The 71114-nt window shown below is 43.4% G+C and overlaps 4 protein-coding genes and 2 long non-coding RNA genes across 14 annotated transcripts; 5 read left to right on the top strand and 1 right to left on the bottom strand.

The window, feature by feature from the left end:
• Positions 1-3558: 3558 nt before the first annotated feature.
• Positions 3559-9450, top strand: LOC125727010 (uncharacterized). Its single transcript, XM_049003560.1, has 3 exons — positions 3559-4098; positions 6289-6388; positions 9434-9450. The coding sequence occupies exons 1-3, from the start codon at positions 3559-3561 to the stop codon at positions 9448-9450; spliced, it is 657 nt and encodes a 218-aa protein (XP_048859517.1).
• A 3984-nt stretch (positions 9451-13434) lies between these two features.
• LOC125727022 (uncharacterized) lies at positions 13435-15814 on the top strand. The gene is made up of 3 exons (XR_007388512.1): positions 13435-13677; positions 14808-14900; positions 15308-15814. It is a non-coding gene; the product is annotated as an uncharacterized LOC125727022 (long non-coding RNA).
• Positions 15815-26364: 10550 nt separating this feature from the next.
• LOC125727008 (uncharacterized) lies at positions 26365-30661 on the top strand. The gene is made up of 7 exons (XM_049003559.1): positions 26365-26460; positions 26513-26653; positions 28805-28884; positions 29044-29072; positions 29249-29339; positions 29412-29550; positions 30204-30661. The coding sequence occupies exons 1-7, from the start codon at positions 26365-26367 to the stop codon at positions 30327-30329; spliced, it is 702 nt and encodes a 233-aa protein (XP_048859516.1). The 3' UTR covers positions 30330-30661.
• Positions 30662-35734: 5073 nt separating this feature from the next.
• On the top strand, positions 35735-45650 carry LOC125727021 (uncharacterized). 8 transcript variants are annotated; one of them, XR_007388510.1, is made up of 5 exons: positions 35735-36027; positions 36826-36891; positions 37381-37422; positions 37668-37789; positions 37894-45650. It is a non-coding gene; the product is annotated as an uncharacterized LOC125727021 (long non-coding RNA). The 8 variants fall into 8 exon arrangements; XR_007388511.1 differs by having other exon boundaries at positions 37668-39365; positions 40178-45650; XR_007388508.1 differs by having other exon boundaries at positions 37668-40012; positions 40178-45650.
• A 15959-nt stretch (positions 45651-61609) lies between these two features.
• On the bottom strand, positions 61610-64309 carry LOC125727019 (serine/threonine-protein kinase PLK3-like). The gene is made up of 10 exons (XM_049003575.1): positions 63955-64309; positions 63737-63832; positions 63523-63639; positions 63311-63440; positions 63051-63129; positions 62853-62948; positions 62417-62615; positions 62128-62251; positions 61903-62035; positions 61610-61720 (listed from the first exon to the last, which is right to left on the bottom strand). The coding sequence occupies exons 1-10, from the start codon at positions 64159-64161 to the stop codon at positions 61711-61713; spliced, it is 1191 nt and encodes a 396-aa protein (XP_048859532.1). The 5' UTR covers positions 64162-64309; the 3' UTR covers positions 61610-61710.
• A 1440-nt stretch (positions 64310-65749) lies between these two features.
• Positions 65750-69630, top strand: LOC125727018 (serine/threonine-protein kinase PLK3-like). Of its 2 annotated transcripts, none has more exons than XM_049003574.1 (10): positions 65750-65874; positions 67408-67503; positions 67601-67717; positions 67800-67929; positions 68111-68189; positions 68292-68387; positions 68625-68823; positions 68989-69112; positions 69205-69337; positions 69520-69630. In XM_049003574.1, exons 2-10 carry the CDS (start codon positions 67432-67434, stop codon positions 69527-69529), a joined length of 960 nt encoding a protein of 319 aa, XP_048859531.1. In that variant the 5' UTR covers positions 65750-65874; positions 67408-67431; the 3' UTR covers positions 69530-69630. The 2 variants fall into 2 exon arrangements, with proteins under 2 accessions (XP_048859531.1, XP_048859530.1); XM_049003573.1 differs by lacking the exon at positions 65750-65874 and adding an exon at positions 66928-67285.
• The last annotated feature ends 1484 nt before the right edge of the window (positions 69631-71114 follow it).

Raw genomic sequence — 71114 nt, 5'->3', positions numbered from 1 at the left:
AAAAGGCTGTTGTTTTTCTCAGAATATACTAGCCAGCTTTTAGGCATCTTTTCACCGCTAACTAGTGTTTTCTTAAAATACTGCTGGTGGCAACTTCTTCCATCACCCTCATTTCTAGGAAAAACAAAGTCAGGTGCTACCTTACTTGGTCCTTTGCAAACCAGCTGTATTCGAATGCTGTCAGTGATATCTGAAGGCCAGTTTGCAGGTTTTGTAGGCAGGAGCTCATCCTCAGGGGGTTGAGCTCCAGGCATTTCTATGAGCATATATTTGCATTAGTATACACAAGTTATTTTGAATACACAGCATTCATCGTGCCGGAACAGTCGTTGCAAAATATTTTGCGACACACCCACACACTCAGGCTACGCACAATCACACCTGAAGTGGCTGCTATTGGCTCTTCATCCTCGGGATCCGACATTTGTGGAGACACATATGTGGCTGAGGAGGTGGACGGCTCCTCATCTTGGGCGGTGGCAGTGGCAGAGGGTGCTCCAAAATGTTTCAGAAGTGCCCCTGAATAGAAACCCACTATAAAACTCTGATACATGCATGCATCATTTTCATGTTTAAAACAAACATATGATTTTGCCCAATTTATCAAATATTCAGAATTATATGTATAACAAGCATTTAATTGAATAGTCTATCACAACATCGCTGTTTGGAAGCAATGCATTACTCTGTAATTACACTAAGGTGACTTTCCTAAATAATAAAAAAATAATAATAATAATAATCCTTATAGTGTAAGAGATTTTTTTTGCTAAGTCAGCTAGACTACAACAGAATTCTGTCGTCCGGTTTTCGCATAAGATAGTATGCAAACGGCTAACAAACAGCCATTATAATTCGTCATACACTGAGAATAGGACACAAATCAAAAGTACTTGTCCATCTTCCATCTGTGTTAATTTTGCACTCCAATATCAACACCCATCCCCCAACCCGAGAGTCTGGTGCTTTTGTGTTTGTTTCTTCCGTGTTTTTGGGTTACACGATCAATCTCGTCCCCCACCTGCAAATTTTATTTGTTCAGACCAAATGTGCCAACTTGAGTGAGGATTGATAGTTTGATCAATGAAGCCATGCATCTCCAGGTAATGGGGGCACATTACCTGCATTGTGAGGGATTGTCAGTTAGGGCACTACGGCCATGTGGCGCGTTTCCCTGAGGGTGATCCGGGTCGCAGGATCCTCATTGCTGAGGACCCAAGCGGCTGGACCAGACCAAGGGGACGCCCACGTACATGTAACACCTACTGTAGCTGTGGCAGATGGATGGCCGATGGATTGGTAGAACTGGACCGTGTATTTGCCTGGGGGATCGCCGGCCAGGATCCCGAGGAGATTCGCTGTGTGGTGGTTGACTTCATACATACAGATTCGATTTTATATCTTACATGAAATGCAAAACACAACAATAATCCTGATGTAGTTTTCTGAAAATCTGTAACAATAGAGTGAAGGAACTGATCAAAGGCTGGGTTACTCATATATGGTATGATGAATATAATTAAGTGTTTGTTTAACCCTTTAGCTAAAAAACACACACACAAATTCCATAGCACAGCTGATTATATATATATTTTATATTTTAATCATTCAGCGATATTGTTTAACGTTGTTTCGTTGTTCACATTTCGTGGTGTGTCAACAATGATCAATGAAAAACAAATTAAATTGTTGTTATTCCAGTCCTCCTGCCTGTCGTCTGCCTCAGTCTGTCTGTGGCTGAAGGAGCACAGATGCCCTCCCCAGCTTCCAGATGTCTCTGTATGGTAAAGTGCAGCAGTGTCTATTGGTATCATGGTCTCAGAAAAGAACAGCAGAAAATGACAGGAACAAATGTCCATCATCTGATACTCGGACTCCTGGTGACAGACAAGTAGTCTCTTCCCGCCTCCCAGCCCAGCATTCACCAAATAGCTATAGAGACACTGTTGCATATGCATGAGCTCCCACATAATTATTAGACTGAACATGTTTCCTTTGTGTGGTTACATTGCAGCATTCTTAGAAAACTAAGAAAGTATCCCAGTGTTCTGTAAGCACTATACATTTTAGGGAAAGAATTTGAGGGGGGGTGTACTTGAGGTTACCCACCAGGCAGGTGGGTTTATCTCCTCCTGGGTGGCCATGGGACTACCGAGGTGCAGCGTGCTGTACGATGCGGGGGTGCGCAGGCACTACGCAGCAGCTGAAGTCTCTGTTGGCTCTGCTCATGTCCTGGGCGCTAAACCAGCTGCCTGTCCCCGCATCGTAACACTCCACCTTGGTTGTAACCCAGACGTCATCAGAGCCGCCCATCACAAACAGGAGGTCATCCACCACTGCGATGCCAAAACGGCCTCGTGCCGTGAACATGGGGGCCACAGCACGCCAGTGGTTCATCGCAGGGTCATAGGCCTGGACGCTCCGCAGGTAATGTGACCCGTTGGAACCGCCCACCGGGGAGACACCAAAAGCAAGTGATCACTCAGGTACCAAAAGGATAAGCAAATATCAGCTTTACCAAAGTCACAAACTTTTCAGGAATTTTAGTCCTATGAAAGCAGGCTTCCATTGTCTCACAAGCTTATAACTCATTTGTGTTAAAGACACGTGAACCTAACTGTACCAAAGACAGGGATTAGGGTGGAGGGAAAACCAGCAGAATTAGGGGAAAATCATGAGCCTTCAAAAAAGACTCCTTATGCTCATATATTTTGCTTTTATTATTATTATTACTAAAAATGCCATTTGTAGTTAAACAGACTCTGACAAAAACAACAATTATGTCTGGAACTGGAGAATATAAAACTGTGATCAGAAATCGAAACTTTACTACCCGAGCTTGTAGCAGAGTCCCCCAACATATTCGTTTATAACCCAGAAATGAATGCAGGGAGGCTAAAGAGGGTGGTATATATTTTGTACATGCATTCAGATAAGCCTTCACAGTGAGTTATTCTGACAATGAACATTTTGTTTGGTTTAAGGGAATCACAATCCATGACAGTAGCAAAGACAGATAGGTAAAACTTGAAACTTGTCACCTATGGTTCAAGGTGCAAGAAAGGAGTCACTCACCACATAAATTTTCCCGTGATAAGCAGCGACCCTAAGGCCACGTGGGCGAGTGCTCATGAGAGCGATTATGGTCCATTCGCCAGTGAGTGGGTCATAGCACTCCACAGTAGCATGTGTATCAGCTCCATTGTAGCCGCCACAGATATATATCTAAGAAAACCAATTCAAAAGTGATGAGTGTCATTGTGACGCCCGCTCCGTCCGCTCCTAGTGTGTGCCACGCCCCCTAATTACCCACGTGTGATTTCCTGATCGTGCCCAGTCGTGTCTTGTTTCCTGCTGCCTTGTTTCTTGTATTTAAGTTCCTGTTGTGTACTAATCCAGTGTCTGTCATCGATGTTAGTCACGTCAGATGTTCCCTGCTACCCGTTCCCCCGATTCCCTTATTAAAACCCCAGTTTGCCCCGTAATTCGCCTGTCTGCCTGCTTCCTGACTGCTCGCCTGCCTGTTCGCCTTACCGGCTTCCAGCGTCCCGTGACAGAATGACAGACCACAACAAGGCTGCTTACATCTCCGAGGAGGAGTACTTCCGCCTCGGAGAACAGGTAGCGTACTGGAGATCCCAACCCGGTATCACTGAGGATCGTCCAGCGTGGAGCCTTGTCCGCTGGTGTGAGAGGACCCTCGGGGAGCTAGCCCTCGACCTGGAAGCCCGCTTGGCCGAGGGGCTGCGCAGGGGTCTCCAGCGGATAGCTCAGCTCCGGACCCAGCGCTCAGTCGCTCCCTGCGAGCGGGGACCCGTCCTTCCGCCGTCCGCATTGGCGGACGTAGCTCCACCTCCCGCCGCTACCAAAAGCCGGAGGAGGAGACGGAAGGAACCGGCGATCGCCCCGACGATCGCCTTGAGGGCATGTGCCCTCATCCCGGCGGCCCTCCCGGAGGAGGATCGGGAGGTCTCCCCAATCGCCCGGAAGGTCCCTAGCTCTGCTAAGCTGTCTCCCCAGGCAGCTTTTCCTGTCCGGAGAGCACCGGTCCTGGCTACGCCGTCTGAACGGCCACCGTTGCCGGCGGACCCCGCTCCCGTGCAGCCGCCATTGCCGGCGGACCCCGCTCCCGTGCAGCCGCCATTGCCGGCGGACCCCGCTCCCGTGCAGCCGCCATTGCCGGCGGACCCCGCTCCCATGCAGCCGCCATTGCCGGCGGACCCCGCTCCCGTGCAGCCGCCTGCTGCAGCTCCCGGGCAGGTGCCCCCACTGCAGCCACCTGCTGCAGCTCCCGGGCAGGCGCCCCCACTGCAGCCAGCTCCTGTTCCTGACCGTGCTCCTGTTCCTGCAGAGGCGCCCCCTCTGCAACCGCCTGCTGCAGCTCCCGGGCAGGCGCCCCCACTGCAGCCACCTGCTGCAGCTCCCGGGCAGGCGCCCCCACTGCAGCCAGCTCCTGTTCCTGACCGTGCTCCTGTTCCTGCAGAGGCGCCCCCTCTGCAGCCGCCTGCTGCAGCTCCCGGGCAGGCGCCCCCACTGCAGCCACCTGCTGCAGCTCCCGGGCAGGCGCCCCCACTGCAGCCAGCTCCTGTTCCTGACCGTGCTCCTGTTCCTGCAGAGGCGCCCCCTCTGCAGCCGCCTGCTGCAGTTCCCGGGCAGGCGCCCCCTCTGCAGCCGCCTGCTGCAGCTCCCGGGCAGGCGCCCCCACTGCAGCCGCCTGCTGCAGCTCCCGGGCAGGCGCCCCCACTGCAGCCGCCTGCTGCAGCTCCCGGGCAGGCGCCCCCACTGCAGTCAGCTCCTGTTCCTGACCGCGCTCCTGTTCCTGCAGAGGCGCCCCCTCTGCAGCCGCCTGCTGCAGCTCCCGGGCAGGCGCCCCCTCTGCAGCCGCCTGCTGCAGCTCCCGGGCAGGCGCCCCCACTGCAGCCAGCTCCTGTTCCTGACCGCGCTCCTGTTCCTGACCCGGCGCCCCCTGACCGCGCTGCAGCAGCTCCCGAGGCGCCCCCTCCGCCTGCTGACCCGGTTCCTGTCCCTGGCCCCGCTCCTGTCCCTGGCCCCGCTCCTGTGACTCCTTCACCCTCACCCCGGCGACATCGACCCCGACCGGGGGTCGGTATGTCTGTGTCCCGCAGAGGGAGGGGACACAGACGTCGGACTGGGGTCCCTCCCGCCCTGCCCCCTGGCTCGCCCTCCCTCGCCTGCGCTCTGGCTCGGTTGGCGCCTGCAGGTCCTGGCCCTCCGGGTCGGCTGTCGCCTACGGGTCCCCCTCCGATGCCTCGTCACCCTGCCTCGCTCCCCCCTCCGGTGCCTGGTCGGTCGCCTGCGGGCTCCCCGACGGCGGCTCCTCGGTTGCCTGCGGGGCCCCTACCTCCGGCCCTCCACCGGACGTCGCCGCCTGCTGCGGCTCCCCCCTCCTCCGGACCTTCGCCGTGGGCCCCTCCTGCTCCCTCGTCCCCTTCCCCGGTGCTCCCTCCTGCTTCCTCCCTGGCCCCTCCGCGGGTCCCTCGCCCTGCCTCCTCGGCCCCTCCGAGGTCCCCTCCGGCTCCGGCCTCCCGGCCGCCTGCGGCCCCTCCGGCTGCCTCCCGTCGCCCGCTGGGGCTCCCTCGGGCTCCCCTTCCTTTCTCCTCCTTCTCTCCCTTCTTTCCTGTCCCTGTCCCGCCTGTCTTTGTTCCTCCTCCTGCCTTTGTCCCGCCGTCCTCTGTTCCTGGTCCCTTTGTTCCGCCCCGCTCTGTTCCTGGTTTCCCGTCGTTCCCTCCCGTCACTCCCGCTCCTTTTGTTCCGCCTATTCCCTCTGTTTCTCCCTTCCTGGTCTGTCTGTCGGCTTTTCCTGTCTTGTGTAGTGTCCTGTCCTGGCTCCTGCCTCTTTGTCAGTTTTGCCTGTCTGTCTTGTTCCCTGTTCCCCGTTGATTTTTTTTGCCCTTGTCTTTCAGGTTCTGGTTTCCCGGTCTCGTCCCGTCCTTCGCCTCCTCCCGGGCGCGCCCGGTGTAGCGCGCCTTTGGGGGGGGGTTCTGTGACGCCCGCTCCGTCCGCTCCTAGTGTGTGCCACGCCCCCTAATTACCCACGTGTGATTTCCTGATCGTGCCCAGTCGTGTCTTGTTTCCTGCTGCCTTGTTTCTTGTATTTAAGTTCCTGTTGTGTACTAATCCAGTGTCTGTCATCGATGTTAGTCACGTCAGATGTTCCCTGCTACCCGTTCCCCCGATTCCCTTATTAAAACCCCAGTTTGCCCCGTAATTCGCCTGTCTGCCTGCTTCCTGACTGCTCGCCTGCCTGTTCGCCTTACCGGCTTCCAGCGTCCCGTGACAGTCATGATGTACATGATTGAGATGGAGATCCAGAAAGTACAGGGTCGTAGTGAAGCTGGAGCCGACCACAGGAAGCACATGGCACAAGGTAGGAGATTTACAGATAAAGTTCACCGTGACACAAACATAGAAGTATGTGCAATGGATAGTGTAGGACAGGGTTCCCCAATTTCCGTACTAGCGGGCCAGAATCCAATGAGCTACAGAGCTGCACAATGCCCAGGATGTTCAGCTGATCGGCGGCCGCCAGGAGGTTCTCCACGTTGTCAGTCGTGACGAGCACAGAGTACGCGTAGGCGTACTCGATGATCTGCTGCATCGTATCTGGGGAAACGCCTGGGAAGTGGTAGTCCCGTTTTCCTGAATCCTTCCAGTCACCGGTTAACAGAGCCCTGAAGGACAGTACAGATGTGAGTCATTTAATTAAAAATAGGGTTTGCAGACAAAGTTAACAAGGGATTTTCTAATTCTTAAGTTGAGGAACCTCCACTACAGATAATCACATATGTACTTAAGAACTAGGAACCAGGACAGAAAGGGCTTTAATATTTTTTTTTTTGCGGCAGTGGGTCCCCATTAAATTTTTCACTTGGATCTGTGGGCAGTCCCCTGCAATATTAGTTAGTCCCATTTCAATATTTTTATACTACTACTATAATAATAATAATTATTATACTAATAATTTTAAGTATTATTTTTATTATCATTATATGTCCAAAGTTAAGGTGGTTCACTTAATAACTAGCTCAGAAATATTTCTTATTAGCCCTGTACTCTAATTTAACACAATTATGCATTTATGAAACTTTCTGTCATCACAGACGCTCATTGCCGGGGACAAATCATTGCTAAAGAAACAAAACTAACATTGAATGTAAGAAAACAATATATGTGATGTTTAGTAAATTCATTTGAGTTAAAATACCATTCTTTTCATGAATGGTACATGGAGCAGACGTATTGCATGGTGCTCTGTAAAATTGTGTTAAAATTTGTAACACCGATGTTTAAAGGGACTTTAAGGGACTAGTTCATATGTATGCACGGAGCGTATTTTGTGACAAATGTTTTATCACCTTTGGAAAAAGAAATAAAGTACATGTATAATTAAAAGGTTTTAGATTTTTCCTATAGGCTTTTCCTTTGAGTAAAAAAAAGCAGTGAAAACGGGCTTTCAGGTAATTTACCTGGAAAAATAAAGTTTAAATAAATGAAATAAATGCTCTAATAGTACACGTAAGTTAGTGGTTTATTTATTGTTAGTTACTGTAATGTTGTGCTGCTTTATTTGTTTAATCGTCTAGTCTGTGAGGAAGGCATTCAAGTACGAATTGCAATGTATTTTGTACATGACAATAAACTCTTAATCCTTGGAATAAATGTATTTGATCTTTTTCCTGGCAACTCTCTTTTTATACAGGGCCATTATATACAATAGTTAATTTTTTTCACTGCTGAGAGTTTGTATCAGGACTTGGTTATTGTAAATTTAATGTGCATGCAGGTGTTATTTGTATAGATTCATCTACACCCTTCTGGCAGTGCTGCTATCGCAGTCAGGTCTCGCACACTTCGAGCAGTAGTTTTTACTCCACCCCTGCAGTCGCCGGCAGATGGCGCTCCACGTCCCGTCAGCTGCACACAGACCTAAGTCCAAGTCGTTAGTCCAACGCACCCATAGTCTTGTGATGACATGTGATTGAGAAAATGTCATCAGGTGGCTGTTTAGTGGTTCAGAGGATTAGCTGGACTTGATTTTGACTGAATGACACCTGGAGGAAGTTTTAAGGGTAGAGGACCTTGTTTAGAAGCAAGAAGGGGAGAGAGACGGCGGGGTTGTTTTGTGAGGCAGGGACGGTGTTGGACGCTCAGTTGACAAGAAAGGATGTTTTGTGCCATGTTGGATTGACTTTCGGATGGAGTGACCAGCGAGGGACGTGTGGAAAGACTTTGTGTGCGTTTTCGGTGGGCTTTTGGGACGCAGATACCCACAGACTGATCTACGGACATACGGGATGGTCTTGGCGGCTACTGGACAGAGGGAAGTTCGGTGGTTGTTTTAATCTTAGATCCTGTGAGTGTGTGTGTGTGTGTGTGTGTGAGAGAGAGAGAGAGAGAGAGAGAGAGGGGGGGGGATTAGGGAGGTATATTTACCATGGTTTAGCGTGGAAAGTGGGTGGCTTATTGGGAGTGTTTTATGTATTGAGCATTTATTTATGCATAATAACGAGGTATGTTAAAGTCTAACCTATCCCTGCTTTAGACCTTTTGGGGGGTGTGCAACACTGCATGATGGTGGGTGCATGAAGCTGCTGACTTGGTGCTCCGTAGGTTACATAGCATAACCCGTATTCCTGCCTGCATTCACTTAAACCTGGTATCTTTTATGAACAGTATATTTAGTAAAGAATAAAGGAAAGTGTATTTGTTACCGTGTTCTGTGTGGGTTTTTGTGAGGAATCTGGGGACGACGACCTGACCGGTTAAAAGAGGCGGTGGCAGCGTAAGGAAATTGCTGTGACATTACAGTCTATTGGGTGGGTTTCCTGGTAACGGTGACTCTTAGCATCTTGCGAAGACTTCAAAGGTAAACCTTACAACGAGAACACGTGTGTACTTTTCTAGGCGTGCTTCCAGAACAATCCCATAAGACGTTGCTTAAGGGACAGCTTGACTGCGGAATGAAAGAATGTGGTGTTCTCTGTAAATACAACACTGCAGGAAAGCTTCACAATCAGGATTGAGGAGAGCCTAAAAATGAGACGCAATTTGAATAATCTAACTGTAAATTAGATTTTCGCTGATCGGGTGCAGGATCCCGCCTGCCCAGCTTGTAGTATCACAGCTTTTTATTTGTATGCATACGTTCTTTAAAATGCCTGGTGCGCATGTCATTTGTTTTTGGGATGAGCAATGCCACAATAGCCGAAATATTGTGTTACTGTTATAACGTAAAAGAATGTACAATGTGCGTTGATTACCTCATTAGTACTATTCCAGGGTGCTTTCTTAGGGAAAATATATTAAACTTGTATGAAATGAACCTGCAGTGTCGACTCAACCTTATCAACCAAAGTTTTGTTATACCGCGACAAGGCTGAAGTTGTCTTCTAATTCTCCGGCTTCTTCGCAGGATCCGTGCCTCCTTAAAAGGGGATGCCGTTTCGACCGAATCCACTAGAGGGTTTCTATTGAAATTGAAGACTCCATAAATGTATTCCTTATCTCTGAAATTTGTTCTTTTAAATTAAATTTGGAATCTGAGCTGTGTATTTGATTTCTCAGATATTATTTGAAGATACGTCACTACAATTTTCAGTTTAATTCCCTCTGAAATTGGAAGTCTTTCATTAAGATGTACTGCACAAGCTGCAGTTTCTGTAACTTGTCGGATTTAAGGTACCGCAGTTTAAATTGACTTCATATTCGTTCACTTACATTTTGCCCAGACTACCTCAAATTCGACAAGATACCCCGATAAGCCAGTAACTCCGCTTCGTAGTACAGGCCGCTGTTCTCGTCTAGCTCCATTTATTTTTGTTCCTTGTTGTCCCAGTGTAGTCTTCAGAGTTAGTGGTTTGTGTTTTCTAGGGTCAGTGCCTGGTAATTGTTCCAATCGTTGCTCGTTGTCCTGCACCCTCTGTGATTGGTCGATTGTCTGATGTCTCACACTTTGATCCTCTTATTAGCCCAGTTGGCTTGTTTAACTGCCTGCCTCTGCTCAGCTTTTTACTCGGTCATTGTGTGTTCATGTTGCTGTGTGTTTTATAATCCTGCTCCCTCTGTTATATCTCGTCTGTGTATATGTATGTGTGTGCGCCGAGACACATTAGGGGATGACAAGAGGTTCAATATTTATTAACTTCAGCTCCGGGTCTAACGCACACACACTCAACTTCACTGTGTTGCCGCCTTCGACTTCCCGCCTGTGCTGCCATAACTATATGCTACTACTGCCCTCTCGTGGTTGAATCCAAGCTATTACAGTATCTATGTATGTGTGTATTTATATGTATGTATATATAATATAGTGTGTGTGTGCAGGAATATTTCAAAGACAAGTCTGGTGGTACCTGAAGCACAGCCGTCTCTGTGTTGCACAGTTGGTTTCAGTATCCAAATGTCCCTTCAATTACAGTACGTGCTTCATTCTGATAACGCGAGATATTTTTAATGATACGGTTTGTTCTTTATAAATGTATATAATTTTATTTCGGTATTTCATTAAACAGTATGACTGAGTGAAAGGACCAGATGCTATAATAAAACATATATTGACCAGTTCTTGTCTTTTTATCAATCTTGGAGGGACTTCCAGTTCTTGGTGACTCTGCGGTGTGTTTCATGGTATCTAAGGCCGTGGAAACTTGCCCTTCCTGCTGACACACCTTTCTGCAATATGATCCTTTTCATGTTTTTTTTAAGCTTTCTGTGAAATATGACTTTTGGTGTAAGATACAACTGAGTAAAGGTCATGAGAGAACCTACCTGGACAGCTGAGCTTTATTTGGGGTTAATCAGTCACTTAACTGATGGCAGGTGTGTCCCCAAAAAGCCTGAATGCTGTAATTAAATCAAAAGCTGCTCCAACATAATATTAGTTTATGGGTGTGCGCACTTAGCTAGCTTATGTACTTTTCTTGTTTAAAATTTTTTCCCCCCAAACACATTTTTGTTTTTCGGTTGAATTGTATAGATTTTAGGTCACGTTAAAAGTGGAAAAAGTTTTGAAATGACTTATTGTGGTCAAATTATTTTTTTTTACATCATGAAAACCTGGCATGTTAACAGGGATGTGTACATTTTATCTCCACTGTACCAGGGCAACAGTGTGGAACAACTAAAATAACCAATCAGCACAGGACAACAAGAAGCAGACGGCGTAACAAGGATCGAAAGTAAGAAACCTTAAACACTAAGGGTTAATAACGCTAGAGAAGACTTGGAATAAGAGTCTAAGCAGAACAAAGTTAGACAAGGCACAAGCAGGTTACACCTTAAACAGGGACACAAAGAGAGACAAAAGATACTAAGGAAACCAAAAACCAATAAAACCTTAAGAGGTGAACTCATGACTGGAGGGGTTTAGCCTCTAAGCCATGTACTCAACCCACTGAGCGACACCTGCTGATCAAAAGGACACAAGACACACAGGACAGGATCGGACAGGTACTGGCGCAAACGTTCAATTGTCTGGTAAAATTTAACTTCATAGAGGTTTAGGAACTGAAGTGGTGTCCATTTAGCCATCCAACAAGATATCAGTAACTTTTTGGAGAACAGAACAAATTCTTGTTAGTTTTTGTTTTACTATTTTTTTTTCTGAGCATTTTACTACACTTTCTAGCCACATAAATAGTTTTAAACATTTTCTTTGACTGCCTACGACTTTTCTTCAGTACTGTGTATGCGTCTACATGCATTTCTTCAGACAGAAAAATGACCTGGAACATGTCGTCCTTGGTTAAATTTGAGGCATTTCTGTATGCGATTAGCAGGTAATCTGGGTGTTTAATGTCATTGCATGCTTGTTGATTTTGACTCCACTCTTCTTTGTACACATTATTCTCACAAATAGAACATGACAGCTGTACAGCCAAAGGATTTATAGCATCTGCTTTACCCTGAGACACATGGGGCTCTGAGGCTCACAGCTGGGACTCAAAATGCTAAATGAGAATCACTGAATATTTACTACCACATGTATGTATGCCCTTATTCTTTTAAAAGTTGCACAATTTCATTTTCGTAAATACATTAATAAAACAAACCTGAGCAATTTCATAATAGGAAATAAATGCTTTTGCATGATTATTTGTCCAGCTATGGACATTCAGTGGCACCCCCAGAAAATATAGATTTAGATCCTTCCCTGAAGACACCCACAGCGTGAGGACCAGAAATATTACTCTTAAGGAGGAAAAGTTGCAACTACTTGAAGCTAGTCCATAGCCATACTAACAACTGAAGCATACTTTATGTTCCTCATTGGAGTTGGTACGTTCCAGCGGTCTCTCCTGCAAGCTCAGTCAGTGATGCAAACAAGAGATGTGATTAGTGCGGATATTTCTGGATGTTTGGCGCAGATTATGGTTGAGTTTCGATACAGAGGACTGTCTATACAGCATGCCAGTTACTGATGGAAGAAATCACTGAGCCATTTCTCCAGTTTATTTTAGGAACCTTGGTTCCTGTTTCTGACCTGTGTGTTCCTAGTTTGCATGTTCTCTCTCTCACGCACGGATCTGGCAGTTCTAGATTCCACCTGCAGTCCAAAGACATACAGTGAGGCTGATGGGTATCTCCAAAGTGCCTGGAGGGTGGTTTGCCCCATGATGGTCCCGGGTGAACCCAGCTTTGTGCCCTGTGTTGCCTGATAGACTGTAGTCCAGTGTGTAGTGCTGCACTGTATTCCGTGGTAGGAAGGAAGAAGTGGGGTTTGGTTAGGCTTCAGAAATATTGCATAGAGGTTATAAAAAAACGCAGCCTTGCACAGATGGCACAGAAGGGTGCAGGGGCATGTCAGATGAGCCGTGGTACCTCCTCAATGCCAGTTCTAGTGACCAGTTATCAAGCCCAGTCAAGCGGGCAGAGAGGAAATGATTCTTATTCCTCCATAAAAGTTGGTGCTCTCCTCCATGCATGGATGGATGGATGATTGCAGGAGCCCGACCATGACCTGTAGCAGCAGCATTTGTCACCACTCAAATCACACGTTTGCCTGTGGCCCCCTGTTGGCCAGAAGCAGTTACTACACTAAATATTATGTATACACATTCCATCCATCCATCCATCCATTTTCCAAACCGCTTATCCTACTGGGTCGCGGGAGGTCCGGAGCCTATCCCGGAAGCAATGGGCACGAGGCTGGGAACAACCCAGGATGGGGGGCCAGCCCATCGCAGGGCACACTCACACACCATGCACTCTCACATGCATTCCTATGGGCAATTTAGCAAGTGCAGTTAGCCTCAGCATGTTTTTGGACTATGGGGGGAAACCGGAGTACCTGGAGGAAACCCCACAGCGACATGGGGAGAACATGCATGGCTCTCAGCGGAGGCGGTCGCACTTCTCTCCTTCTCCCTCCCCTTATCTTCCCTGCTTCGCTCCTCTCGTCTCGTCTAGTATACTTGAGAGACTCTCTCAGCCCTGCTCTCCAAACTACGTAAAACGATGGATTTGATCAGCTGGTCTCTCAACGCAATTGACACCATCTTCTCGATGAGAAGCCTAGGTTCGGGGGAACCTGTCTGGCAGGAACGTATGCTGCTGGCTACACGATGGACGGATGGGAGCGGTGGAGGGTCGTGTGCCTGGCAGCTCTTTCCGTGGAGGACATTGAAGACATCTACCTATTCGGAACCATGATTACAGGTATTATGCTGATTGGATTAGGCATTGCCCTGGTTTATCAAAGATTGAAGAAGACGGTGACAGCCGCTCAAAGCCCCACTAGGCTGGCCGGAATGATTGATGGAGTGGGCAGAGCTGTTAGCACTCAGACTGTGAAACTGGATAACATCATGGAGAAGCTCACAGCTTTGCAAAAATTATTGGATGGCGGAGACCAGCGTGGACATTAGGGGAGTTGGAAATTACAGCTTCTCGCCCGGAAACCCAAACAACCCTATTCTATCAGGTTTTGGCTCCCCCCAATCAGCACCGGCCTCGGCCAAGGCCGCTGCTGAACTAACAACTCCCCCAGAAGAACCAGACAGTGAGACTCTCTTGCATTCCTCTCCCCCAATCCCACGGACTGACTGCACCCTCCCCCCATCCCACGCCTTCGCTGCTTCATACCCCCAGTGTGAACAGGCGGGTCTGTGACCAGCGCCCTCGTGGCTGCAGGACCGGATGGCTGTCTGTCTGTGCTGGACTACCTCCACCTCCCCATTTCCCTCACCTGTTGCAAGTTGTGTCATTTTATGTTGTAAGGTGTAGTGACCATGTGCTTATGTTGCTGAGGTGTTTTTTTCGGTTCCTACAATGTCCTCCCCACTGGAGTACAGTCTGGGGGCTGTTTTTTAATTCTCCTCCTCTCTCCTCACGTTATTCTGTTTCTTTTCTTCTCTCTGTTTGCCCCTGTCTCCCGACCTGTCTACCCCCTACTGTGATGTTTGTGTATATGTATGGTCGGGTTGATGGCCTGTTTTTCGCTGGTACTCGTGACTAGTGACATGGTATATTGCAACAGCAATAAAGGGTTTTCATCATCATCATCGTCATCACTTTCGTTTTACTGTAATATTTTATGGGTTTTTTGTTATTTCAGTCTTAGTTATGATAATCTATCTATTTATATATTTTGTTTTTCCCAGAAGCTGGTGAAAAAATTATTTTGATGCGCATATGTACAGTGTATGTTAGTATATGACATGTAAAATTCCCGGATGGAGTAATGATTAATGATATATACATGTAGACTAAATGAAAATGGAAAAATGGAAATTATATAACGGGGACATATGTGCTGTAAGTGAAAATGTAAATGTTTTATGAAACAGGCCTGGGGGCTGAAGCTAATTCAGTGGTAAAGACATGAGCTCGTCTCTTGGAGGTCGACGTGAGGAGGTCTGCACTGGAAAAGACCACACTGAGTGAGTGTACCCTTATTGGTAACTGAAGGGTAACAGCGGGAAGCTGTTACCCTTCAGTCAACTTCACTATCCAATGTTGTGTCAATAGTCATGATCAGCAAGGAACATTCTTAGATATTAAAGTCGTTTACTCTGGTATTTGCGCTCTGGCTGTGAATGCAGCAGCTGTCCACAGTGTAACAGGCAGGCAGGTACACAGACAGACTGACTGGCAAGCAGATAGATAGACAGACAGATGGAGAGGCAGGCAGGCAAGCAGGTAGAGAAATAGAGAGACAGGAAGGTAGATAGACAGGCAAGCAGACAGACAGGCAGGTAGATAGACATGTCTAGGAGGGCAGAATGAGGCTGTGAGACCCTGATAAATACTCCTGCTTCCTGTGAGGTTTTATGTATTTCCTCTCCAGGACCAAACAGCTGTCTCCCTTCCTCCATCTCTGAGCTACAGGATGGTATGTGTCACCTAACCTCTGCACACTGCACGCAGTGATTTGCATATGCCATAGGATGCTTGGCCCTTTGCCTCCTTCCTGATCCAAACTTCTAGGGTCTCCATGGGTAACCAGCATCCTGATGCCATGAAGAGGGTGTTGAGGAAGAGGAGAAGCTTCATGGTGTAGTAATACCAGCCACATTTAAATCAACATGTAGGAAAAAAAATCACCTGAGCTGCAAAACACATAGCAATCCAGTGGGGGCGCTGTTTGGCTCATTGAGTTTGGATGCTATGTCTATGATGGGAAGGTCACCTGTTCAATGTCACTACTGGGCCCCTCCGTAAGGCCCTTAACCCCCCGTTACTCCAGGCACTGTTTGGCCCTGCTTTCTCAAAAATGTCGCTTTTTATGAAATTGTCTGTTAAATCTAACATTCATTTAATTGATAGAAATGTGCATCACTGGTGAAAGGTAAGCAAGTACTTAACAGTGATAAATTCAGTGTCTTACTTTTAACAGGGTTCTAAATACATATATAAAGCAAGCTGTGATTGGAAAGCAGTTCATACCCAAAATGGTACAATGGCCAAAAAAATCCATCCGTCTGTGTCTGCACTCGTTCTGCCGTCTCATTTGAAACCAAAGTGGGTCGTACCTCCCACTTCACCTGGTGTCAGTCAGAACCATCCATCCATTTTCCAAACCACTTATCCTACTGGGTCGCCGGGGGTCCGGAGCCTATCCCAGAAGCAATGGGCACGAGGCTGGGAACAACCCAGGATTGGCAGCCACCAGAACATTCTGGACACTCTTTGGATGCTTTTCCTTTCCTCTCCAATCCAGCTCATCCCAAACTGTGTCAGCTGGGTTTGGCCCAGGTGACTGTGCTGGCTGGTTCCATCACTCTCCTCACATAGCCAGGAGACGTGTTTTGGGTCACTGTCCTGTTGATTAACAAAGAACAGGAGGTGTGTCCAAACTTTTGAACACTGTATGTAACAGAGCTACGAATCCTGAGCCTTCTGATTCTGATATACAGAAGCCCCCCCCCCCCCCCCCCCCCCACCAAGCCCAAACCATTGCCATGCGTGTCAGCTGCATGCGTGTAGTACTGGCTGTAACGACTTGCCTGGTGACAATGTCTGTACTAGACTCACGGCCCTTGACCCCGACCCTCCTTGGTGACACAGTGGCTGGTATGACAAGAATCTCTGGTCTGTTCTTCCTATACTTGGCCAAGTCTAACCCCCCGCCTCCCCAATTCAACGCATTGACCCCATGGTCATGTGTGAAGTACCCAGTGTCTCATTCCAGGACCTAAAATATGCACCTTGGCCGTCCAGGGAGTCATGCTCCGCAAAACAGTGTTTATGTCATAGCTATGTCATGGGGGAGAGCCATTAAATAAAATGAGTTATTGTCAGACACAATTTCTAAATGATTTTAATTAATGATCCACTTTAAAGAACAAGAAGAACTACAAGAGCCTCTTTCCAGAAAATACTCAAATTGGACTTCGGCTGTGTTCAAAACGTCCGCTTGTTTGCTCATTCACTCACTCTATAGTTTTCGCTACATAGAACATTCGCTAGAGGATAAAGGCAGATAACGGTGGATGTACTTCGTACACTAGGGGGATGTTATTTTGTAATTTTGCTACATAATTATGCACCAGAAATTTGTAATTGCTATCTCTGTCACAGAAACAAATGCCAGAATATCCCAATATATAGTGTGAAACTACAACGCTGAAAAATGTACTTGTTGATTTGTTATATATTTTGTGATAGTACTAGTTGTACTAATTGTAATAGAAAACACACCAGAACATGGGCACCAACGTTGCTATTTTTGGACAAGTCCTCATTGTAATTGACATTCATTCACAATGCTTAAGTAAAAATAAAATAAAACTTTATAATGCAAATTTGTACATGTAACTCTGTTATTAATGTACTTGACTGCACTGTATCCACCTACACAAGCACGATGGGGACTGCAGCTGTAACTATGGTATTTTATATTAATGTTCAACACTATATTTATTGTGTGTTAGCTTTGCCCATGTAAAGCAATCAAATACAATAAAATGAGTTTTTAAGGCAGTGGTAGCCCTACCACTATGTAAGCACACATGCAAGTATTTAATGTGCAAGCTACTTAACAACGGTTAATGGTTATAATTCAGACCGTGAAAAGTTTCTCAAATATGGTTTCAACACTCACGGGACAGGCATGATGCATGATGGTCTAAGTCGACAGACGTAGGGTACAGTTTCTATACACTGCATTTTGGTGTGCCTCACACTGTTTTGCAGTGCACTGTAAAGTGGGTGAAATATATAGTTGAGAATTTGAGCAGCATTTCAAAGTGACTAACTATATAGTGGACGAGTGGACATTTCAAACACAGCCTTTGATGGTGATGATGATGATGATGTCTCCACTTTGCCCAGGATAGTGTGTGCATATTCCCTGCAAAGGCTGCTGCCAAGTGTGGAAAGTCAAACAGCATTAGTCTAATGAAAACATACAGAACCTCATCTTTTAATCATTCCATAAGTATGGGTTTTATCCATCCATCCATTTTCCAAACCGCTTATCCCAATGGGTCGTGGGGGGTCCGGAGCCTATCCCAGAAGCAATGGGCACGAGGCAGGGAACAACCCAGGATGGGGGGACCAGCCCATCTCAGGGCACACTCACACACCATTCATTCTCACATGCACACCTACAGGCAATTTAGTAAGTCCAATCAGCCTCTGCATGTCTTTGGACTGTGGGGGGAAACCGGAGAACCCGGAGGAAACCCCACAACGACATGGGGAGAACATGCAAACTCCACACACAGGTGACCCAGGTGGAGATTCGAACCTGGGTCCCAGAGGTGTGAGGCAACAGTGCTAACCACTGCACCAGCATGCTGCCCCCATGGGATTTATATGTAAGCTAATTATATGCAAAAACTTTTGCTATCAATAAACTGATCTTTTGTTGTTGTTGTTGTTTGGTCGTTACACAAACGCATATTTCAGACATTTTATAGATGCTGCACACTTTCTGCCTGAAGGTTAAACAGTAGAGCATAGGGATTTAACATTCCATTTCATTATAAGCTTCACCCTTCTGACACGACACATAAACCTGCCATTGTTATTCTCAGACGAACGATGCCTGAAGCCTGCGGAATGGCACAGGTGTAATATTCACTGTCGAGGTGTCACTTTTCATTCATGTTGTAATTATGGAGGCCCCAGCTGCCTTACTGTGAGGTCAAAGCGAAACGTGGCTTTCATGGGTTTTTCAAATGTTGCCACACGAATGCAGCAGTGCTATTACCTGTCAAAGTTTACAGGTTTTCAGTGACTGACATTTCAGTCACATTTAACTGATTTTACTGGGTCACATGATCGGGGGCGGGGCCTCAGGATTGCATTTCTCTCCACAGTGGGATTTCAGTCACTACAGTCATTGATAAAACAAACACCCAGCAAAGTATTTTTATTCTGTTCTTCAGCTGTATGATCCACTGAGGTGAAATATCGTTCTCGTTGGTTATAGAGCAAATGGAATGATAAATAGAATATAAATAGAGACATATAAACGTGATATTTTAAGACATAGATAAATAAAATGCAGTTGAGCCACCTGAGTTACTAGTCCTTAAAACAGACCCAGTCTTAGACTTGAACTCTCAACAAAGACACTGTGCTTTCTGTGAACTTTCCGAGGGAACCCTGGGCTTTGAGTTAAAGCCAGCGGTTCATTTTCAAATAATGCCAGATAAAAATAAATTCCCCCATGCCCACTGGCCCCCTGCTCCTCAATCACATCAATGCAGTGTAACGGCAGTAAGCTTTATTACAGTGTTGGCGTTGTGATGGGAAGCATACTCAAACTGCAGAATCATGTGTATGCCCCCCCACCCCCACACACAAAAACCACCCCCTGCCCTCCAAAGTATTTACTACTCAGCAACCCAAAAAGGCCAACCTCAGACAGCAGACTTATCACTCAATACTGACTCTGAAGGCAAGAAGGGCCACGAGAGAGGTGAGTGGACTTTCCTTTCTGTTGCAGTGGCGAAGAACGTGCTGTAACATCTGTGTGATTTGGCTACGCTGAGCAGTAGGTTGCTTCCAGGTTCAAAATTTCTGAGACATCAGTACCCAGGAACAATTTGAGGAGACACTGGGAACGACCAGAAACCAGCCAGGTAAAGGGCGGAAGCGACATTCTAATGGCAGAGATGACCGTCAACTTATCCGACAGGTTCTCATGAATCGTAGGAAGACATCAAGTAACCTTCAAAAGGAACGGGAAACAGTGTTTGTGTGTGTATCACTAATGTGCCAATATGAGAGAGTACAGTGTGAAAATAGAGCAAGAGGTAATACATTAAATTCTAGATTTTTTTTGTCTTCAAAATCAATAAAAAAGACATTGAAAGTCATTATTGTCAATTATCTGTCCGTCAAATAGTATCTCATCACAAGCCTTTTAAAGGCAAATCCTCATTTTTTTCTAATTTCTTATGTGTGCTGATTAATGGTGGGTCAGGAGGACAGCGGCAGTGAGCTTCATGTGATTACCGTACATCTCAGATCTCAGAGTGAGGAGAACAGAGGGACAATTTTCCTCCAGTGATATGAAGTCACAGCACAAACTCTTGGTGTGAAAGGTGACCGTCGAGGGGTGTGCTGCTGTGCACCTCAGTGGGTCAAGATGCTATGCCTGTGATCAGAAGGTTGCTGGTTCAACTCTCACTGCTGGCAAAATGACTTCACCCTTAACCCCATACTGCTCAGGGATGGGCTGCCCTTGCTAACTCAGAAAAAGCTGTTATTTTGTATAAAATAATTTGCTATGTAAATTAAGATGCCCTTTTACTTCACTGGAACATCGCATGAACATTCATGTCTTACTGTGTAATCTTACTGGGACAGCTAAGTACAGCTACACAAGCTACAAAGCTACTGTACACATATAACAGCAAGTATTACCTAATTAACAATTACTTACTAAGGTGTTCACTAACATTTACGTATACGGCTTTAAATTATACCTTACTGGTTAAAATATTTGTTGATTTATTACAGTTAAGTGACGCCTTGATCCGGAAGCACAAAAAATGCTTTCTCTCACAAACTTTTTTATCAACAAATATCAGAAGTTTGTCACTTAATCGAGTTTCTAAGACCATCTTTTACTGCACCTGTCTATGTATGATGTATTAGACTAGCACAAAATAATTATGAAGCTTATAAATAGAAATGAAAATTCCTATGAAACCGGAAACATAAGCTTGCCGGCAGCACTGTGTCGCACGGCACACAATTTGCTCATTTTTAATTTGATTTCTGCCTCTACTGACACATCCCTTTTTGGCTGTGTCACCCTGGCATCGGGCTCCGATTGTGGGTCACTTATATAGTGGGTGTCACTCTGTCACTCTGCTTCCTGGTGAGATGGAAGCCAGCGTGACTGTCAGGTAAAAGAGAGTCAGGTTCTGAGACAGAGAGCCTCAACCTGCGTCTAAAACGGGGAGCCTCCATCCATTTATAAAACAGAGCCTCCGCCTTCCTATAAATCAGAGAGCCTCCATCCATTTATAAAACAGAGCCTCCGCCTTCCTATAAATCAGGGATCCTCCATCCATTTATAAAACAGAGCCTCCGCCTTCCTATAAATCAGAGAGCCTCCATCCATTTATAAAACAGCCTCCGCCTTCCTATAAATCAGAGAGCCTCCATCTACCTCTAAAACAGAACCTTTACCTGCATGCCTCTAAAACAAAGAACTGCCCCCAATTTATTAAACAGAAAGCCTCCATCTACCTGTAAAACAGAAGGCCACTATATTTGTCAAGGGTGACCTCGGCAGGTCTTTGTCCCATCCGCTAGCAATGACATGTGGCAGTATATAAAACCATAAAAACATTCCTTCCAAGTGCAGTTTAATTTTCTGTATACAGTAACAGTGGTAACAGTGAAACAGTGCCCCCTAGGGTGGTATCACGGTAACTACAGAGCTGGGTTTCACTATCCTGTTCGATGCTCTCATAAATACCACAAAGTTGAGAAAATCAATACAATTTCTACCCAACCCACCTTGGACACAAACTTGTTACACCTCTGCCATCTGGTAGATGCTGCAGAACCCTGTACGCAGACACAAACTGGCTGAGGAACAGTTTTTACCTCACATCCATCACACTTCTGAACTCACAGCACTGATCTCAAACATTCTGATGCAATACCCCACATGTGCAATATCCATATTTATGTGCATTTAAAACACTTGATAAGCTCTACTTCTGTGAATTGCTCACCCACCAACTTACCAGCACCGTATTGTGTGTGTGTATAATTCTATACATGTACAGTGTCTGTACATCATTTATTTTCTGATTCTGTTTTATGCCTCGGATTCTATTTAAATGTAAGTTTACTGTGCATCTGCTGGCGTGTTCCAAACTAAATCTCATTGTACTTACAATGACAATAAAGCATCTCTATCTTCGTCTGTATATAAACTAGGCAACAGTAACACTGTTGCCTCACCAGTCAAGTTAAAAGGGTTAAAATTCCACCTCTGCTGACCGTGGCGTGGGTTTCCTCTGGCAGTCCAATGGCATGTACACAGGCTGCGTGGTACCTTTAATAGCCTAGAAGTGGACCTGCATCCTGTCCTCCAGTGCTGTGCCTCTTGGGATGGACTCCAGCACCTCAAAACCCTGACAAGCATAAGTGGCTAGAAGCTGGATGAATGTGCACCTGAAGACACAGCTCAGATATTTTACATCGCTGGATAAAGTATGAATAAATCTGTACCCGCTGAAAGGCAAACTCTGTTGATGTCCATCTAAGAATAAGGATTATTTCTCTGAGCCTCAGTGTTTACTTCTGTCTCTGTTTTTGTCTACAGCGAGGTGCCTGAGTACAAAACCTCAATGACAATACACTGACATTAGGTTTATATTTGTCTTTGTTTTCTTCACCCATTGGCCTAGTCTACTTTTTGTTCCTGGGAAAAGGATTTGCATTCTTAAGTTCATTTCACACCGTTAATCTGGAATGTTGGTATAAGCTATATCAATGAATAGTTTCCCAATAATAGCAGGAAAATCTATTTCCCATAATTTGGCAGCATTTGGTGATTGGAGACGTAAATTCAGTAATTAAGCAGTGTGGGGGTATACTGGTGTTAATTAATAATATGTTCTATATTGTTACAGATTCCAAGGGCTTCCTCAAGATTATTTGGACAGTATTGCAGATGTCCTTAAAAACACAGTCCGCTACCTTGAGAATCCAATTCTTGACGACAGTGATTTTATTTACTATAGAATAGAACAGATAGAAACTACTCTAATCAGATCTTTTCTGAAACGTGAAACTGATTTAGTTTTAGAAAACTTGTCAAGAGCAAAGCTGCTCTTGAAGTGTGAACCCAAAAATGTCTGCACAGGTTTTGTTGTAACACCAAGTCATACAGGAACTAGAGGTCAACCTAAAATTAATGTCACCAAAGATCAGCTGGAGTTTTTCCTGGACCATAACTTCTCAGTTCCACAGATAGAAGAAATGTTGGGTATTAGTACAAGAACTGTCCACAGAAGAATGGAAGAACATGGACTTTCAATCCATAGCACTTATCAATATCTGAGGAAGACCTGCATAACCTGGTGACAAATGTGATCACAGAGTTTCCAGATTCAGGCTACAATAACGTGTCAGGGTTTCTTTGCAGTATGGGAGTGAGGTAAGTTTTAGATAAATCTTAAGCATCAACCATATTTGTCTATAATCAAACAACAAATTTAGTTTTTTATAAATATATATATATTTGCTTGCCTCAGAACGTATGCAGGTAACTGCAGCACATACTGTACATTCACTACTGTCTGTAGTAATTTGAATTACCAATTCATCTTTTTTATGTCTTTCAAAATTTAGGGTGCAGAAAAAGAGGCTAAGGGAAGTTATGAGGGCTGTCAATCCCATTGGTGTTTTCTTAAGGGGCCTGACAATTAACACCATCAAGTGAGGAGGCTATAGTGTACCATCGCCATGGGCACTCTGGCACATTGATGGCAATCACAAGTTAATCAAGTTAGTAATAAACAATTTACATAAATATTATGAACATTTCTATTACGGAAAATCAAACTGCTGCTTCAATTTGACCAGATCATCTTAATATAGTTACAAAATTAATATAAAATATATATATATTAAATGATTTCTTTATTTTTTAATAGGTGGAGGATTATAATCCAAGGAGGAATTTGTTGTGATCGCCGGTGAAGGGGGTGATCGCACGGGCAGGCAGACGGGCAGGAAGCAAGCAAGCAGACGGAATACGGGGAAAAACGGGAATTTATTCACGGTACAGGGACCAGGAAACATCTGACATCGACTAACATCCATGACGGACAAGACATGGACTGAAATAGACGGGACTGGGCGACACAGCTGGGCAAGATCAGGGAAGCACACGTGGATAATGAGGGGGCGTGGCACACACGAGGAGCGGACGAGCCGGGCGTGACAGAATTGGTGGATACAGCAGAAAAATCATGTATCTAAAAGCTGGCACCAATAACAAAGCCTCAGTTATTAAAAACTTTCTTGAATCTGTGAACCAGTAGTGTTAGTGAAGAATACTGCTGGGCTTTAAACTGTAAAAATTTCATACAATGCAACATCAACTACGCGTAAACAAGCCATTCCAAAACCAGGCGAATTCTTAATTCCAAAGTCCATGTCGCATTTGAAATCTTCATATGAGGCATGGCATGATATTTTTAAGATGTTTGAACAAGTGCTGGCTTGAGGGAACCTTGAAGAATGATGAAGAAAATCAAGTGTAGGTGCAGGGTTACAGCCAAGAGCTGGAATGCTGTCACTTCCGGTGGCAAAAATAAGGATGTCCTCCAGTGTCCGTAAAGGCTGGCTGCTTTTGCCAGGCTTCATGTATAAAGTAAATAAGGCTGAATGGTACTTAAATATATGTGGTTAGAGTGCTGATAGGGGGCGGCATGGTGGTGCAGTGGTTAGCACTGTCGCCTCACACCTCTGGGACTGTCGTGGTTATTTATCCTTCTCCGCCAAATCAGAAGTCAGAGGTCCGCTTGTGCAGTATCCAGAATTCAGTCTTTATTGCAACAATGAAGTTACAACCAAGGCTAGACACGTAAAAGTGTGTCCAGTACTGTTTTACACAAATTTTTATAAGTTCTTATCATTTAACAATATCTCGTCACTTAAGCATCATCATTCCTTCAGCCATTCACAATAATTGTTTATTCCCTTAAATCCACACCCCTAGGTGATAAGTTTGTCCATCATTTCTTTTACCGTTTGGTCTCTCGGCTGAACATAATGGTGGCGTGAGCAGCTCCACTTGGTTTTTTAAAAATACTCAGCCGTGAACTCAGGCGAATCCCTTCCTTCAGTAGTAAACCTAGGCAGTTTCAGCCTTTTACACATTGTCTAACTAAAAGGTTGATAATATATTTGTCCTTTAACATAGTGATAAAATATACGCTAATAAAAGTGAATATTCATAGATTCAGGACTAACATAATGTAGCTAACAGAATCTCAGACTAACAAAAGGTGCAAATACATACTCAGTTGATTACATTGTGTTGATTACATTATAATGTTTATATTGTAATGATTACATCATGGATATTTGGCATACTTTTTAATAATATCATAATACTTGTATTCTACGTTATATAGTACTAAATAATATTCCATAGGACCCGGGTTCGAGTCCCCGCCTGGGTCACATGTATGTGGAGTTTGCATGTTCTCCCCATGTTGTCGTGGGGTTTCCCCCCACAGTCCAAAAACATGCTGAGGCTAATTGGAGTTGCTAAATTACCGATAGGTGTGCATGTGTGAGTGAATGGTGTGTGAGTGTGCCCTGCGATGGGCTGGCCCCCCATCCTGGGTTGTTCCCTGCCTCGTGCCCATTGTTTCCGGGATAGGCTCCGGGCCCCCCGCGATCCAGTAGGATAAGCGGTTTGGAAAATGGATGGATGGATGGATAGAGTGCTGATTTTATGAAGAATTATCATTCTTTAGAATTCCACATCCTTCTAAGTTTGGTTCTAATTGTGGTTGAGGAATACTTACTCTTAGCATCCAAGAGATAGTCTCTCCAATGGCAGATGGCTTCATTTTCGTATGTGTCGCTCCCTCGCTCAGACCTTTGTTCTGTAAACAGCTGTTCAATACTCTCAAGCTTTTCGTTGATCTTTGTAAATACTGTTCTGAATACGCCTGGATGGCTCTGGATAGCATCCAGTAGTCCACGGCAACAAAGACCATCCTGGAACCTATAAAATAGGGAAAAAAAACACTAATTTTGAATGGCCTAAAAACTTTGAACATGGATAATACATAATGATGAACACACCTTTCAAAGTGTGTCCTTGTGCTGAAGGACAAACCAATTAATGATGTCTTGCACCAGTTCGTTTTTATTGCTGACAGTGATGCTTTGCAGACATCCAGCTAGTATCAGGAGGTTCTCACATCTTTCAACAGCTTTGTCCAGGTTTTCCTTAAACTCTGAAGCCACAATCTGATATTGGATTGAAAACATTTATTTTTACAGTGAATTATTTCTTCATCCAAACATTAATATAATATCAAGCTTTTCAAAAACGCACGAGCTGAATATCTCATAAGGAGAACTGACAAGACTTACTAAGTTGTCACGCCCAGCTCGTACGATCCTCATGTGTGCCACGCCCCCTGATTATCCACGTGTGCTTCCCTGATCGTACCCAGCTGTGTCTGATTATGTTTGCCCAGCCTTGTGTATTTCAGTCCGTGTCTTGCATTGGTTCCTGGTCTGTCACTGATGTTAGTCTGCGTCAGATGTTTCCAAGTCCCCGTTACCGAAATAAATCCCCGTTTTTCCCCGTATCCTGCCTGCCTGCCTTGCCTGTTTCCTGCCCGTCTGTCTACCTGTTCGCCGCACCCGTTAACCGGCGATCCTTACAGAATGACGGACCACAAGAAGAGAAAGCAGAGGAGAAGGAGACCCGATGAGCCGACGATCAGCCTGGGAGCTTCCTCTCTCGTCAGGCTTTGGGAGCAAGTAGGAGGAGGAACTCCTCCTGCTCCATGAACGGGAGCCGGTCACCGAGGAGCTGCAGCCACCCCTCGAGCGGTATTACTTCCGGCCCGAGAGGCTGGCTAATAGAGGGGCCAGAGTGGTGCGGGACGCTATCCCGCGGGTGCCCTGCACCCTTAAAGGGGCCACGCCCGTCTCTCCTGTGCGGGACCTGGAGGTCCCGCCGCCTGCAGCCGCCCAGCCCGAGGCACTCCCTTCTCCTCTGCCAGCTGCAACCGCTGCGCCTCCGCTGGTGGTTCCAGTTACGCACGCGGCCCTCGCGAATCGATACTTCACCCTCCAGGGACTTTATTGGAGGGTAATGGACGAGCCGGCCATACAAGGCTCCCAGAGGTGGACCAGCCCTGCTACGAAGCTCGAGCCGCCGCCTCCTCTGCCCGCGGCTCCAGCGCAGCCCGAGCAGGCGCTCCCTCTGCCCGCGGCTCCCGAGCAGGTGCTCCCTCTGCCTGCCTAAGCGATCACCCGCTCCCCAGCGCCCGCGGCGAACCTGACACTAAAGAATATGTAAACATTGCTATAGACACTATTTTAAAATTGTACAGCTGTCTGAAATACAATTACACATCTTCTTCCCCTACCTCTGACAGCAAGCTTTTTATTTCATGATCATGAATGTCAATGTCTCAATGTCAAAGTAAGTTCATTGTAATGAGCAACTGTTCTTTCAACATTTTGAGATGTCAAGTTTGCAGCATTTAAGTGCTATTTTTGTGACAGTGCATTTACATGCTTGAAAAGATATGCAAATCACCAAATTAACCCAGAAAGGGGCTTCAAGGTGGAGAAAGGAGCAAAAAGACAAGCTGTGAATTCAAATGTTCTGTCTCTTATTTCACAAATAGCTGACTTTGAGTGGAGGGAGGAGCATAAGTTGCCCTCACAATGCGATCTCTGAACATTGTGAATAACAAAAGTGATGGATGGATGCACACAAGAAGAATTTTGCTATCTTTTAAAAACTGCATGCTGTCATTATATATGTAAAAACCTACTTAATTTGTCTGTATATCCATCTATCCATCCATTTCCCAAACTTATCCTACTGGGTCGCGGGGGATCCGGAGCCTATCCCGGAAGCAATGGGCACGAGGCAGGTAACAACCCGGGATGGGGGGCCAGCCCATTGCAGGGCACACTCACTCTCACATGCATTCCTACGGGCAATTTAGCAACTCCAATTAGCCTCAGCATGTTTTTGGACCATGCGGGGAAACCAGAGTACCCGGAGGAAACCCCACGACACCATGGGTAAAACATGCAAACTCCACACACATGTGACCCAGGCGGAGACTCGAACCCAGGTCCCAGAGGTGTGAGGCAAGAGTGCTAACCACTGCACCACCATGCCACCCCAATTGATAAATCAACCTGTTTATTTCAAGGCAACATAACTTTTAAATGGGAATATTTTACATTATTGATTTAATTTTAATAGAAAGATCCCAAAGCTGGTATCAGTATCAAAGTCAAAATTTTGGTATAAATCCATCTCTAATGTGATGTATTCATGACATGCAAAGTCTATACAGACAGGCACAGAGGCACACACACACACAGAACATGGCTGGGGTTCGAGTGGCCTGTATACCTGGAAATGGGAGGCCACCATGCCAACACTATATACTATATGGTTCTTATTTTTAATTATTGAAAATTATCTAGTTATTTATATGGACCATAACAGTGTATGCAGAATTCTACTCGTATGTGGCATTAATGGCTGATATAATAGGTATGGAATACATACTGTAGGAGACTGTTGCAACAAGTTGTCAGGTGCCTGACCAAGCCTCTTCTCAAAGGAAAATCGAGAGATTATGAGCTTAAGGGCCAATAAGGCACAGTTTACGTCTCTGCAGTGTAATTAAGGAGAAGCAACTCTCAGCATTATTACTGTACATGCGATGTAATGATCGTGGGCAGCATGGTGGTTAGTGCTTCTGCCTCACAAGAAGAAGGTTCTGGGTTTGGTCCTGGGTCCTCTCTGTGTGGAGTTTGCACACTCTCCCCATGTGCGTGGGGGTTTTTGCCAGGGGCTCCAGTTTCCTCCCACAATCCAAAAGCGTGCAGGATAGGTTGACTGGTGAGTCTAAATTGGCTCCGCGGTGTGTTGGCAACTGCTCAGGTTTGGTTCCTGGGATCGGTCATTATGAGCTTAGCTGAACCTGCTTATGTGATTTATTTTATTTTGTTATTCACTCGAAAAAAAAAAGGCAAAGTATAATATCGGCAGATTTTGGGGTGAAGGATGGTATCTGAATACACAAATCACGAGTAATGCCACTATTTACTGCTGTTTGCTGCGCAGGGAGAACATGCTGCTTCGACAACATCTTTCCTCAGTGGAAGAATCGGCCAGAAGATCTTCTGTACCCGTTTCTGCCTGCTGTATGTTTAAATTTTTTATTTTTTTTGTGAAACTGTGCAGCTGAATTGATTGTTATATAAATTAATTCATTAAAGACTCTTCCCACCTGTAGATGGCAGCAGTGAGCTGCTAGGGAAGGTTGAAACTGACCCTCCGACAGAGGGGTCCTCTTGCTGCAGGAGGTCATGCAAGAAAACAGAAGACTGCAGTGAGTGTGTCCATTTGCCGCTGTTGTTTTATCTGCTTTATCAATGTTTTTCCAGTAGCATATTACGTCATGCGTTTCACTAACACCTATTAGTTCAAATAAAAAAAAAGTTGACTCAGTTTCCTACCTGTGTTACTGCGACCAGACCCCTAACCAATACTTAACATATGCACCAGAGAGTGGAAAAGGGAGCATTACTCAACCGCATCCAGTCCTCCAAGCAACAGGGGGCGCAACAGTGCTGCACAAACTGGACGAACTGCAAAGGTTTGATACGCCTGTGATCTGTGTTGTCTCACCTCTAACCACATGTTGTAAAAGTGTCTGCTGCATGTGCAGGTTCATATCGGGCACCGCACACGCCACCAGCTGCTGCTCGGATCCATCGCTGTGTGGGCGAGCTGCTCTCTGCAGCCTGCAGTGTGTCCATCATCAGCTGCCAATGGCTGTCATCAGCCCCCTGCACAGATGCCGTGCTGTGAGTGTCTGCATGTCAGGACACAGGAGTATTACAGTTATGATCTGGGTCACATAGCACCCAGACACCAAACTGTTTGACATTTTACTAGAATGATTAAGGTGCTGTTTCTGAGAATATCAATATTCTGTCAGCTGTCCCAATGTAATTTAACAGGTAAGTTCAGCTTTTAAGTAGACTGTGTGTGTGTGTGTGTGAGAGAGAGAGAGAGAGAGAGAAAACCTGTTACTTTGACCTTGTGAGGACATTTTTCCAGTTCCCACAATGGAAAACTCAATGTTATAAAAAGTCTGTCCATGCAATTGATGAACTAAAATACCAAAAGTCCCGTATTACTTATGGTTAAGGTTAGGGCTGGGTAGGGGTTAAGGTTGTCATAGTTAGGATTAGGGTTTTGCCAATAGAAATGAGTCCCCATAAAGATATGAATACAAATGTATTGATATCTATGTGTGTCTCTGTGTGTGTGTTTCCCTAACATTTATAACACCGCCCCAGCCTGTGCGATACCTGTGTAATTAAGCAGTTCAAGTGAAATTTCCATTCCAGTTTCTGAGAAATACACACTTAATATTTAATGACCTTCACGACTGGTCAGGACTGCTGTAAGATTTGATGCACCTTTCATCTCTGCCATACCTCTGTTTTGCCAGTTGGTGGCACTGCCTCCTCTCTGGGCCCTGCAGGCTGTTGCCTGTGGGGAGAAATATCCAGCCCAAACTGAAATTCAGAGTGAGCCTCCCAGTCAGAGCGCAGGACTTCATGGACAGAGGAGGTGAGATTGCCTCTCCAAATATCAGCTGTCATAATATCAGAATATTTAGGAGCTTATATGTATGTTTAACATGACGTGTATGTTTATGCACATAAGTGTTTAACACCACATGTGTGTTTATGTACATGTATGTTTCACGCGACATATGCTGTGTGTGCCCAGCTCATGGACTGAGAGCAGGGGCCACGTTCAGCATTTCCCGGCTCTGAGGGACAGCAGGGCCCTTTGGGGTCAGCCTGTGGAGCCCCAGTCCTGAAGTTCTCCCATCAAGGTGCTCCTGAGTGCCCCCCTCCATCTCGGCACTGAGCAAAGGAGCCACAACTCACTGAAAAGCGCAGTGATGTTTCAGTGATAATGGCTTGCAGCCTTAAAGATCATCATTTTGAATGTCTATATGGCTCTTAAAATGTAATGTTCATGTTTTTGCATTGCATTGAACTCACTTGGTCCCTGCATAGATCAACCATAAATGCAAAATGACTCTGGCTAAAGATCCTCTGGCCTGTTATCATCCAGAGCAGCAGATTCAGATCTGATTGACAATCATGGGAAGCTGCCAGGTTTGGCCAGATTTGATCACATGGCTATGAGCGCATGTTCACTAGCCACCACAGTAAAATGCAGATAATACCTTTTCATTCTCTGTTGTTCATTTTCCAAAATAATTTAATTCATTTGTACATCCATCCATCCATTTTCCAAACTGCTTTTCTTACTGGGTCGCAGGGGGTCCAGAGCCTATCCCGGAATCAATGGGCACGAGGCAGGGAACAACCCAGGATGGGGGCCCAGCCCATCGCAGGGCACACTCACACACCATTCACTCACACATACACACCTACGGGCAATTTAGTAACTCCAATTAGCCTCAGCATGTTTTTGGACTGTGGGGGGAAACCGGAGTACCTGGAGGAAACCCCACGACAACATGGGGAGAACATGCAAACTCCACACACATGTAACCCAGGCGGAGACTCGAACCTGGGTCCCAGAGGTGGGAGGCGACAGTGCTAACCACTGCACCACCATGCCGCCCCCAGGGTCATGAGGGTACAGCAGACAAATGTGCTGCAACTGTGTGGCCAGTGTGTGTATCTTCTTGACAAAGATTAACTGGCACCAAATACAGCACAGCAACAGAAAAAGGTTATATTTGGAAGAAAAGGGGTGGTTATACACTGGACCCAGTGCCTTGAGACCCTTCCTGGCAGCAGATGCCATAACAATCACTGGTATTCAAAAGCACTATAGTACTGTTAATCATTAAACGATCAACAAAAATCTCTTACTTTGAAACAGTGCTGGGCCTCAGCTGACACCTGTTTAAAGTAGAATAGAGAATTTCATATTCGTTTTGTGAGGGAAAGTATCATTCCCCACTCATCGGATCCTCCCATGTGGCCACGCCCCCTCATCTACCCCGTGTGGATTCCACATGTTCATTCCTGTCATTAGTTCAATGTATTTAGTTCCCGTTTCAGTTTGTTTCCCCAGACTAGTCATTATATTGTCAATCTGTGTTTGCTGCTTGTTCATTCCTTTTCGCTTTAATTAAACCCTGCATTTTCCTGTTTCCTGGCGTCCTGCCTCCCTTTCTGTGCCAGAAAACTGAGTGTGTAAGTATAGCATACGTGTATATCACATGCACGGTCTGAATGAGGTCCCAACGTATATTTAGCTGTAGTGCTGAGGATTCTCACATTATCTACGTTGACATTTTACGCAGGATGGTGGTGATACCGCTCTGTCGGTGACACTGGTCCTGCGCTCATATTTCTTGGCTTGTCTCGGTCAGCAGGGGGTGTAGCAGCGTCACCCCGCTCGTGCCGAGAAGATGGGCGACCGCTGAGCAGCAGATACGTATATGAAGCAGAATGAAAATCGGAGAGCAACAAAGAATGTACGCGGTGCGCTCTGGCCAAAACGCCGTCTGGCATTTCCAAAGGGTCCAGGCGGAGCTGGGTAGCTCCTTACAGGTGTTGCATCGTATTTTGTGACCATCGTAATGTGTGACTTCAGGGTCGCTGTTTCACATGTTATTGGGAATGAAGGTTCCTGTTCACATGCACGAGCCTTCTGTGCATTTTATGTAACGGAATTATTTAAATTTTTCTAAGCAGTAGACTTTTTCAAAGCAGTAGCGTTTCCACTTTCTGTTCCGTCATCTTATTTGGGGACATTCTAAAACGCTTAATGTGAAAAGGGTTAATGTGGTCTAATGTACCAAAATAGCGACACCAAAATTCTTACACACATATCTGGTCATAAATACTTTCACTTGACAAAAAAAATATAAAATGCTAGTGTGTGTGTGTATATGTACAAAAAAAAAAAAATTGTTGCACTTTCTTAACAGTGTTCGGATAGATGGTATTCATAGCTTGGGTCCTTATTGAGCTAGTATCGGAAAAATTCATCGCAGCATCTTGAAGCACTTATGTAAGTCACTCTGGCTAAGGGTGTCTGCCAAATACTGTAAATGTAAATGTTATAAGGAAAAGGCTTAACGTGACTAAATGTACTGTAATAGATTTTCCTTGCCACTAGAGGGCGATATTTAAACCTCAGTAAACAACAGGTTAAGCTGCCACCACCTTTAATTATACCCCGGTCTTGTCCAGTAGGTCAGAATACTCCACTCAGAATCAGGGAAACTGAGGCGATAACAATACTTTATTATTCAATTATTTCATTAATCAATGGGCTCACGTTGGATGCCTCGCAGCACACAATTACCCCGCATACACTAAGGGCGTCTGATAAAACAGCACAGCACACGTGAAATAAGGTAGGTTACGCTCTCAAAGCAATAAATCATTCCAGCTCATCACAGCACGGCACCAATAAGAAAGTCTACACAGCAATCAACATCGCAATCCTGACCAGGAAGATACACACGTGATAAAAGACAGAATTCCCATTAAATCCTCAGTCTCATTATCTCCAGGTGAGTGAATGTAGCAGCCTCCGTCAATTAACCCCCCCCCCCCCCCCCTTTCCAAAACAGAGTCTGTACTGGTACTTCATCAGTCTTCATCATATTACCAAAACAGCCACCAATAATCACCAAATTACTCACACATATATATGGTCATAAAGACTTTCACTTGACAAAAAATCAAAACCGAAATACTAGGAATATAGACTTTATACTCTTTTCCTTGCCTGTGCCATGTTATGCTATCACAGAAAAAACAAGACACAAGCAGGATACACCAAAAGTCAAGGATAAAATAAAACCCTAAAACAAAGAGGTGAGACAGACCAAAGTCCAGCCTTCTTCCATGACTGGAAGGGTGTCAACTTTTAAGCTGCTCAAACAACCCATTGAACTACATAGCAGGCCAGGGAATAAGGATTCCCTGTCATTACACAAATAAATCACTCCAGGTAATAGCAGACGCTATAGCGATGGAGGTGAAAAAAGACAAAAGAAGAGATGGAGGAGAGGGGAGAGAAAGCAGAGGAGTCTGAGATCAAGAGACGAGAAAGAGAGAGTGAGCTGGGGCATTTGGGGCAGCAGCTGCAGAAGCTGAGGCGGTTGGGGCATTAGGTGTAGGAGCAGTAGTAGGAATAGTGGGTGTAGCTGTGGGGGCTTTGGCTGCAGCAGGAGCTATAGGAGGGAGGTTGAAGGAGCCAAAGATGCAGCCAGAGCAGACAGTGTAGGAGAGGCTGCAAAAAATGAAGCTGAAGCTGTGGCAGAGATATCAGGAAAAACTGCAAAAGAAACTTGGGAATTAGGGCTGACAAAAGCAAAGGAAACACCTTATAAAAAACTGTAGTAGATCAAATGTAAGGGAGCATCTGCTTCTGTGAGAGATGCAAGTAAATAGCTGCTACATTTATTAGATGCAAGGAAAGAGCCGCTTCATTAATTAAGCCGCATGGGAGTCAGGACTATCTACTGTGACAGAAGTGTGGGGAGCGACACAAAAACTAGTCAGACCTGGAGAATAAGCTGACACACAGCTTCAGCAGAGACTCTGCTAAGACAGGATGACTCCTCCCAGCATGAATGCAATCAATTGTGATCAAATGCTGCATGGGAATCGGGGGGTTTAACCGTTATCCTACCCACATATTTACATACATGGGCTACCGACTGGGGGCATCAAGAACTAAAAACAAACGCTAGTGTTAAAGCCCTGCGCAGGACTGTTTTTTTTTTAACCCGCTCTCACAGGCTGTCTCTGTCACTCCCACCCGCCCCCGCAATATTTCTGTCCAATCCCGCCCGCACCCGCAGATCCATTAACGGATATACTGTATGATTAAATAAGTTTATATGCATTCAATTCTTATTCCAGCAGAACAAGAACTGAATAAATAAAACAAATTCAACAAAAAATCACGAAAAAATGTAAACTGAGCCCAAAAACTAATCAAATGTGCAAATATCTGCAGTTATTAAAAAAAACAATAACCAAATTGATACAACAAATGTTTAAATATCATTATAAACAAACAAGATCAGCTTAAAAACAAAAGATAACCCTGAACCCAATTTCAAAGAAATACATTCAAACTAGCTGAACATCACAACTTAATACAATGGCTCAGAACAAACACGAATATATAACACAAAATAAATTACATCAGTTACATTCTCCATCCTGCCAATAATCTTGGGATCCGCTGTCTATTTTTAGCCGCCCGCTCCCGCGAGATTTCCGTTGGGGCCCGCTGGATCCCAGCACCAATGCAGGGCATCCATATGCATAGCAAATTATTTTACAGTGCTATCTTGTATAATAGGACATAAACAGTGAATTTGACAGTTATCTTTTATTTTCACATCTGAACACAACACACGGACATTAAGGGATTGTTTGCATTTGCAACCAACCCCTCTGCAAAACCAAGCTGGAAGGCGGTACTGCTTCATGTTCACATGAGCTAGATGGCTAGTTAGGATGGATTCAGAATGCACTGTACTACAACTATAAATGACATAACGTGATATAGTAAAACAATTACTAACCGGCAATGCACATTTGCATTACTTTAAACGACAACTTTACCTGTTACTTACCAGAGTCGCCTATATCTTAGCGGAATGACAGCAGGCAAGAAGGCGGCGCGTTTTCAGTAAGATACCGGAGTTAAACTTATTTGCAGACACTTTTAACACAAACACTGGCAGCCATTAACTCATAGGTGGCAGTAAAGCTGAAATGACTCTTTCTGTGTTAAAAAAATGCAACACTGTCATTTTGATACTTTTTTTGTTTGTCTTTTACTCCCATTTGTCTGTCTCTGGTTATTGACGTTTAGGAGAGTGCCAAACACATTAACGATGCACATTTTTCAAATAAAGACAGACACAACACTAAAGAGATGAGAAAGACACAGTTGAATATGTAACATGCGTTTTATGCAGAAAAATAGTGTAGTTAAAACCATCTGGGATTTAAGAGGTTAAACTCAATTGGCTTGAGTGAAGCCACGCCCTCTCATAAGTGAAGAACAGGAATATTCCGGTTTTTCCAGGTTGCCTGAAAAAATGTAGTCACGTAGTTTTCTTAGACGGTGAACAAGCTGTATTACAAAGAGCAAAAGGTTTTTTCTTTTGGAGATACACCGAAATATTAAAGAAATATTCAGAGAGCGAGACAACATTGGTTGTGATGGCTGAACGTTTTTTCCTGCTACTAGTCACCCATGAGGCACGGAGCAGCCGCGTGAGCACATTTTGACCAGAGGTACATTTTCCTTATTCGCTAAACGTGTGTGCAGTAAAGAGGCACAATTTAGTAATTTGGTTTAGAAATATGTGTATTTTGAGTGTATTATATAATTCAATACATTTCGGTATTGAAGTGAATGTACAATTCTTTATGCTGTAAAAGAAAGGTAACTAATACTTATCTCTCCGGAGTACCTGTTAAAGAAAGGTTATTTGTTGATTAGCCCACTTAAAAAAAAAATTGGTTCTCGTACTTGTTTGTAGATTTGCATTTTGTAAATTCCTCGTGTTTCAACATGTTTTAATACACGTTCTTTCTAGATATATATTTTAAAATCTTGGTTGTTCATTTAGAATGGAAATGACAAACAGAATATTGGTTTCAAATAGTATCATTTTTATATTCACGAATGAAACATCAGTATCCAAATCCATGGTTAGGAAGGCATTTATGAGATGCACATGGATCAAGGAATTTACATTCTTGTACTTTCTTACATTTAATATATTTGAAACGCAACAAACTGGAAGAACTGAGGAGGCGTACTAAGTAGGTCTGCTCTCTTCGGTATGTATTTTCAAATATGTATTTTCTTACATATTTGAAAGTTCAAACAATCAATCAAATAAAAAAAAAAATCCCTCCCCCCTGATCCACCCCCTCCAAAAAAAAGGACATGTGTATGTGTAATGTGTAAAAGTATTTTCTTTGATATAGTGTCATATATTTGATTAATTATAACTGTAATGATTAGACAGAGTGACTGATATAGTAAATATTGTAGTGTATTATAATACCTGTTTGCTTACGCAGGTCAGGTCCTTTTAGCGGGAACCTAAACTTCCTGGAGCTGCATTCGAATATCGTTGGATGTCGATGGTGAGTCACCCAAGGAACTAAACCGATTCTTGTGTTGACAACTCATATTCATTTAACTACCGGATTTGTGGTAGGACTGTTAAATTGTTTTATGCAGTTTACGTAACTAATTTGTATTTCATTTAAGTTGTTATATACTTACCCTTTCTTCACCTGAGTGGAGTTGGACTAAGAAGGGTAATCAAAAAACATATTGGAACTGGTGAACCTAAATCTAAAAACATCCCTAAGTCTAATCTACGGCCAATTACAATTTAATCTTGACATAATTGGTTATTGATTCTAAATTTAGCTATGAAAGTCTAAACATACAGTAACTAAACCTAAAATAGGGTAAATTGGTTAAAGAGGAATTTAAATCTAGTTTTAATCAGAGAAACTAAGGGTATAAAACTGAAGCTCACAGATTCAGTTAATGTGTATTTTATGTTTGGTTGTGCATTTTATTTTCTGTGTATGTCTTTCCATTTTTCATCCCTATCCATAAAGCTGGAACTGGCGTGAACAGGAAGTTGGGGGAGGTACTCAATGGTAGGGCTTCACTGCACTTACTCAGTACTTCCTCTACAGCTTGTAGCAGGTGCATGAACCAGTTGAAAATCTTCACAAATCGATTTACTGCTTTAAGCTGCGGCGCTTTATCACAGCTACTAGCTGGCAGTGCCTTTGGAGTGAAACCCTAGGGTGTTGGTTTAACATGCATCAGTTAAGCAAACCAATCCCATACATCCATCCATCCATCCATCCATCCATCTTTTGTTACTGTAATTTTATAGGAAGGGTAAATACCAGTGACCTCAGCAGACCAGCTAATCATCCACATCCCACCAGTTTGCAAGTGGACCAACCTTTGTGAAGAACTTGTGGCCACGGATATTCTGCGGTGACGGGCGATCCCGTGGGTCGATTTGAAATATTTTGCCCATCAGTTTCCCAGCTTCAATACCGAGGTTCTGGGGTAGAATAAATTTAGCTTCTTTGATGTTCTTTATCATTTCACAGCGATCGTCGTGATCGAATGGGATTTCCCCAACCAGAAGCTGGTACCTGTAGTAAGAAAGGCAGCAAAGGTGTTTGAGGTCTTTCACATTTGACATAAAAATGCTGTGCTTCCAAAAGAGCAATTCCTCTCAACTGTGTGCCAGTATTCATTTTTCTTTTCTATTTCAAGTAGAAAAAAAAAACATATTTATGTATGTTAGACGCATGTCTTCTTAAAATGTTAGACAGATTTTATTAGCCATGCTGATCTTTGGCCGGGAGGAGGGTTGATAGGGTATACGTACATGACACAGCCCAGTGCCCAGACTTCTGCTTCCGTTCCATGGCCGTCTCGTTTCCACACTTCTGGAGCCATGTAACATGGAGTACCACACACTTTTCTACAACACACACAAATGGAAAACGTTAAGCGCACATGTGCTTTAGCTTGCTGTATAAACAAATTTGAAAGCTTAGCCAGGAATTCTGCAAAAAACACCTACTTCTCCCTCGGCTCCAGCTTGACCGCCAGTCCAAAATCCCCGATTTTCAGTTTCATTTTGTCACTGACAAATAAGTTTTCTGAAAGACAAACAAATTTGCATTAAGGATAGACTCAAATACTTTGCCAAACTGCAGACTTTACCAAATTGATAAATGAACACTACACAGAAATCCAGACGAGCTACACTCGCAATGCCATGTGAAATGCCAGCATTATTAAACAGAGAATTGAGTAAAGCGTGAGTGCATGTACACATATCGAACTAGATTTCCCTATGGACATAATATTGCCGGTAGATGTGTTTTATCCCCGATATCAGCTGTTGAATGTAATAGCGGACTTCGGGGTCAATCAGAGTCCCGCGAGCTTTCAGGATGTCACCAAGTGTCTGGGCAGGGAGAAACAGGGGCAGCCTGATCCATCACAAAGTCTTTGCCTTAGTAAGACGTCTATAAAAGTCAGGGACTCACCTGCCTACTGCACAACTCCATGAAAATATACATGAACAGATCGTCTTCAAAAGAATGGGAGAAGCCCACAACGTTCTTGTGCCGTGGTTTTTTTCAAAATTTCCACTTCTTGACACACCTGAGTGAAATATCAAACACACCATCTCATCAAGTACTGTAACAGGGAAATGCAGATAAACTGCAAAGAGGGATGACATTAAGCACAATCCATACCACATACCTCCTCCAGTCCCCAGGAATGTGGAGGTATGACCATCACAGCAAAGGTGTCACCACTTTCAAGGTCGGTCATCTTGTAGCACTTGCCACAAGCACCCTAAAGAACATGTCAATAAAGGGCATTTCTGACTGACCCTGTTCAAGCATCTCCTCTCCGCAGAAAAAGATCAACTGTAATCACTTTCAACAACAACTTTGTGGTGCACACCTGTCCCAAAAGCGGCCAAGACAGCTGGGCAATTTGAACTTGCTAGATGGATTACATCACCACATTGAAAATTCCATGGACGGAAAAAGAGGTGAACTTGCTAAGACATTGCAACAAAACACGGATAAAAACTTTCATTACAATCAACTTCATTGAAGAAAAAAAACCCGTCTCCGTTTTGTACACCAAACATTCAGTTTCGGTAATGCAGTAACACATGCTCAGGAATAAAGACTTTTATGTAGTGTGCAGTGACTATCACATCATATGTTACTGCGGCTCTTTAGGCACTCAGCTATCGGTCTCACTTTGTCATACAGAACAGGGATTCATTTCCTGGTGAAAAACTTCCTATGTGGTATGTGATACCTCAGCTCCAAGATGTGGAGCAGTTATCTATTACACCGTAAGGCTGGATATTTTTACAAATAAAGGCAGCAATGGTGTCGGTTATTGCCTTAGAACGAGCTGTTAGCTGGCAGGGTGTGAAAATTAGGGCGTTTATTTTTTTTAAAGAGTTTTGTGTTATTTGAAAGCATTGTGAAATGTAAAAAAAAAAACAGTAATGATATGATGAAAATGGGAATACTGACGTTGACAATGCCAATATAATATTTTGGTATGTTAAGGCATGTTTGTTCTCTGCTTTAAAGAAAGGGGGATGTGTTGATATGTAGTGCAGTACCTTTGGTGACCAGCAGAGAGACCTGGAGGGTTGGGAGGAGGTAAAGACAAGGGGTAGGGAGACCGACGGCACAGAGCAGGTTGTGGGTTTGCATGGAAGATGTTGATGGTTAAATAAAAGTTCATTGTTCATGAAACAAGGTCTCTTCAATGACATATGAACAACACAATGTATCTCTTCCTTCTCATGATAATCTGACTCGCCAAACATGCCTCCAGCTCGCGCGACGTGGCCGAGGGACTTGAGGAGAATTATACACTGACAGCAGTGGAGATGAGAGCGCACTTGAAATTATCAGGTAAGAGAGGGTTAATCGAGCAAAATGTACAATTATTGGTCAGAAAATGTCGGTCAAATTTCTAAATAATTATGGCGTACGAATAATGATATATCCGTAAATCGTATTTTACCGATTTAAAGATGTTCATTATTCATTGTATTGTCACGCCCCCCTCGGGAGAATGCAGCGGCAGCAGCCACACCTGAGTTACGTCAACTCCCTGTTTAGTTCTGCTTGGCGCTGCATTATATGCAAGGTACTGTTGAGGGTTTTCATAAGAAGTACAGGGCGGTCTTCCTCCTGTCTACCCCGATCCGGTCCATCTGCCTGCTTTGCTGCCATCCCATCCCATCCCATCCTGATCCACCCGGACCTCTCCCTTGTACTTGTCCTGCGTCTCGCATGCCACCTGTAGAACTGGCTTTTGGACTCGATTGTACTTGCTGATTCCAGTCCTGTTTGCGTGTTCCCAACAATAAACCCCGTACAGTACGTTGCCTTCTGTGTCTCTACCATCCTCCGGGGTTGCATGTTGTGCAATACTGTAGTAGCTTGGATTCAACCATTAGATGGCAGTAGTAGCATATAGTTGGAGGGAAGTAGAAGAAGGCAAGAGAGGGAAGTTGAGTGTTTGTGCGTTGTTCCCGGAGCTGATAAGTTAATAAATATTGAACCTCTTGCCATCCCCAAATGTGTCTCGGCTGACTCTCAATATATCAAAAGTACATACCGTCTATTTATTTATGTCTGCCCTTCAAACCGCTAGATTCCTTCACTAAGCAGGAAGTTTGTCACGACAGCTGACACCAAATCTCCTGCTGAGCTGGTTCAGACAGAACTATCCTCAATTCACCACGAGGGGGCGCCAACGCAGCAGCTTAGTTCTATTGTTTCGCTTTTTCAAAGACAGTTTTTCTCTTCACAAAAGGACAACTTAACTGAATAATGCACTTTCATAGTAATTGTTTTTAATCCGTGTTAATGTTCTGAACAATGACTACTAAAGGTTCTGTAAGGTTGTCCCACATACTATGGATTTTAAGTTTTTTATCAAGGTGTTAAAACGTACCATCTATTTTCTGCTGAAAGTTGCCAGTCCTGTGTTTTATGTCTAGCAATTTGTACAGTTTCTTCAGTATGGCACATAAACACATGCCATCATCTACAGTATGAGAATCTCCTCCAGAACTCTGCATTTCCTCAAGATTTTTTTGTAATATTACATAGGTGCATCTCATGAACCTTAATTTGCCAAGCATGTATTGACTGGGCACAGTACAGTGGTGCAATTTCTGACAATGAAAGAACATCATGGACCCCTACTCCCCATTCCTTAACCCGATCGAGGGGCTCTGCTCAGCATGGAGTTAGAAGGCTTACGATCGCTAGCCACATGCTCAGATGGCCCTGCTGTCTGACATGAATGCAGCATGTGAGGACATTACAGCAGATGCCTGCAGAGGCAGGTAAGACATTAGAAAAGATTCCTTTTTTTCTTATATTTTATTCTTTCTGTTTTTTCTTATGTACAAATACATAAGTGCACATTAGGATGCTTTTTCACTATTACGTAAGTTCCCATGTGAACAGCCAATCAGATCAGCCTGATGTGTGTCTTGTTCCTCTCTGTTTCCTGCCCTTTCATCCCGACCACGACCATGATCTCTCACTTAGCAGCAGAGCAGTTTATTCTAAACAGTGGAACCGCAAAGATGTTCAGACTCTTTGGTCTTCTCATTTTCATTAGTAGGGTTCTATACTATTAAATCATATTTTGGGGGGATTTTTATATATCCTGTACGATGTGATTAGTGTAATAAGTATTTGGCCATTTAATCTTCATCATATGTAATAGGTATTCTGATTATTATTATGATATTTATTTATTTGTTTGTTTGTTTATTCATTTGTGTTTCTCTCTTTTTCCAGACACTTCACTGGCTGTGGATGTTGTTCAGCCCAGCTACCTGATGAGGGTCCAGCATGGAGACAGTGTGACCCTGACATGCTTCCGTCCAGAAGATATTTCTTTTGCAGTTTGGTTTTAGCAAGCTGCTGGTCAGAAGCCCCAGCTCATCGCGAAAGCACTTCTCTACGTACCTGGTGAATTTTACAAGGAATATAAAAACATAAAACGTTACTCCTTACTGAATGCAGAGGGGAGTTTTAACCTCACTATTTCTAACGTGGAGCCGTCAGATTCTGCAGTGTATTATTGCGCTGCTCTGTTCTATAATGAAATCGCATTTGGAAATGGAACCTTTGTCATAATCACAGATAAATGAGATTCCAACTATTTTCATATTTGCTTTATTAAAGTGTCAATAATATTGTCCTTTGACAAACATTTTTGACAGTTGAGCTCTGTGTCAATATAAAATTAACCAACATAGTTGATGTAGATTGCGAGCATTGGTCCTTGAATGTTTTTCTATATACAGCATTAAACAAAAACATTTATAAAAGCTTTCCAATTAGAATTATAAACTTTTTATTATTATTACACGCATAAATAGCTGAAATATGTAAAAATAAGTATACAAGAATACAAATTAATAGGAGGCATTAAGTATCATCTTACTTGTGTGAAGTGGATTTAGTTATGTGTATACAGTTATGTGTTGGACCCCTCCTGATGTTACATTTATACATGAACATGCACTGCATCACATCATTATACAGTTTGTTACATTTATACATGAACATGCGCTGCATCACATTATTTCACAGTTTGTTACATTTTGCTTGCTGTCAGAAATCTTCAGCCATATGGAATCTTCAGATTTGGAAAAATGTTACACATTGCAGCCTCTTTCAAATAAATTAAAGGAAAATGTTTACATTTCAGTTTTGAGTTGATATATATATTACTGCGTAAAAGTCTTAGGCGACAAAGAAAATATATTCTTAAAATTTTTTAACTCAACAGTCATTGTATATTGTCTCAGAAAGACATGCTATAATATAAGAGTCGGATATGCACCATTCAGAACTGGTTTGAGAATGGACCTTAAATTTCAATTAATTTTGTTCATCTGAAATAAAGTTGAATCACTGTTGAAAACAGGATGCAGAATTACAATTCATTTTTGAATTTAAGGAAGCAGAATGAATACGTATTTGAATTCAAATAAATTCATATACATACAGTACATATAGCTACAATATAGCTTTTAGCTATACAGCCAAATATTTAAATATGAATTACACATAAGCACATTAACATTGTTGTGTATCACTATTATAATTTTATTCAGAATGAAATAATGCAACATTTGAAGTGTCACCTAAAACAATAATTATACTGTCATTTTGTGCACCATGGTGGATCTGCTCATAGGAAGAGCTGAGTGTCTCTCCTTAAAAGTCAGTGTTGGCTGCAGTGACTGCAGTTTCTAACCTAAGAAACGTCCCAAACACTTTTCCTGCATCAAAAGTCAAACTAGTGCCTATTCCTGCCATGAAAGCTTCACATAATGTCACCGATACCTGAGCCAACCATGTTTATCAGAGGATGCCAACCCTTTGGCTGCAGCTTTCTCTGCACAGGCTGAGAGAGTTTTCAGTGTAGCAGGAAAAGATTTCAGGCCAGACGATTGCAGATTAAATCATGAAACCTTTGAAGATATTATGCTAATCAACTGTAATATAATAATAAATGTAATCATGTTTATTTGAATAAAGCATAATTGCATTTGCCATGATGTCTTGCTTTTTGCTGTAGTGCTATGGTAGAAAGGAAAAACTTTCCTTTCAACACACAAGAAAATAAATAGTAGAAACCGCATGAAACCAAGTAATTCCTTTTGCGGTGCACACTTCTTATTTAATGTTTAAAAAATAGACAAACAAAATGGTCAACATAAGCCAGAGGGATATTGATAGTCATGAAAATATAAAATACACTTTACACACTTCATTTCTTTACATTGAAATTAATTAAATTCATCTACCTTCATGCACTAACATGAAACATATGATTATACAATTATAATGTTTGTTCTTATCATATAATGTTTGTTATTGTCATGCCCATGCAGGCGGAACCCACCGAATAGCCCGTCTCGATCACGCCCACATGGGCGGGACCAGCCAGGTGCTCCGTAGAACGCTTAATGACGGAATGGATTTAAGCACTGAGCTCCATCAGGACATTGCGAAGTATTGAGCCATGCTATTGAGCCATACCGAGCAATCTATTGTCTATCGTCTACCCGTTGCTTCCTACCTGTTCCGTCCGCCCAGTGTACTTACCTTGTCTGTTCCTCTTCCTCTTCCCAGACCCGTTCCCGAACCTGAACCTCTTGCCCCGCTGAGACCGGCTTCTCCTGGTACTCTTTCCCTGTGTTGTCGTGTCCCGTGTTTGTTCCTCTTTCGGCTTCGGACACATGCTTCTGCCCCTCGACCATTCTCCTCGCTTAGCCCCTTTCATTGCTACGTACTAGTGCTGCCAATAAAACTTCTGGCTGCGTGCAAATCTAGATCTCCGTTCCACTTCTTGGGCCAGTGTTACAGTTATAATATAATCTTTGTTATCATATAATGTTATCAATGTATATTAAAGCTGTTAAGGTATGTTAGGATATTAAGGTATACGAATTACATGGTGATTATGAATGTTATATGAATGCATTGTAAATGTATAATGTAGGTGCAGTTAATGTAAAGTGTTACTGAATATATACTAATAAATAGTTATACAACAAAAAGAGACAAGAATGTCAACTATTCTCCAAGAAGTTACTTATTTTATGGATGGATAGAACAACATGACATCCATTCCAAAATATTTCTAAAATCGGCAAGAAATATTTTTCAGGATCTGTGTTTTCCATTGTGACTCTCAAAGCGCTGTCATCATCAACATTTTGCTTTTCAGGTAAAGACTCCAACAGCAAGACTGTGGTACAGCAGCCTGTGTCTGACACTGTGTCTGACACAGACTCTGTGAGTCTGCAGTGTACGATAGAGACTGGGAGCTGTGCAGGAGAACACAGTGTTTACTGGTTCAGACATTGTTAGAGTGTATCTGTGTATTTTATCATATTATTATCCTCCTATATGTGTACGTGCAACCCTTAACAACTAACCCATGGCCCAGAAAGGGTTGCAGACAAGATGTCCTCACAGGGGCCTACCAGATTGTGACACAGGAATAAGAGACCTTGAGAAAGGAAACAGATTCTGTCAACATAGCAGGGGGCCCACCTTGAGATATGTAATGCTTTGTATTAACCCTGTTTCACGGAGGCCTCACACAGCATTGACTAGTTTAAAGACAAGACCCATGTAACCCCTCCCCTACCCTATAAATAAAGAAGCCAAGGGACTGTCCGGTGTGACACTCAACAGAGGCGCAGATACTGTCTGTTGCACCTGAAGTGGGCACCCTTGCGCAAGTAAAACAGAAAGACGTGTGCTGTCTCGATTATTCCTGGGTCCTAGAAGTGGAAGTGTGTGAGTGGTAAGCTGCGGCGCTTCCTCACACAGGAGATTGTAGGAGTGAAAGCTACGGCGCTTTCTCCAACATAACTAGATTGTAGGAGTGAAAGCTACGGCGCTTTCTCCAACATAACTAGATTGTAGGAGTGAAAGCTACGGCGCTTTCTCCTAACATAAATTGGTCCTTCGAGCCGGATCCGGAGAGAGATACCAGAGGGCGCCGACCAGTCCGCCGACGAACGACACCGAAAGCTGTCGACAGTCTCGCTCATAGGGAGTGAGTGAAAGACCTGCGACGTGAATTCGCCACAGGCCGGTGGTTAGAACTGTTCCCGGACGGCTGGGCTGGCGCCTGACGGGTCCCCGGACAAGAACTAGAACCACTTCGTCATAAAGGAAGGACCATGTGAGAAGCACGACGCTGCAGCAGGGAAAGCGGGTGTGAGTGAGAGGGCATCAGCGGCCCCATACACCCGACCTAGGTGCAACAACATACTGGTGACCAAGGGAAAAAGGACGGGTTTCACCCCTGAAAACTGACACCGCTGTCTCTTTAGAGGACAGTAGAAGGCCGTGCCAGTGTCCTCCCGAGGTCTCATGCCAGGGACTTGCACTTAGGGGTTATTATTTTTTGTATATAAAAAAAAAATGGGGCAAAGTCAAAGCAAGGTAGAATTAGCGGGTGATGAGAAATTCATGGAAAGGTATAAGGAGGGGGCAGGAATAATAAGCAACCAAAAATGGCGGAAAAAGCATGGGTTTTCAGGAACCCTGAGTACAGAAAATATTCTGAGATTACAGACAGAATTGAAATTAGAAATGATGTCCGGCCGCTGTACAGGCAAGGACAAAGTACAGAAAAGACGAGAATATGTCTTATCCGATGTTTGGTTAGAACAAAGCAAACTCCGTGATATAGCCAGAAAAAAGAAACAGGAAAAGAAAAAGGAGACGCTGCAAGCGGCCCTTGTTAACATAGACGAGGAAACACCGCCGTCTGCTCCCCCGCAGACACCAGCGGACGGCCCACCAGTACTACAGCATCCCCCACCATAGCATAACATGCCAGACCCCCCACTTCCTGCTGTGCGGGGAGCTGAAGGAGGGAGTGCAAGGCCACACCAAACGAGAGCGACAGACCCGCATTTACGAATGCGAATAAATCCCGAGAATAAAAAAAACACAATGGTACCGTTCGGATTCCGAGGATGAATCTGAACTGCTTGCTCCCATGGTAGAAGTTGCAAACCCCCGTATAGCCCCTGGCGAAGGAGGCCAAGCCTCACCAGCAACAATATTAGTATACCGCCCCTGGACAGCGGAAGATAGGGCTGCTGCCCTAAAAGGCATTCCACCCATAGAGGATGGAGTACCTGAATTCTGGTCCGCCATGACTGAGTTGCAGGTCAGTTTTCACCTAAATGGAAGAGAGCTGTTCCGCTGTTTTAGACAATTACTTAATCATAAATGGGGCCGGGTGGCTGGAGACTTTACTGGACAAGGAGCAAACAATTTGCCCCTCGGTCACGATGACCCACAATTACAACAAGCATTGGGCGACTTGAGACAGAGACTAGAAACAACATTTACAAGACGAGTTGATTACGGGAGAATAGCCCAATGTAAGCAAAAGGAAGGCGAAGAGCCAGAGGATTTCTTGGACAGGGTACGCCCGTTGTTCAGGACAAACTCTGGGATTCCTCATGGGGAGGACGAGAACGGGGTGTAATAACAACAATTAAAACGGGCTTTCCTAGCAGGGTTAAAACCTGAAATAAAGAAGTATATTGATAAATACTGGGTCCATCAAAACACAGGTACAGTGCAGCAAGCCGTTGAGTATGCCCAACACGCTCAGAAAGCTAAAAAAAACTAAACCAGAAGCAACATTCGTAGCCCGAGGAGATCAAATAGTGGCGTATGCAAAACAGAAATACAGGAACAGACAAAACCTCGCGCTGATATTGCACTAACTCCAATTCCAAGCGCCATAACCTTATTTGTCGATGGCTCTGCAGCCAAAGACAGATACGGGGAAAATAAGGTTGGATACGCAGTTGTGACTAAAGACAAAGTAATAGAGGCAGGAGCCTTACCATCCACATGCTCAGCCCAAGCAGCAGAATTATACGCTGTTATCAGAGCCTGCGAGATATATGAAGGGCAACAAATTACAATATATACGGACAGTCAATACGTGTTTTCTGCAGTACACCACTATGCAGCAGTATGGAAAAATAGAGGATTTAAAAGCTCCCAAGGAACAACCTTGACACACGCAGCACTTCTACTTCGATTGTTAGACGTTGTACAAAAACCAAAGACACTCGCGTTATGTAAATGCAAAGCACACCAGACTGATAATTCAGAGGAAACGAAAGGCAATGCGTTTGCTGACCAAGCCGCAAAGGCAGCAGCCCAGCAAACGCCAGAAAAAACAGAGAAGGGGTTATTCCTTATAGAACAAGATGTACTATATGATGCACAACAACAAGCTCCTACGTCAGAGAAAGACAAGTGGATTTCGCGAGGAGCCACACAAGAGAAAGACCTATTCAAATTAGACGGAAAACCTATCTTACCCCGCAGCCTGTATAAAACCGCCGCGGTTGTGAGTCATGGGGTAACCCATGTCTCAACAGGAGGGATGGTACATATAATACAACAACATTTTTACACTATAAATTTTTCCAATTTTGCAAAAAACTACTGTAGAGCATGCCTTATATGTTGTAAACATAATGCGCAGGGCAATCTAAGACCCAAACGAGGCCAATTCCCTAACCCTACACAACCGTTTCAGGCAATACATATGGACTTTGTGGAATTAACATGGTCACAGGGAGTGAAATACTGCCTAGTGATAATAGACACTTTTTCAAAGTGGGTGGAGATATACCCAGTAAAACACTGTGATGCAGTCACAGTGGCCAAGTGTCTGGTGTCCCATTTCTTCCCCACATATGGAATACCGGAAGTAATACGGTCAGATAACGGATCTCATTTTGTGAACAAGGTGCTAGATTTATGCTCACAAACATTGGGTTTTGTATTAAAAAATCACTGTGCATATCATCCGCAAAGTGCAGGTTTGGTGGAAAGAACAAACGGGACAGTAAAAAATAGATTGAGAAAAACTATGGAAGAAACAGGCAGACCGTGGCCAGAATGCTTAGCATTAGTAAAACTGTGGATGAGAATAACACCCAGCACCCTGGCAATCTGCCAGAAGCGTCTGTGTCTACTTTACAGGAGACGGTGAAGCCTGGGGATTGGGTGCTGATAAGAGTACTACAAAGGAAAGACTGGACCTCACCTCGGTGGGACGGGCCATACCAAGTCCTCCTGACGACACCAACAGCCTTGAAAATCGCGGAAAGACCTTCCTGGATCCACAAGAGCCACTGTAAGCTCATTCAACCCTTACCAGATGCCTCATTCGCGGAGTAACAGTGGAAGTCCGCTACAAAGGCACGAAGAAACAATAGGTTTTCGTTGTCTCAACCCGGTGAAGAAAACAGCTGAACTGTACTCCTTTAGGATGGCTCTGGTAGGGTGTCCGTGGTGGGCTAAGGGAATATTGGGAAGTCTTTTCTGTCTTATGGTAATGTTGATTCTATGGCTGGTACCAGACACTGAGGTGCAGGAGAAGAAAAGGTGGACTCCGGACGGAGTGCACCTCACTAGCATAAAAGGAGACGAAACCCATCCATTCCTACGGAACTATTGGTATCGATATGTATATGATGTGGTATCCAATAAGAATTTGACTAACTGCTACGTTTGTTCTGTCATGCCACACCACAGCGAAGGACCGACCCTATATGGGGCTACCATGAACATATCACAAGCTAAGTGTGCTTCTTCATTCGGTGGGGTCGGATATCAACATTCTGGCATAAAGATAAATGACACAGACACATATGCTCCCGGCCTACGCAATGGCACATGTGACCGATTATTTTGGATAGATTACAATGTGACAAAAACCAATGTTACGTTCCCCTTTTCTGTTCTAATGAATCGCGACCCAGCAACTTTTAATCACACTATATGTTTTAATCAAATGAACGGTACTCGCCTTATGGGGAACACCACAAATTGTAATCAGATATTCATTTCAGGAGAAGGCGCCCCAAGCAGGTTGTCAGACCCCAGCAATGGTACTTACTGGGTGCAAGGAGTGGCCTGGCTATGCGGAAATAGAGCATATTTTGTGTTGCCGCCCAATTGGTTCGGAGTATGCACACCCATCTTTGTATCAGACCATACGTTTGTAATAGTACCCCAAGAACAGAACTCGCGTGAGAAACGACACGTCTCGGTTGAACCACATGACAGTGTGTGGGGAACAGATGTCCCCGTAGACCAAAAACTCTGGACCACAGGAGGGAAAGTGACGCTCTCCCTCTTTCCCAATGTGGGTGTTGGAAAGTTGCTACTCCGTACTGAAACCCTAGCCTATAGGCTAGGTCTTTTCATGAACGCCTCTGTTATCATAGATCAACAACAAAATGAAGAACTAGATATAACCAGGCAAATGGTGATACAGAATCGCATGACGCTAGATCTCCTCACTGCAGCGCAAGGAGGAGTGTGCGTGCTGTTGAACCAAACCTGTTGTACATACATTCCTGACAATGTGCATTCACCCAACATGACTAAGGCAATGCAAAGGCTGAAGGACTTGCAAATTGCTATGACCACCGACACAAGGACGCAGAACGACTATTGGATGTCCTGGTTCACTACCGGGGCTTGGTGGTCCATATTACTCAAATTGAGTATACCATTTTTTGCATTCTTTGTGATGTTCTTCTGTTGTTGTATCACAGTGATACCTTGTTTTCGTATAATGATTAATTCTGCCCTGAGCTCTGCTTTCCGAGCCCAGGAGAATATGTTTTTGTCCCTCACCCAAAACATGGAAACAGATGCAGATGAAGAGGAGCAGGGGTGGATGCATGACGCACCATGATGGACGGGCCGAAATCCTCACCGGCATGGCCCAGTCCCGAAGTTTAGAGATGCTACACCCTTGTCTCTTTTTATATCACAGCAAATGTATAATTAACATGATAAACAGGAGGGACTGTTAGAGTGTATCTGTGTATTTTATCATATTATTATCCTCCTATATGTGCACGTGCAACCCTTAACAACTAACCCATGGCCCAGAAAGGGTTGCAGACAAGATGTCCTCACAGGGGCCTACCAGATTGTGACGCAGGAATAAGAGACCTTGAGAAAGGAAACAGATTCTGTCAACATAGCAGGGGGCCCACCTTGAGATATGTAATGCTTTGTATTAACCCTGTTTCACGGAGGCCTCACACAGCATTGACTAGTTAAAGACAAGACCCATGTAACCCCTCCCCTACCCTATAAATAAAGAAGCCAAGGGACTGTCCGGTGTGACACTCAACAGAGGCGCAGATACTGTCTGTTGCACCTGAAGTGGGCACCCTTGCGCAAGTAAAACAGAAAGACGTGTGCTGTCTCGATTATTCCTGGGTCCTAGAAGTGGAAGTGTGTGAGTGGTAAGCTGCGGCGCTTCCTCACACAGGAGATTGTAGGAGTGAAAGCTACGGCGCTTTCTCCAACATAACTAGATTGTAGGAGTGAAAGCTACGGCGCTTTCTCCTAACAGACATGGATCAGGAGAATCCCTTCCTGGAGTCATTTACAGCCACGGAAACAGCAGTGATGAGTGTGAGAAGAGCCCTGAGGCTGGATCTCCTACACGGAGCTGCGTCTACAGCCTCCCCAAGGGGAACCTCAGCCTCTCCGATGCTGGGACTTACTACTGCGCCGTGGCCATGTGTGGGGAGATGCTGTTTGGGAACGACACACAGCTGGATATAGATGATAACACCCAGTGTGGGGAGATGCTGTTTGGGAACGGCACACAGCTGGATATAGATGGTAACACCCAGCGTGGGGAGATGCTGTTTGGGAACGGCACACAGCTGGTTATAGACGGTAACACCCAGCGTGGGGAGATGCTGTTTGGGAACGGCACACAGCTGGATATAGATGGTAACACCCAGCGTGGGGAGATGCTGTTTGGGAACGGCACACAGCTGGATATAGATGGTAACACCCAGCGTGGGGAGATGCTGTTTGGGAACGGCACACAGCTGGTTATAGACGGTAACACCCAGCGTGGGGAGATGCTGTTTGGGAACGGCACACAGCTGGATGTAGATGGTAACACCCAGCGTGGGGAGATGCTGTTTGGGAACGGCACACAGCTGGATATAGATGGTAACACCTAGTGTGGGGAGTATATCTGCTTCTGTTTTGCTTTTTTTTTTGCTATTTGGACGTGAATTTATTTCTTATACTATTTGAAGTAATGTAATTCCTAATTTAAGTGTATATGCACTTACATTTAATTACATAATTGTTAATTTAATAATCTTGAATATATTAATAAATGTTAAAATGCTAAATATAAAAAAATGTGCTAAAAATGGATAACTTCTATCTACTTTAATTTATTATCGATTTGATGTTTAAGTAATGTAATATAAGCAAATGGGAAATGTGTCTCTATATCATTATGCTGAAATCTATCTCTTTGTTACAGGCTTTCAGAAGCTGCTGGATCCTCTTCACTCTGGCTTGCTGATAGTTTTATCTTGCAGCATTATTCTGAACGTTGCTCTCATTTATATAAGATGTAAACTGACCTGTACACACTGTGCAGGTACGCTGCCCGGCTTTATGCACTCAGAAGAAGGACAAAATGTAGTTTTTAACAAAGACTCATGTGCTTATAACAGAGTAGAATTGTTTAATACTAGATACAATTTTCGTATTGGAAAACCACTGGGTTACCCTCTAAAATCGCTTATAAAATCTTTCCTTATGTATTTAAAGATTTTTGTAAGATCTTTGTGTTTTCTTATTAAATCTTTAGTATTTTGCTAAATATACTGAAATATACAACACATGTTGCAGTAAGTTGCATATAAATAACATTTATTAGTCTGCCTGGCCCTCCTGTCCCCTCCCCAGTGTGGCCCTAATGAGCCACTCCATTACTCGTTGTCCCATCGTTAGTTGTTGTATATGCCTGTCACTGTGCCTGTCACTGTGCTCATCTTCCCGCATCTTTCTCTGCCCCTGGGTCTTTGCCCTGCTTGTTCCCTGTTCTCCTGTTTGGATCCCTCGTGGTTGCGTTTGGTTTTCCCAATAACTGTCAAAGTTTTGCCTAATAACGCCCCTCTCCGTTCACCTTACTCCAGTCCACAGGTTGTTCCTTTCCTTGTTGTGACACTTCAAATCTCTTGAAATATTTGTATAGCTTTTTTACTATACATAACATATCATACAGTACTAAACAACACATATCCAAACATACACTGAAATTGACAGAAATAATTTTTACTAAGTGTTAATTTCCTCCCAAAATTAGGAATATTATCCTACCATTGAATTGTTATATTGTGTGAAATTATATAATATGTTAATTTATTGTATATTTTAAACAGATCAGAAAAACAGTGATTTATCAAAAGTGGAATGGTCACATAAGCAGGTATGGTATCAAAATCAGCAAAAAAATTCCAACTGACTTCCATCCTGGGATCAGCATTTAAGAGCAATTTGTACATGTAAGTGATAGCAAACCGAATTGATCCATCCAATTCTGCCATCCATGTCTGCCTGCCATGACGAGGACACACTGAATTACGCTGCCCTGAACCTTAAGAACCCAAAACCCAGGAGACAGAAGAAAGACGGGAATAATGACACTCTGTATTCTGACCTCCGCTACAGAGATTATGAATAAAGATGCTTCTCATTCATGTCAGTCACACAGAGTGTTCAGGGTGTAGCTTTAATAATGTTCAGAGGAGGGCAGGGGAGCCAGTGCTTCTGAGACTGAATCATGGGATTTTACGGAGCCCGATCCTCGTGTGTGCCACGCCCCCCTGATTATCCACATGTGCTTCCCTGATTGTACCCAGCTGTACCCTGTTGTCTTGTCTATTTCAGTCCCAGTCTTGAAAAGTGACATACAGCTGTAAGCTGTTTTGGTTTGTTTGTCTGCTGAGTGCTTCTCTGCAGTGCTGCAGATGTTTCCACTGGTTAGATGCAGCTCAGGAAGACTGACCCACTGACTGCACTGTGTTGGGCTCACTTTGCAAAGAGTAAAAACCACACAGAGAGAACAATACCTGCTTCATTTAAGACCCTGTTTGATCTCTACCTCACCCAGGTCACGCTTTGAAGTAGCCCTAGATATCCAAACAATCTACCATTTTCATTGACGCAGTACACCTTTGACACATGAGTACTACACACAACAGACCCTGTACATTGAATATAGAATGTATAGCTTTCACAACAGAGCACACCATTTATATTATTTATATATTGTTCCCATTTCTAATGGCATGCTTTTGTCTGCGTGTTGAAAAACTCCATTCATCTATCTTCCAACATATATGATGGTCAGGGAGAAGTACTGATAGGGATCTAATATTGATAAACATGTAATATTGGCCAGCAATAATGACCATGATTGACACATACTGATATTATCGTGTCCTGCAGGATGGGGCTGGCCAGTTAGTAACAATTAGCACCTATCTCCAATAGGGTATCTCTCTCCCCTAGGATTGTCTGTTCTCCGTGTCCTGAGGAGGCTTATGTCCACGTACATCACAGCATGAGGTCTCCCCCATTACCCACCCCATGCACAGCGCATGGGCCCAGCATGAGGTCTCCCCCTTTACCCACCCCACACACAGCGCATGGACTCAGCATGAGGTCTCCCCCATTACCCACCCCATGCACAGCGCATGGGCCCAGCATGAGGTCTCCCCCATTACCCACCCCACACACAGCGCATGGACCCAGCATGAGGTTGCCCACGCGATCTCCCCTTTACTGCTCGAGCAGAGCACACGCACATCAACAAATGTCAAGGCATTAAGTGCATTCAAACAACTTCTCAGGACAGTTATAGGCTTGTCAGAACTCGCCCTCTAGTGGTTTGGACACATACATCCAAGTTTTTAATAGAGTAAAAGGACCTCCAATAGAAGAAACAAACGTGTAAGATCAAACAAAAACCGCTTGTTAAATTCCAAAAAAGACAAAACACACATTTTCCCATAAAAATGACTGTCATGCTCTCAAATAGCTTGCTCACTCATCGCAGAAAAATTTCAGTTAGCATTCTGTAAACACGTGCTGTGTTTTTCATCTCCAGAGTTTTTGAAGAAAACCACTGAATGAAAAGTTACCCTCGTTTGAAAGCTTGATCTCCTATGTATACGAATCAATCACTGTCATTCTTCGTTGTCAAGTATTTTTAAAATATACGCTCTGCTTCCCTGCAAGCATATCAATTTTTACGCACTGAACCTTTGCCCATGGTTATGTTTCACTATAATAAACTTTTTGTATGAACATCAAATTACAGTGTCACTTGTTTTGTCCAATAGAGGTGTGTCTAAGGTTTGAGAAATGGTATGGGATGTGCTGATTCGCCATTGTTTTTCGCACTGGGGACAGAAACGCGCAAATGCTTCTCTGTCGGCGCAGTATCTGTGGGAGTGTCTCCAGTTCGCATTGCACAGATAATCTCGGTGAGTTTTCCCAATTATTTTCGCACAACATTTTTGAGTGAAGAAAAATGGCTCGGAAGACGTTCATGTTTGAGGAAGCACAGAACATGATTTTGGAAGTGAGGCATCCATCGCTGACTCCGTTGATTCGATGGAGGTGGACGCTTTTTTGCACGGAGAGGATGCAACATTTTGCTCTTTAATTCTATAGATTTTTATAATTCCGTGATTCAGCAATTCATAATTAACATTTGCTTTGGTGATAATTGTATTGTGGTACATTGGGAAAAGTTACGCATCGCCTTTGTCGGGCTTTGTTTGGGCAAAGTTACGTGGGGCATTTGTCGGGCTTCGTTTGCATAAAGAAAATGTACATATTTTTGTTGCCAAGATCCTAAATATTTTTCCTTTTTCTTTGTTTTAGCCCCCAAAGCTTCATCATCCTTACAGTCATCGCCAGAAGAGGCAGAGGCCTCTCACACAGAAACGCTTTCGGGCGCAGCAGGACACAGCAGCAGTGCTTCCAGAGCCACAGAAGCAGATGTGCGTCCCAGTGGCCATCACTGACACTTCTGTTGTGGACTCCAGGCTGAAGGCCACACAGGGCAGGAAGTATTGTGTGCACTGCCACTCCGAGAAGCTAAGCCACAAGACAATTTACAAATGCTTAGCATGCATTGTGCCACTCTACATAGTTGCAGACCGAATCTGTTTCACAGAGTGGCATTTGCAGAAAAACACATAGAGGTTGTGGCAGTGCAACTTGAAATTTCTTATGGTGTTTTGTGTGTGAATAATAGTTTTTTTCCCAGCATGTGTGGTGATGTTGTGTGACAAAATGTTTCTTATGACCCATGGGTGGTAATGCATTTATAAATAAAGAGGCTATCCCAAGAAAGTTTTTCTGAATTGCTAAAACACATTTCCTTAAATCTCCTCTCCTTTAATCAAACCACTAAGCACAAACGCTCAAATACAACTCACAAAACCTTACACTCGTCCTGCAAAATCAAACAATCTTCTCAAACCTACAGTATATTATCTTTGCCCAAAGACAAACACTGCTTTCAGATCATACATCAAGCCTATGGCTTAAATAAACACTACTGAACAGTCATTACACACTAAAGGACAAAGCCAAAAAGTAAACAAACGAGAGGCATATTACAGTAAAATGTTGTGCAACTGCCAAGCCAGAGTCACAGAAGAATATTCATTCTGCCTCATCACCATGTCTCAGGGCTGGGACTAGCGATGCTATCCCTTCTTGGGCGATGTAGAAGGTATCCTCTGTGTGACCCATTTGTACCTTGATGTCGAATTTCAACTCCAATTCACCTATGGCATGTATTCTATGTTCTAGTCACTGTTTGGCTTCTTCAAATGTTTAGAAGTGTGTGCGAACAATTTTAAGTCATTGTGTTTAAATGTTTAAATTAACCTTGGCATATTTTTAGACTGGGGGGGAAAGCAGAGGAAAGCCCTTGACAACACATGGAGAACATTCCAGGCTCGGCCCACTGTCAGGGTCCATGGCTGGCATAGTTCATGAACTACAAACACTCAGATTCAGATCCCACCTATAGTGGGATCGTCGTAAAGTAGTGGAGAGGATTGCCGTATAATGAACTCCCATAGATAAATGGGGAGGTTAACTGTTAGGCTGAAGAAACTGTTATTAATCATTTTGTTATCACTCCTGTATGATCAGCAATGAATGTAAATATGTATATACATTATTTTGTTTTCCTCTACCCTCATTCTTTAGATTATATTAATAATAGCATTCCCACCTTAGCAAAACCAGAACTTTCTCTTCTTGTTCTCACCTCCCTATTCTGCGTGACTCTTGCGCCTCCCACTGACTATAAATAAAGGAGCCAAGGGGAACCACCCATTGTAACACATTCTGCTGTAGTTTGCATTGCAGTGAGTGTGGGTACCCTTGCAAGTAAAACTATAAAGTGTGTGTCTCGTAAAGTGTGGAGTTGGCGTGGAAACGCCGGGCGCTTTCCCCAATATTAACTGATAGTGCTGCAGTCCAACATCCATAACATACACTTCTTCATGATTCTACTCTTTCCAGCTGTCGGATTAGGCCGTGGTGGCTTTATGGTTAGGGAAGTGCACTTGTAGTTGAAACACTGTAGGTTCGAATCCCCGACCAGCAAAGCCTCACTGAGATACTGACCCCCAAGTACTGCTCCCTGGGTGCTGAATTTGCTGCCCCCTGCTATGTCACATATGGGTTAAATACAGAGAATGCATTTTGTAGTTGTGCACCATGTGCTGTGGTATGTTGACAATTAATTGCTAAATTCTAATTCGAAATTAGGCAGTCAATCCCTGCAGTTCCTTCATGTTGCAATTTTGCAGGCAGGGCATTGTCAGCGATGTCTTTTCCTTTTCTGTGTTGGATCCAGGATCTCGTCGTTTCAGACGGTCCTCCCACCACCTTTGACATGGCAGCTGTTGTCACATGTTGAGACAGAGCTCTGCTCACTAGGGTGACGACTAAAGGATCTACACAGCAGAAGATTAGTATCAGAGTCAGATTAATCACAGCTCCTAAGAAAAGCCCTTTCATAACAGCTTGCTGCCAACCTCCCCACATATCATACCACCAATCCAAACATTCCTGTGTGTTGACCTGCATCTCTTGCCATTTCACCCTGAATCCCCTGTGATTTAACACGCGGAGGTGTACTCGGTCTGCTGGGGAGATGACTGGCTCCCCCTGGTCGGTGCTGTCTCTTGTCATCTGTGCTGCCTCCTTGTCCTGTTTGAATATAGCTTTATATATTTCGGTTAGACTCCTTATGTACTTCAACTCATGCAAATCTGAAGACCATCCATTGTGAAAATGTCAACCGGTGACTGAGGTGCTTCAACAGTAAAGGAGAGATCGCATGCAGAGCTGATATTCTATAGCTTCTTAGTCTAAGTAAAAATAAAATTTTCTCGTCATATAAGAACCAAGTCTCTGGCTGGAAATTTCCACAAAACAGCCATTTAGTTATTTCTAGAAAAATATACAGAGCCAATGAAGGAACCAGATGTCACAGTAACACAGGTCTGCCCTGGTGCCTTAGGATACGTCTGTCTAAACATGAGTGAGGAGATGGATGCACAGTTCTATAGAGGCCTCTGAAGAGAATAAATGATCCCAATATTATGTTGAGAGAGATGGTTAATTCCGTTTTAATCCAGACTGGGTTCAGTGCACCTGTTCTGCCGTTGATCTTTTGCATGCGTGTTACCATGTATTAGTTTACTCTGAATTTTGATTACTTGGCAAACTAAAACATTTTTGGTCGTATTTTTTTATTCCTAAATTTAAAGTAATTGTACAGTACAATAATATGTTTTCCCCGCCATGCTTTGTCTTGCTTCTGCAGGTTATGCTTGCATTGAACTTGCTTTGTAGAAAATAAGTGTCATGCCCGGCTCATACGGTCCTCGTGTGTGCCATGCCCCCTGATTACCCACGTGTGCTTCCCTGATCATCTCCTGCTGTGTCCGATTACTTTGATTAGTCCCGTCCTATTTAAGTGCTGATCTTACCTGTTCCCCGTGTCCGTCATTGTAGTTTGTTGTGGATCTTGTGTGGTTTGATGTTCCCTGCTCCCGATTCCCTAATTAAACCCCGAGTTTACCCCGATCTCGACCTGTCTGCCTGCTCCTTTCACGCCTGCCCACACGATCGCCGCTTACCGCCGTCCTGCTCGCAACCGCTACGCCGTGATCGTGACAGGGGCCATTCGCGAATCAGTTCTGAATGGTGCACAACCTTAGTTCTTATGTTAAATCATGTTTTTTTTTTCTGACAGCCCAGATAAATGAAATAAAAAAGAATTTTCTTTTGTTGCTTAAGAATTTTGCACAGTCCTATATACAGTATAGCAATTTTTAAAGCTTTTTTTTTTCATTTCTTTTAAAGAGGCTGCAATAAGTAGCATTAACATCTGTATAAAGAAAAGGCTAAGCAGAAATGTAACAAACTGCATAATGTGATGTAGTGCATGTTCATGTATAAATGTAACAAACTGTATATGATGCAGTGCATGTTCATGTATAAATGTTTAAATGTAACAAACTGTATAATAATGTGATGCAGTGCATGTTCATGTATAAATGTAACAAACTGTATAATAATGTGATGCAGTGCATGTTCATGTATAAATGTAACAAACTGCACAATAATGTGATGCAGTGCATGTTCATGTATAAATGTAACAAACTGTATAATAATGAGATGCAGTGCATATTCATGTATAAATGTAACATCAGGAGGGGTCCATCACAGCCCCACCACCATCTCTTGTTCAAACCCTTTGGTCTTCTCATTTTCATTAGTAAGCTCCCGATCACCGTAACTGATCTGCATTTGAGACATTTTTCCCGCATCTCATTTTCACAATAAGCTGATAATACTAATAATACTACTGTAATGATAGTATTACAGTAGACTTACTCTTTAAAGCCAGATGGCAGTGGTCACATACTGATGAACGGTTGGGCAGCAAATGCATTTAATGTGGCTAGATAGCAAATAAACTGATTCACCATTTACTCTCATTTGCATCAATTAAAATGTTTGCTGGAAATGTAAATGTAAGCAGTAAAGCTACATTTTACGTTCTTTAAGAAAGTTTAAGAAAGAACAGTTAAACTGTATTTTGAGTGTGGTTAGAAGATCCAGTATTTCAGAAAACTTAAGAATTGTGTAATATGAGAGACTAGCGAGTCTAATATCAGACTGACTGCGCTGAGCTTGTCTGAGAGAGATGATTAGCGAATGGCCTCCCACAGTGTCTCAGCACTCCGTACAAAGAACTTCATATGCTCAGCATATGTTCCTGTTTATCTAATTGTTCTTATTTTAACTGGCTGTGAAGGAGTAAATGAATAAACTTTGCCTGTAGAGTGAACTGGTTACTATGGTTCGGGGCAGCTTTTATTAGACATTGTAGACACCACGTTAGTCTATCAAGAGAGTAAGACCGATCGCTAAGGGTGTCATCTGAGTAAAAACAAAGTTACCTCAAAATAGCCAACCAATCACGAGCCAGTACGCATCAAGGCCAACATCTGATTGGAATGCACCATTACTATGCGGTGAAAGGTTAATAGCTAATCACTGATAAACTCAAACACGAACAGCATGCCAAGCAGACTATCTGTTCCCTTCCCTCCATGTTGTCCTTCCAACTGATTGCTCAATGACAATATTTTAAAATGTGGACTTCCTAATTACTATAACATAATTTCTATTTGTTAGATTGTTGTTGCGATTACTTTTATTGTTATTGAATGTCATATTTATTTATTTATTTATATGTTATTCTTGTTATTTTATTTCTTATTGATTAAAAACAAAGTCATTGAGAAAGTTTATGAAATTCTGTATTTTTTCTATTTTTAGATATTCATTATCTTACAGTCGCATGAATGAATGAATATTCATTCATTACTTTACATCTTACAGTCCCGATAAGAGTTAAAACTGCAACCCCCCACCCACCCATCATTCTTTCTTTACTTTCCAGCCCAAAATAATTTCTACAACATAAGTAAAGGACAACTATCAGTAACACGTAGGTACATGTAGGATTTTCCGTTGTTAGTTGTCCTGTACATACGAAAGTAGTCTTCCAGCTCCTGTCAAGCGCTCATTTTCGGACACAAAATACATTCTGTGTGACAAAATGCATTATTCAATGACAAAATCAAGTAATGCCTTGAATTTTGTCCAGAGAAAGACATACTACAGTTACATTTTGTCCACAGAAGCATAAATACATTACTGTCTTTGGTGCCCCGAAATCAACAGGAATGTTTCATTTTGTACACAGAACTGATATTAGCACCTAGCATATCATGTTCAGAAGGTTGAATGTATCTGCTTTCGTGAATGAAAAAGGGCATTTCATCCACAAAATGCATTTTGTCAAAGAAACAAGTTCATTGCGTGCAGGAAATGCACTTTGTGAGTGAAAGAAATGCATTTAGTAGAGGGGCGTAGTACCTTCCAATAACCAGGAGGTGGAGAGCCAACTTTGATTTTGGTAATCCCAATTGACTTTGGCACATATAGGAAAATATAATTTTCAAAATAACATGAGTCTTATGCAATTTACCCAAGTAATACAAGCTCTTTAGGTGACACACAAAGAATCAATTCCCATCAATATAGTGTCAGAACACATATACTCAGTGACCAAACAATTAAGCAGAACAGACTGAGTGGTGAAAATGAAATCTGCATGAGATTGTCTAGTGTGTTCTTGGTATGAATGTGGCCATAATCATACAAGAAAAAAACTGAATCCATGCCTGAATGCTTGAAACACAAAAGAACTTTATTGAAACAGGAGTGGACAGGGAGCTGGGGGAGGCACTCAGGTGTGGGGCGTCACTGCACTTGCTGAGTACAGCCTGCCTACAGGTCCCTGTGTAGAAAAATAGAGGTTTTCAGTTAACATGGCATTCACTAGAGTTCAAGGACGACTACACTAATATTCAATATACCCCAGCTTTATCCATGCAAATCACCAAGACAAGCTTAAGCTACAGAATGGTAACAGAGATGGAACAGGACAAGGATTCACTATTGTGAACAGCATATCTTTACCTCAACCACTTTGACCAACTGGACCAGGTCAATTTGTTCATTGGTCTGTTGACATCCTCTAGAACACGGAGTGACTCCACAGGCTGGGGGATCTCAAGTCCACTCTGCTCGGCATCCTCCCGTAAAGGCTCAACTGCGAGAAAGCATGGATTTGCCAAGTCATGCATCTGAGCCTGAGGAACTGAGAGATGATCTACTAGTAGGATTTATGTCGATGGAATTTACCTCTGGATCGCTTTTTTCGTATCAGGCGCATGAAACGGTTGAAAATCTTTTTGAATGGGTTGACTGATTTATGCTTTGGTGGTGTATTGCAGCTACTAGCTGGCAGTGTCTTTGGAGTGAAGCCCTAGGGTATTAGTTTAATATGCATCAGTTAAGCAAACCAATTCCATACATCCATCCATGCATCCATCCATCTTTTGTTACTGTAATTTTAAAGGAAGGGTAAGTACCAGTGACCTCAGCAGACCAGCTAATCATCCACATCCCACCAGTTTGCAAGTGGACCAACCTTTGTGAAGAACTTGTGGCGACGGACATTCGATAGTGACGGGCGATCCCGTGGGTCGATTCTAAATATCTTGCCCATCAGTTTCCCAGCTTCAATAGAGAGATTCTGCGGTAGAATAAATTTGGCTTCCTTTATATTCTTGAGCATCTCCCAGTAATCGTCAGCGTAGAATGCGATTTCCCCAACCAGAAGCTGGTACCTGTAGTAAGAAAGGCAGCAAAGGTGTTTGAGGTCTTTCACATTTGACATAAAAATGCTGTGCTTCCAAAAGAGCAATTCCTTTCAGCTGTGTGCCAGTATTCATTTTTCTTTTCTCTTTCAAGAAGAAAAAAAAAATATTTATGTATGTTAGACACGTGTCTTCTTAAAATGTTAGACAGATTTTATTAGCCATGCTGATCTTTGGCCGGGAGGGGGGTTGACAGGGTATACGTACATGACACAGCCCAGTGCCCAGACGTCCGCTTCCCTTCCATGGCCCTCTCGTTTCCACACTTCTGGAGCCATGTAGACGGGAGTACCACACACTTCTCTACAACACACACAAATGGAAAACGTTAAGCGCACATGTGCTTTAGCTTGCTGTATAAACAAATTTGAAAGCTTAGCCAGGAATTCTGCAAAAAACACCTACTTCTCCCTCGGCTTCAGCTTGACCGCCAGTCCGAAATCCCCAATTTTCAGTTCCATTTGGTCATTGATAAATAAATTTTCTGAAAGACAAACAAATTTGCATTAAGGATAGACTCAAATACTTTGCCAAACTGCAGACTTTACCAAATTGATAAATTAACACTACACAGAAATCCAGACGACCTACACTCGCAATGCCATGTGAAATGCCAGCATTATTATACAGAAAATTGAGTAAAGCGTGAGTGCATGTACACATACCCAACTTGATGTCCCTGTGGACGTAACCTTGCCGGTGGATGTATGTTAACCCTGAAATCAGCTGGTTAATGTAGTATCGCACTTCGGGCTCAGTCAAAGTCCCCCGAGCTTTTAAAATGTCACCGAGTGTCTGGGCAGGGAGAAACAGGGGCAGCCTGATCTATCACAAAGTCTTTGCCTTAGTAAGACGTCTACAAAAGTCAGGGACTCACCTGCCCACTGCACAACTCCATGAAAATATACATGAATTTGTCATCTTCGAAAGAGTGGGAGAACCCCACCACATTCTTGTGCCGCAGTGTTTTTAAAATCTGTACTTCTTCACAGACCTGAGTGAAATGTCAAACACACCATCTCATAAAGTAAAAGGGAAATGCAGATAAACTGAAAAGAGGGATGACATCAAGCACAATCCATACCACATACCTCCTCCACTCCCCAGGAATATAGCCGGATGACCTTAACAGCATAGGTGTCGCCAGTTTCAAGATCGGTCATCTTATAGCATTTGCCACAAGCGCCCTAAAAAACATGTCCTCAATATGTTAACAATAAAGAACATTTCTGACTGACCCTGTTCAAGCATCTCCTCTCTGCAGAAAAATATCAACTGCGATCACTTTCTACAACATTGTGGTGCACACCTGTCCCAAAAGCTCATCCCTGCCGTAGGACCTTAATGTCTTGGGATCTACCAGAATCTCAGGCACTTCCGATGCCATCTGAGCGCGGGAAGGTTCACTGACAGACATGATTTCACCAGAAGAGAAGCGCGATCCGTAACTAACCCGTGGAATACTCGAAATGGGTAGTGAGCGCTCGCGTTCTAAATTACGTGTACACTGCGTCATCAGTCTTAGAACGCGGCCAAGGCAGCCACGCGATTCGAACTTGTTAGATGGATTACGTCACCACATTGAAAATTACATGGACGGAAAAAGAAGTGAACTTGCTAAGACAATGCAACTAAACACGGATAAAAACTTTTATTACAATCAACTTTATTGAAGAAAAAAAATGTGTACACCAAACATTCAGTTTCGGTAATGCAGTAACACATGCTCGGGAGTAAAGCCTTAGAGCAGAGGCCAGGCGGACCGCGGTCCGGGTCCGTACCCAGAAGCTGTCCCATACGGAGCTGGACCGATAGTCAAAACAAAAGGTTATGATTTAGAACCTGACTGGGCGCTTTTATTTTGTCGGCGCAGCTTTTATAGTCTTTTCGGTAGCGGTTTAGCACTAGAACCGCCGTTTCCCACGCCAACGAACGTTAACTGCCAAGCAAGACGCAACTCGCCGTATGCAGCCCTGTCTTTGCGCTAATGTGCCATTAGTGTTAATAGCACCAGCGAAGCTACTGATGTTCCTTGTTCCTAACAGAGTGGCTTTTCTGTCCTGAAATCGTAAAGCTTTCAAACACAGCATGTATTATATAACATGTTGTTTATTGGTGATTTCATGCTCGTCGAAGTTTCCGCTTTTTAACAACTGTATAAAGTAATGTTATTTATTATATAAATCAACTCAGGTGAAACAAATGTACGTTTCCAGGGTCGCCGAACCTCGTGTATCTGGCGTGAGACTCACGCTTTCAGACTCACGCAGGAAATCTTACCGCAAATCTATATTATTTCATTGAACCAAAAATGTTATACGTCAAAAATGTAATTACACGATTAGATACCTGAAAAAGTCAGGTATCGGTTACATGCAATGTTTATACAACTAATAGGCTACTAAAATATACCACATTAAATAGTTAGACATTTTGATCTTCTGAACCTTTGCTTCAAGAATTTTAAGTAAACGGCCAACAACCGCTTTATTTACTTCCGCCCTTCTTCCTTCTCTTTATTCCCTTTTCGTTTTTGAAATCCCGAATTGGGGCGGACATTGTTCACGTGTGGCAAATATCTAGCCAGCTAGCTAACAAGCATATCGTACTGTATAAGTAATGTCTAAGCCGTTAAGTTTGCTGCTGCAACATTCGGGCTTAATGAACTAGGTTCATATCTTGTCTTCCTGAAGAAAGGCCCCGAATCTGGACTAAACCGATTTTCACCACGTAAGAGGGTCTCCTACACTGAGATCATTCCCATATATATACCATAGAGATAATTTATATATGGTTTCCAAAGGAGCGTAGTTTAGGTAACCTTGTCCTATCCACGTGTATAAAATGAGTTTTTACCTATCGTTTCTGGTGCGCATTTCACCTGTCTGTCAGGTGCCGCACTTTACATTCCGTTACAACAATGTGCATGGATGTAAATAAATGTAAACAGCTGAAAGTGGGACTGATCTCAATGTAGCCCTCCTGCGTGGTGAAAATCGGCGTCTTTCTTCAGGAAGACAAGATATCAACCTACTTCACCAAGCCCGAATGTTGGAGCAGCTTAGACTTTACCTACTTACAAAGTACGTTAGCTATCTGGCTAGATATATGCTACACGTGAACAGTGTGCGACACAAGTCGGGATTTCAAAAACGAAAAGGGAATAAAGAGAGGGAAGAGGGACGGAAGTAAAGAAAGCGGTTGTTGGACGTTTGCTTTCATACAAAAGGTCAGTTTTTTTTTGTTTCCTGGGCAATTGCTTAGAATGTACAATAGCCTATATTAACAGCACGACCGCGCAGAATAGTGCGATCTTTAGTGTAATATAGTTTGTTTCGATGCGTTAGGCTGCAGCACCTTGCAGCAAGAGCGTGTACGATCTTCCGTTTACTATTCTAAGAAAAAAAAGAAAAACTAAAATTGTATTAAGCCAACTGCCTTTGGCAGGGGTATTCAACTAAAATGTAAAGACATCCAGTTAGAGAAAATTCTTGAAGCAAAGGTTCAGAAGATCAAAATGTCTAACTATTTAATGTGGTATATTTTAGTAGCCTATTAGTTGTATAAACATTGCATGTAACCGATACCTGACTTTTTCAGGTATCTAATCGTGTAATTACATTTTTGACGTATAACATTTTTGGTTCAATGAAATAATATAGATTTGCGGTAAGATTTCCTGCGTGAGTCTGAAAGCGTGAGTCTCACGCCAGATACACGAGGTTCGGCGACCCTGGAAACGTACATTTGTTTCACCTGAGTTGATTTATATAATAAATAACATTACTTTATACAGTTGTTAAAAAGCGGAAACTTCGACGAGCATGAAATCACCAATAAACAACATGTTATATAATACATGCTGTGTTTGAAAGCTTTACGATTTCAGGACAGAAAAGCCACTCTGTTAGGAACAAGGAACATCAGTAGCTTCGCTGGTGCTATTAACACTAATGGCACATTAGCGCAAAGACAGGGCTGCATACGGCGAGTTGCGTCTTGCTTGGCAGTTAACGTTCGTTGGCGTGGGAAACGGCGGTTCTAGTGCTAAACCGCTACCGAAAAGACTATAAAAGCTGCGCCGACAAAATAAAAGCGCCCAGTCAGGTTCTAAATCATAACCTTTTGTTTTGACTATCGGTCCAGCTCCGTATGGGACAGCTTCTGGGTACGGACCCGGACCGCGGTCCGCCTGGCCTCTGCTCTAAGGCTTTACTCCCGAGCATGTGTTACTGCATTACCGAAACTGAATGTTTGGTGTACACATTTTTTTTCTTCAATAAAGTTGATTGTAATAAAAGTTTTTATCCGTGTTTAGTTGCATTGTCTTAGCAAGTTCACTTCTTTTTCCGTCCATGTAATTTTCAATGTGGTGACGTAATCCATCTAACAAGTTCGAATCGCGTGGCTGCCTTGGCCGCGTTCTAAGACTGATGACGCAGTGTACACGTAATTTAGAACGCGAGCGCTCACTACCCATTTCGAGTATTCCACGGGTTAGTTACGGATCGCGCTTCTCTTCTGGTGAAATCATGTCTGTCAGTGAACCTTCCCGCGCTCAGATGGCATCGGAAGTGCCTGAGATTCTGGTAGATCCCAAGACATTAAGGTCCTACGGCAGGGATGAGCTTTTGGGACAGGTGTGCACCACAATGTTGTAGAAAGTGATCGCAGTTGATATTTTTCTGCAGAGAGGAGATGCTTGAACAGGGTCAGTCAGAAATGTTCTTTATTGTTAACATATTGAGGACATGTTTTTTAGGGCGCTTGTGGCAAATGCTATAAGATGACCGATCTTGAAACTGGCGACACCTATGCTGTTAAGGTCATCCGGCTATATTCCTGGGGAGTGGAGGAGGTATGTGGTATGGATTGTGCTTGATGTCATCCCTCTTTTCAGTTTATCTGCATTTCCCTTTTACTTTATGAGATGGTGTGTTTGACATTTCACTCAGGTCTGTGAAGAAGTACAGATTTTAAAAACACTGCGGCACAAGAATGTGGTGGGGTTCTCCCACTCTTTCGAAGATGACAAATTCATGTATATTTTCATGGAGTTGTGCAGTGGGCAGGTGAGTCCCTGACTTTTGTAGACGTCTTACTAAGGCAAAGACTTTGTGATAGATCAGGCTGCCCCTGTTTCTCCCTGCCCAGACACTCGGTGACATTTTAAAAGCTCGGGGGACTTTGACTGAGCCCGAAGTGCGATACTACATTAACCAGCTGATTTCAGGGTTAACATACATCCACCGGCAAGGTTACGTCCACAGGGACATCAAGTTGGGTATGTGTACATGCACTCACGCTTTACTCAATTTTCTGTATAATAATGCTGGCATTTCACATGGCATTGCGAGTGTAGGTCGTCTGGATTTCTGTGTAGTGTTAATTTATCAATTTGGTAAAGTCTGCAGTTTGGCAAAGTATTTGAGTCTATCCTTAATGCAAATTTGTTTGTCTTTCAGAAAATTTATTTATCAATGACCAAATGGAACTGAAAATTGGGGATTTCGGACTGGCGGTCAAGCTGAAGCCGAGGGAGAAGTAGGTGTTTTTTGCAGAATTCCTGGCTAAGCTTTCAAATTTGTTTATACAGCAAGCTAAAGCACATGTGCGCTTAACGTTTTCCATTTGTGTGTGTTGTAGAGAAGTGTGTGGTACTCCCGTCTACATGGCTCCAGAAGTGTGGAAACGAGAGGGCCATGGAAGGGAAGCGGACGTCTGGGCACTGGGCTGTGTCATGTACGTATACCCTGTCAACCCCCCTCCCGGCCAAAGATCAGCATGGCTAATAAAATCTGTCTAACATTTTAAGAAGACACGTGTCTAACATACATAAATATTTTTTTTTTCTTCTTGAAAGAGAAAAGAAAAATGAATACTGGCACACAGCTGAAAGGAATTGCTCTTTTGGAAGCACAGCATTTTTATGTCAAATGTGAAAGACCTCAAACACCTTTGCTGCCTTTCTTACTACAGGTACCAGCTTCTGGTTGGGGAAATCGCATTCTACGCTGACGATTACTGGGAGATGCTCAAGAATATAAAGGAAGCCAAATTTATTCTACCGCAGAATCTCTCTATTGAAGCTGGGAAACTGATGGGCAAGATATTTAGAATCGACCCACGGGATCGCCCGTCACTATCGAATGTCCGTCGCCACAAGTTCTTCACAAAGGTTGGTCCACTTGCAAACTGGTGGGATGTGGATGATTAGCTGGTCTGCTGAGGTCACTGGTACTTACCCTTCCTTTAAAATTACAGTAACAAAAGATGGATGGATGCATGGATGGATGTATGGAATTGGTTTGCTTAACTGATGCATATTAAACTAATACCCTAGGGCTTCACTCCAAAGACACTGCCAGCTAGTAGCTGCAATACACCACCAAAGCATAAATCAGTCAACCCATTCAAAAAGATTTTCAACCGTTTCATGCGCCTGATACGAAAAAAGCGATCCAGAGGTAAATTCCATCGACATAAATCCTACTAGTAGATCATCTCTCAGTTCCTCAGGCTCAGATGCATGACTTGGCAAATCCATGCTTTCTCGCAGTTGAGCCTTTACGGGAGGATGCCGAGCAGAGTGGACTTGAGATCCCCCAGCCTGTGGAGTCACTCCGTGTTCTAGAGGATGTCAACAGACCAATGAACAAATTGACCTGGTCCAGTTGGTCAAAGTGGTTGAGGTAAAGATATGCTGTTCACAATAGTGAATCCTTGTCCTGTTCCATCTCTGTTACCATTCTGTAGCTTAAGCTTGTCTTGGTGATTTGCATGGATAAAGCTGGGGTATATTGAATATTAGTGTAGTCGTCCTTGAACTCTAGTGAATGCCATGTTAACTGAAAACCTCTATTTTTCTACACAGGGACCTGTAGGCAGGCTGTACTCAGCAAGTGCAGTGACGCCCCACACCTGAGTGCCTCCCCCAGCTCCCTGTCCACTCCTGTTTCAATAAAGTTCTTTTGTGTTTCAAGCATTCAGGCATGGATTCAGTTTTTTTCTTGTATGATTATGGCCACATTCATACCAAGAACACACTAGACAATCTCATGCAGATTTCATTTTCACCACTCAGTCTGTTCTGCTTAATTGTTTGGTCACTGAGTATATGTGTTCTGACACTATATTGATGGGAATTGATTCTTTGTGTGTCACCTAAAGAGCTTGTATTACTTGGGTAAATTGCATAAGACTCATGTTATTTTGAAAATTATATTTTCCTATATGTGCCAAAGTCAATTGGGATTACCAAAATCAAAGTTGGCTCTCCACCTCCTGGTTATTGGAAGGTACTACGCCCCTCTACTAAATGCATTTCTTTCACTCACAAAGTGCATTTCCTGCACGCAATGAACTTGTTTCTTTGACAAAATGCATTTTGTGGATGAAATGCCCTTTTTCATTCACGAAAGCAGATACATTCAACCTTCTGAACATGATATGCTAGGTGCTAATATCAGTTCTGTGTACAAAATGAAACATTCCTGTTGATTTCGGGGCACCAAAGACAGTAATGTATTTATGCTTCTGTGGACAAAATGTAACTGTAGTATGTCTTTCTCTGGACAAAATTCAAGGCATTACTTGATTTTGTCATTGAATAATGCATTTTGTCACACAGAATGTATTTTGTGTCCGAAAATGAGCGCTTGACAGGAGCTGGAAGACTACTTTCGTATGTACAGGACAACTAACAACGGAAAATCCTACATGTACCTACGTGTTACTGATAGTTGTCCTTTACTTATGTTGTAGAAATTATTTTGGGCTGGAAAGTAAAGAAAGAATGATGGGTGGGTGGGGGGTTGCAGTTTTAACTCTTATTGGGACTGTAAGATGTAAAGTAATGAATGAATATTCATTCATTCATGCGACTGTAAGATAATGAATATCTAAAAATAGAAAAAATACAGAATTTCATAAACTTTCTCAATGACTTTGTTTTTAATCAATAAGAAATAAAATAACAAGAATAACATATAAATAAATAAATAAATATGACATTCAATAACAATAAAAGTAATCGCAACAACAATCTAACAAATAGAAATTATGTTATAGTAATTAGGAAGTCCACATTTTAAAATATTGTCATTGAGCAATCAGTTGGAAGGACAACATGGAGGGAAGGGAACAGATAGTCTGCTTGGCATGCTGTTCGTGTTTGAGTTTATCAGTGATTAGCTATTAACCTTTCACCGCATAGTAATGGTGCATTCCAATCAGATGTTGGCCTTGATGCGTACTGGCTCGTGATTGGTTGGCTATTTTGAGGTAACTTTGTTTTTACTCAGATGACACCCTTAGCGATCGGTCTTACTCTCTTGATAGACTAACGTGGTGTCTACAATGTCTAATAAAAGCTGCCCCGAACCATAGTAACCAGTTCACTCTACAGGCAAAGTTTATTCATTTACTCCTTCACAGCCAGTTAAAATAAGAACAATTAGATAAACAGGA

Source organism: Brienomyrus brachyistius, unplaced genomic scaffold (assembly GCF_023856365.1).
Source record: "Brienomyrus brachyistius isolate T26 unplaced genomic scaffold, BBRACH_0.4 scaffold84, whole genome shotgun sequence".
NCBI classification, from domain to species: domain Eukaryota; kingdom Metazoa; phylum Chordata; class Actinopteri; order Osteoglossiformes; family Mormyridae; genus Brienomyrus; species Brienomyrus brachyistius.
Note: the sequence above shows the minus strand (reverse complement) of the source record. Positions and strands in the feature narration are given on the sequence as shown.

Coding starts and splice junctions, on each gene's coding strand:
- LOC125727010 (XM_049003560.1), top strand. CDS start 3,559: ATGACAGACCACAACAAGGCTGCTTACATCTCCGAGGAGGAGTACTTC. Junction 4,099..6,288: donor TGCCGGCGGACCCCGCTCCC/GTGCAGCCGCCA, acceptor ACCGGCTTCCAG/CGTCCCGTGACAGTCATGAT.
- LOC125727008 (XM_049003559.1), top strand. CDS start 26,365: ATGACGGACCACAAGAAGAGAAAGCAGAGGAGAAGGAGACCCGATGAG. Junction 26,654..28,804: donor CTCCTGTGCGGGACCTGGAG/GTCCCGCCGCCT, acceptor TTTGCTGCGCAG/GGAGAACATGCTGCTTCGAC. Junction 29,340..29,411: donor AAACTGGACGAACTGCAAAG/GTTTGATACGCC, acceptor CTGCATGTGCAG/GTTCATATCGGGCACCGCAC.
- LOC125727019 (XM_049003575.1), bottom strand. CDS start 64,161: ATGACGCAGTGTACACGTAATTTAGAACGCGAGCGCTCACTACCCATT. Junction 63,640..63,736: donor ATTCCTGGGGAGTGGAGGAG/GTATGTGGTATG, acceptor CATTTCACTCAG/GTCTGTGAAGAAGTACAGAT. Junction 62,036..62,127: donor ACGAAAAAAGCGATCCAGAG/GTAAATTCCATC, acceptor GCTTTCTCGCAG/TTGAGCCTTTACGGGAGGAT.
- LOC125727018 (XM_049003573.1), top strand. CDS start 67,079: ATGACGCAGTGTACACGTAATTTAGAACGCGAGCGCTCACTACCCATT. Junction 67,286..67,407: donor GGGATGAGCTTTTGGGACAG/GTGTGCACCACA, acceptor CATGTTTTTTAG/GGCGCTTGTGGCAAATGCTA. Junction 67,930..68,110: donor CCACAGGGACATCAAGTTGG/GTATGTGTACAT, acceptor TTTGTCTTTCAG/AAAATTTATTTATCAATGAC.